The sequence below is a fragment of the Mus caroli genome, unplaced genomic scaffold, assembly GCF_978045245.1.
Source record: "Mus caroli unplaced genomic scaffold, Mus_caroli_1 scaffold_9, whole genome shotgun sequence".
NCBI lineage: Eukaryota > Metazoa > Chordata > Mammalia > Rodentia > Muridae > Mus > Mus caroli.
The window spans coordinates 76367673-76437810 of record NW_028227264.1 but is presented as its reverse complement, the minus strand read 5'-3'; the positions used below and the strand labels follow the sequence as shown (position 1 = coordinate 76437810).

Genomic DNA, 70138 nt, shown 5'->3' with positions numbered 1-70138 from the left:
TTTTGATCCTCCTGAGTGCTAGAATTACCAGCATATGCCACTGCACGCAGTTCATGAAATGCTAAGGATCCAACCAGGGCCGTCATGCAAGATAAGCAAACACCAGGCCAATGGAGCTATATCCCCAGCCCTCTGTCTCCCTTCCTTATAAAACCACTGGGATCCGATCCTGGACCCTACCCTGATGTTGCCTCTCCATGTTGTATGCATAGCCTTTGCTCCAAGGGGAACATCAGCCTCCTGGATGTATCTTCTCTTCCTTGTTCACGGTCAGCTTGCCTTCATTGTCAGCACACTAGTCTCCATGGTGATTGCACTTTAAGCTTTCCAAGTTCTCATCCAGCTTTCTTTTCTCTGGCTAGTCACACGCTTTCTCTCTTTACCCTGACCTCTGCCTTCTTTACAATTCAAGGCGGCCACTGCTGCTGGCCCTCTCTTGACTCTGCGGTAAGGACTGTTGGGTTCTGGAACTTTCTGATGGGGCTGGAAAGAAGGGGGCAGGCTACATCCCAGGACAAGGGGATTTGTTCCTCCTGCTCATGAAAAGTGCCTACTGTTACAGCCCGAATGTCTGTGTCCCCAAAGTTCATGTTGAGATTCTTGCCTCTATAAGGGTAGTGTTAGGAGGTGGGGGGGGCCTTGTGAGAGATAGGGTCATCAGGGAGAAGTCCTTCAGGTCTTTAGTGACAATGACCTGAGATTTAGGGCCCTTGTTTATCTCATCTTTGCTAGGACAGGACACAGTGACACCCTGTGCACCTTTGCCAGAACTCCTGGTATTTGCACCCAATCTGAATTGACTAAGACCCTTTGTGGTGGGGCCAGGATTATGCCTCTTTCACAATTTTTGAAGTCTGGGGATCTAGAAATGGAGACCCTGATGAGGGATGAGGTAACCAGGGTGCTAAGCCAATGTGTGATGCTGGGGTTTCCAAAACATCAGGTCCAACCACCTAATGTCCACAAAGGGAAGCAAACAAGAGTAACCAAGAAAATGCAGAAGATTTTTTTTTTTTTTTTTTTTTTACCATCATGATAGTGCAGAAGTGCAGACCACACACTTGGCATTAGTTTTAACTTCAGACACCACTAAGCCACCTTTTTAACAGAGAATTGGGTGGGGCAGTGGTCAGAGATACCTTCGTCCTATGTGGTTGGCTTGATCTCTTAGTTAGGGTTTCATGTGAAGAGACACAGTGACCAAAGCAACTCTTATAAAGGACAACATTTAACTGGGGCTGGCTTACAGGTTCAGAGGTTTAGTCCATCATCATGATGGCAGGAGGCAGGGATGCTGGAGAAGGAGCACAGAGTTCTACATCTTAATCCAAAGGCAGCCAAGAGAAGTCTCCCCTGCAGGCAGCTAGGAGGAGGGTCTTTTCCTCCCTGGGTGGAGCTTGAGCAATAGTAGCTCTCAGAGCCCACCTACACAGTGACACACACCAAAGGCCGCTCCTGTTTCAACAAGCCCACATCTAATAGTGCCACTTCCTATGGGCCAATTATGTTCAAACCACCACAATCACCATCCCAGTCCTGTCTCTACAAGGAGATTCTGAGAGCACCTCACTGCCTGAGGCCTCACATGTTCTCTGTCCCCGTGAGGCACCTACTCAGCTACGGGACACCTCAGGAGACTCTCCGGTGCCTTTGGGACATCTGAAATGGAACACTAACCATGACAGTCAGGGCCTTAGATCCTTCAGCCTTAAATGAGATGAAATGGTGTCAGGGGTGTACAGACCACAAATCCTTGTGTGAGTAGTAGGTTTGTCAATACCTTGCAGCACCTGTTACAGAGGCTGTACCAAGATCCACCTATAGAGTTCGGCTCCCTTAGATCCCTTGTCATCACAAGACACTGGAACACAGTAGGAGGCTTCAGAACTCTAGGACGCTCGGGAAGAGGGAGCTAATGCCTGAGACCTCTCCACACCGATGCTTTCTCTACCCAAAGCGGACTGCATAGGGACACCGCTGTCACTGTGAGGGCAGAGAAACCCACTCTCTTCTCCTAGAGCCATCTCCCTAATGCCTTCATAGAATTACTTCTTCCTACAGTCCTCACTCAGCCCCAGCCTGATCTCGGTCTGCTACAGTAGTTTGGGTAGCTGGCCTCAGTTGCTTCAATGTAGCCTTTTCCACTATCAAGCTGCTTGTCTCCTGCAGAGAACAGAGACTTAGAGCCCTGCTCTCAGGCCCTCTAGCCCTTGCATAACAAGACATGCAAATGAGACCTCAATGATGCAAGCTGTCCCTCTGGGCATCTGGGACTGCTTGTGGTGACTTAGGAGGTACTGGGACTTTTCCTGCTTTTGCTGGCACTAGACTTTCTTTTGGAACTCTGGGCTATGTTGTGACTTCCTGAACCAGAGATTATAAACACCTGCCTCTTAGTCTTCCCGCCTAGCATGTAGTAGATGTTCAACAAATGCCTGTAGATGGATGGCCGAAGCAGTTAGAACCTCTGCCAAGAGAGTTTTGGGCTTGGTAGAGACCAAGCTGTGCAGGGTGGGGGAGGGGTTTCTGTTTTCTTTATTGGGAGCCATGGACACATGGTCTTAACAGTCATGAAAATCAAGGCTGCAAACTTGGAATGTCTTTCTCTGGGGAACAAATCCTTGGCTCTAGCACAAGGGCTTCTGGGTTTAGGGAAGGTCACTTGCTCTCACAAGCTCACAGTCCTAGGGCATCCTCTAAGCTACTGGCTCATTATACACTGCAGTTCCTGATGGCTCAGCAAAGCCACCCAGCACCTTAGGTCACACCCATGCTGACCAGATTCTGCTGAGCCCTTGACCACAACCAAGAAGTAGGGCTTAAGATAGAAGCCTCAGAAAAGGGACCCAGGTACTATCTGCTGTCCACTGAGCCCAGGAGAGGTTGGTTCAAGGCCTTTCTTATTCCTCACTTAGGCCAGCTACAGTCAGGAGTTACAGCCCCAGGAACTGTCACTCATCTGCATTGACCACAGAGTAGCCATGGAGAGAGGTCTGTGGTTTCCCAGCCCCACAGGACAGATGGTGCCTGTATTAGTTGCTTTTCTGGTTGCTGTAACAAAATACCTGACAAATACTTGATATAAAGCAAGAAGGTTTTATTCTGGTTTACAGGAAAGGCACAGTGATAAGAGCTCAAAGGCCACTGCCCACATTACAGCTGCAGTCAAGAAGGAGAGAGAGAGAGAGAGAGAGAGAGAGAGAGAGAGAGAGAGAGAGAGAGATGCATGCATGCTGGCTCTTGGCTTGCTTGGGTTTGTTGTTTGTTTGTTTTTTTTAGAAAGGGTTTCTCTGTGTAACCCTGGCTGTCCTGGAACTCACTCTGTAGACCAGGCTGGTCTCGAACTCAGAAATCAGCCTGCCTCTGCCTCCCAAGTGCTGGGATTAAAGGTGTGTGCCGCCACCACCACCTGGCGGCTTGCTTGTTTTTATTGAAGTCCAGGACCCCCAATTATAGAATGATGCTGCCCACAGTTAGGGTGAGTATGGATCTCCTGACATCAATAACCCTAATCTAGAAAATCCTCCACAGACATTCCCAGAGACTCTTCTCTTCTGTCAAATGAAACTCAGCATAAAGCATCACAGAGCTCTAAACCCAGTGGACCAGTCCAGCCCAGCTGGCCACATCTGCCTGATAGCTGCTTCAGTACTAACCATCCCCCATCCTCCACCCCCACCCCCACCCCCATGCTGACTCTTCTCCCAGGCTTCCCTGCACCACACTTTGCTTCCTGTCCAGCCTCTTCCACTTTGAGCCATATAAGCTTGGGGCTAATTCATTTCCCCTTCATCTTCATTCATTAGCCTTCCATCAGATGTGAGAAGTTAGCTGGCTCTGGGCTCCAGGCACCCTCACCCACAGGTCCACAAAAAAGGGCTGTCCTAGCCAGAGTGAGGCCAGTGGGTTTGCCTTCAGGGCATGGTGGGCTTCCGGGAGAGTGGCCCATCTATCTGTGCATTTTGGACAGCAGTGGAAATGGTGGGCGAGAGGAAATGGGACAGAGTCCCAGCAAGCATGGGGCATTGTGGTTAGGAGTGTCCCCAGAGATTCAGAAGCCTTCCCAGCAAGGAAGTGGGACAGCATCTCCACCTAGCTCTAAGCCAGTGGCCCTCACCCTTCCTCATGCTGCAACCCTTTATACAGTTCCTCATGTTGTGGTAACCCCCAACCAAAAAGTATTTCACTGCTACTTCATAACTGTGATTTTTGCTACTGTTATGAATCGAAATGCAAATATCTGACATGCAGAATATCTGATATTCGACCCCTATGGAGAGTCACAACCCATGGGTCGAGAATCAATGCTCTAAGCAATGACCATATTCCTTAACTCCATGTAAACTTTTTCATACCTCTGACCAGTTTTCTCCCTTCAAATGAACCAAATGACATTTTTACCACAGAAGCATCCTTAGTTTGTCTATCTGATAGTCTGATAGATCTACTCTTTTCAAAGGTTATCTTTTAGTGTGAATAGCATAGGGATGGTTAAGTGAGAACTCCTGAGTCTACATGTAATGGTTAGCATTGATTAGCAACTTGACAGGATCAAGAAGCAGCTGGAGTGTGTGTGTTAGGGAGTTTCTAGATTGGATTGTAGCTAGATTTTGCTACTTTGTAAATTCTTCTTTCTGCCCTTCTCCATCCCTTTTCTTCCACCCTTTCAGCCCTTTAACACTAGATAAGAGAGAAAAGAGGATAGAGAAGAAAGGAAAGAGATCTTTGAATAAATCAGGGATTGTAAGGGAGTAGCATTGTACTGGCTGGTTTTATGTGTCAAATTGACACAAGCTGGAGTTATCACAGCAAAAGGAGCCTCCCTTGAGAAAATGCCTCCATGAGATCCAGCTGTAAGGCATTTTCTCAATTAGTGGCCAAGGGGGAAAGGCCTCTTGTGGGTGGGACCATCTCTGGGCTGGTAGTCTTGGGTTCTACAAGAAAGCAAGCTGAGCAAGCCAGGGGAAGCAAGCCAGTAAGTAACATCCCTCCATGGCCTCTGTATCAGCTCCTGCTTCCTGACCTGCTTGAGTTCCTGTCCTGAATTCCTTTGTAAAGAACAGCAATGTGGAAGTGTAAGCTGAATAAACCCTTTCCTCCCCAACTTGCTTCTTGGTCATGATGTTTGTGCAGGAATACAAAGCCTGACTGAGACATTATTGTTAGTGTACTTCCTGCTAATTAAGGGTGTTGAGTTCTTTGGGGCAAGTTTGATCTTTGCCATCAGGATATCTAATTTCTTCTTTTCTTTTCTTCTTCTTCTCTTTCCTCCCCCTCCCCCTCCCCCTCCTCCTTCCTCCTCCTCCTCCTCCTCCTCCTCCTCCTCCTCCTCCTCCTTCTTCTTCTTCTTCTTCTTCTTCTTCTTCTTCTTCTTCTTCTTCTTCTTCTTCTTCTCTTCTTTGTTTCTTCATTGCACACAACTACTTAACAAACCGTGACTAACAGCAACCAAAACCCTGTCACATCTCAGGGCTTTAGCATTATATATGTATACACACACACACACACACACACACGCCTACATATACTCTCTGAAAAGTTCTCAGAATTCCAAATGTTGCACAATCAAAGAAACTCTGCAGCTGGCAAAATCATGCCCCTGCTAGAGCATGAAACAGACCATAGTCAACTGCTGTGGACAGTCTGAAGCAGCTCCATATCCCACATCTGGGATTAAAATGGGAACATAGTTTTATAATATTTTTGTAGTTTTTTTTTTAAGAAACCAAATCCTCCAAAATTGTTACTACATTGGATGAGCTGAGACACAAAGATATAAACTAAATATGGGAAGCACAATTCTATGGGCTGGGGTCCTGGACCTTGAATTCCAGTTCTGTGGAGGCAGATAGAGACAGATCTCCAAGTTCAAGGCCAGCCTGGTCTACAGTGTGAGTTCCAAGACAGTCAGGGCTACACAGAGAAACCCTGTCTTGAAAATTAGAGAGAGAGAGAGAGAGAGAGAGAGAGAGAGAGAGAGAGACTGTCATCCCTTCTCTGCCATGAACTTGAACTGTAATCTAAAATGCCCCTTTCTTTAAAAAAATTAAAATCTTCCTTAAGTTTTTGTCCGTTATTTTGTTTTGTCCATATAAAAGTAACTAAGACATCGCCTAGGCCCTGCCCTGCCCTGCCCACACATGATATAAGAGAGTGAAACCACTGTGCTCACGGAGGTGTGGCTCCCATGGGACACATCAAATCGAAAGAGATACGGTCCTGTGAGCAAGTTGGTTCCGGTCTGGGGAAACCCCCGGATGTGCGGCCTCGGAGGAGACATGCACGAGGAATCTTAGGAAACATCGGAGACAGGCATGACCAGGTGTCTGCTTGGACAGACGGGATCACTGTTAATGTAGGTCTGTGTCCCTATAGCTAACCTATCGGGTTGACCCTACACTCACTACCTGGGCCTCCCGATTGGCTGTTGGCCCTGGGCAGTGACCAGCAGAGGCTCTGACCACTGTGACCTCTCCTTAAGCCTCTGCAGTGTGCTCATAGCAGCCGTCCTCGGATGGTCAGAATTTAGCCCATCTTTTCAGGGAGCTCTCTCTGTTGCAGGGCCTCTCACTACATCTCCTTTCCTCCACGGACACTGAGAACCTCAGGCCGAAATGGACTGGCTACCCAATTGCCCTGCTGTTTGAGCTGTGAGCCAGCATCCCTTGGCAGGTTGTTGCCGCTGCTGCTGCTGCTGCTGCTGCCGCCGCCGCTGCCGCCACCGCCACCGCCGCATTTGCCTGGCCGCCCATGCACAGATGTGCCGCCGTTGTTTTCTATTTCCTCTTGAGTACTTGGTGGCACCTGTGCCACATGGACTCCATTACCTCAAGGTGGAAGGAAGTTTTTGGGGTGAAGAGCTTGAGGCAGATTCAGCGATTGTCCTCAAGGAACCTGCTGTCCGGGGTGACCCATCTTCCTGACCTCGTAAAGCTCAGGTTTGCTCCAGGAGCAAAAGACCAAACTTGAGATCATAAAATACCAGGGCCAGCTGCCCCGGTTCTACATTGACTATGGTTTTGCCTCTGCGGTCATGAAGAATTCCAGGCTTGGATGACTCACTAGATCTGAGCCTCCAGCCAAGTGGGATCTGTCACCTCATTCTATCAAGTAAAGTTGGAGCCACAGGGAAGTTCTCCCAGGGCAAGGAACTGGGTAGGTCTCTATCATAAGGGGTCTCAGATCATCAGGTGAAGGGAAGAGACACCTAGGTTAGGAAGAGGCCTCCCCCCACCCTCAACGGCAGGGGAAGGAGCAGTAGGTGCTGATCACCTGCACAACCCTGACAGGTGAGCCTACAGAGGAGTGGGCATTGTTCAAAGGCAAGACATGAGGACCTCATCCAGGGAGGTGGTGATGGCACACAGAAAGTGCGGATCCTCAAGGCAGGGATGTCTGGGACAAGGATGGTCACATGAAGAAAGCCCATTTGTAGACATGCTCTTCTGCAGAATACCTACTTCCACACCTTCAGAGATGCCCACCTCACAGGTGTCCACCTGTAGGGTACCTACTTACAGGCATCTATATGCACAGATGCCCACCTATAAGGTAATCACTTATACAGTTGTCCACCTTCATAATGCCCACTTACACAGTTGCTCATCTGCAGGATGCCCACCTGCACAGGAACCCACCTGCACAGACACCCACCTGCACAGGCACCCACCTGCAGGGTGCCCACCTGCACAGGCACCCACCTGCAGTATACCCACCTGCACAGACACCCACCTGCTCAGACACACAGTCTCAGACCTGAGGCAATAGCAGGTAGTTTCCAAGCCCACCTGCACAGACGCCCACCTGCAGGATGCCCATCTGCACAGACACCCATATGCTCAGACACACAGACTTAAGACCATAGCAGGTAATCTCCAAGTCTTATCTGATCAAGAATCAACAGATTTGAGAAAATTCCCAGACCTCTGCTGAGCCAGATGCTCTGGGTGCCACCTGTTTTCCAGGAAAACGGTGGTTGGCTGGGAACCTACCTCCACCCACCATAGTGAAGTTCAGTACAGCTCTCCTGTGGGTAGACCATAGACCACGAGTAATCTGAGACTTTGGACTTTCCATTAGCTGGGTATGGTGACTTCAGAAATGAACCCAGGACCTGCTCCCCACCCCCCACCCCCACCCCCTGCCCCAGCACTTCCAGTCCCTTGCCAATGTCCTTCCAGAACATAGCATCCGTTCCAGAATGCTTAGGAATCTGGAGCCCGTGTCGGTGGCAAAGACACAAGGAACCATCAGTCACTAAACAGAGCAGGTGGGTGCAGCACACTCACCACTGTCAAGAATTCACACTGAGGAACAAAATAAACCTAATCCAGGAACATGAACCGGAAAAGAGCAAGAAGTCCTTAGTGAACAGACATACCTACCAAGGTAGGGGTAGTAGGCATTTTACAGTCACCGCATGCCAAGCCTGGGGTGTGGCTGATGGAATAGATCCATCTGCACGGTTGAGATTCAGCCTAGGTGGCTCTGCCCAACCCCAGCACCTCCCCCCAGCCCCATGCAAGAACTCTTGCTCCAGCCTCTGAGTCATGCCTATGCAGCCCTCCTGAAGTCTGTCTGTTGCTCAGGCTCCTCCCAGATCTCTAGCCAGGCATCCCTCCAAGGCAGAGGGTATGATTGTCAGGTTCCTGGCAGTTCTCACCCCCAGGACCCACAGGAATGAAGTTTCAACCAACGTCATCTCTCAGATAGCCTCTCAGAAAACAGAAGTGCTCCACTTCGGTCTGTCATCTATCCTGTTATCCAGAGCTGGTGTAACTCTCATGTCCTCTGGCTAGCTGATACTTTGGGGTTGTTTTGTTTTGTTTTGTTGTTATTGTTGGTGGTGGTGGTTTTTTTATTTTTCGTTTTTGGGTTTTTTGTTGTTGTTGTTTGGTTTTTTGGTTTTTTTTGGAGACAGGGTTTCTCTGTGTAGCCCTGGCTGTCCTGGAACTCACTCTGTAGACCAGGCTGACCTCGAACTCAGAAATCTGCCTGCCTCTGCCTCCCGAGTGCTGGGATTAAAGGCATGCATCACCACTGCCTGGCTAGCTTGTACTTTCTGACTGACCTAACATTTGTATTTGTCCTACATCTCCAATACCCAGAACATGAATGAATAAATGATGAATGAATGAGACAGAAGAGTACAAATGGGCAAACGGATTGTTGTGATGAGTGATGAATGAATGAGATCTGAATGAATATATGAATGAATGACTGCAGGATGAACTAAAGAGCACAGAATGAATGAGTCCTAGAGGAATTAATGAATGACTATAGCAAGAGAAATATCCTGGATCTTGGGCTCACAGGAACAAACTCAGGGCCCTCGGTGGAGTGTCAATAGGAACTGTCATAAGCAAAAAGGATTGGGTCTTTTCTCTTTTTCTTTTGTTTTACTTTATGTGTGTGTGTGTACCACATGTGTGCAGTGGCCATGGGGGTGAGAAAAGGGCATCAGGTGCCCTGAAACTGGAGTTACAGACAGTTGTGAGCTGATGTGTGAGTGCTGAGAATTGAACCTGGGTCCTTGGGAAGAGCAACCAGAGCTCATAACTGCTGAGCCATCTCTCCAGCCTGTTTTGTTGTTGTTGTTGTTGTTTTAACAGAACTGATAAAAAATTCTCTTTATCAAGTGAGCTTCAAAAGAACACAGGCATGCTGTTCAGGGCCAATGGGGCTTTTGGACTGGACCATTTTTTTAAAAAGCTCATTCATGGACTTAACCTACAACCCCAAGGACAGGGCTCTCACGTAAGAAGACTCCCTGGCCAGTTGGACAGGGGATCTGACAGGTGAAGCTGTGTGGTCAATGGGACATGCCAAGACCTAGATGCATAGTTGAGGAGGTTGCCCAGCCCTGATGGATGGCAGAGAGCAGAGAGCAGGGTGAGCTGGGAAATCTGCTCTCCAAACCAAACTAAAGAGAACACAGCCGGGTTTACTGTGCCTGCCAACTGTTGCAGTAGAACTCAGCACATTCCTGGAGGGCACCTGGGTGCTACCAGTCAGGTTCTACCTCCTGTAGTCAGTATTGCCACGGTGTGCAGGGGAGGGGAGGGGCCGAGGAGTCGGGGCAGGCAGGTGAAGGACCATCCCGAACATCACATGATCTGGATGACTCTCCACACTTCTCCTCACTCCTCGGAGGGCCACTGTGCTGGGGAGCAGTGTGCAGTGCCTAGGTCCTTGGCAGTGCTTGCATTGGATCAAGGTCAGGATTCCCCAAATCCAGCCCTGCTGACCTCTGCCTGGGCAACCGTTTGTGATTATGTGGTCAGAGCAACTCATGCACCTCTCTGGCATATCAAGCTGGGAACTACTCATGAAAAGACAGCCTGTGCTGCCACACTGTCCTTAGGGTCCTGGAGAGCCCAGCAGAAGAGTGAGATCCTGGGAGGACACCTGGCCTGGCCTGCACTTACCTGCTAGGAGCTTCATTTTAATGCCTGGTCCCTCCCAAGACCCCCTGTAACTGCCAGGGGATGGAGCGGCTATAATCTCCTAGCCTTCTAATGCTAGGCTACCGGTAAGCCCACTCATGCTGGCTCACCTAAAGCATGGCGTGTTCCCCAATTCCAGAGCTGGATGCTCTTGGCAGCTGGTCTTTGGCCCCAAGCACCTGTGTTCTGCAAGGCTCTTCCTGAGAGTTTTTCCCTATGTCTCTCATTTTCAAGCCAAGCATCTTGTCATTGTTCTGTCACCTGAGGGGCTGAGTTCAGTGGATACAGGAATGGCAGATGCCAAGAACCAGTTCGCCCATCTCTGTGTGCCAAACGATTTCAAGACGCATCTCAAGCCCTGTTGGATGGACTTGGTCCCAGCTGGCAATGGGTACCACTGTTCCCAGCACCCTCAGGGGGATTTCTACTCTGTAGATCTTCCCCAGAGCCCCAGAGCCCAAAGTGGAGGCAGTCTCATCCCAGCCCAGGTAAAAGAAGAGGACCGCTCAAGTCTCTCATCCAGAAGTAGTCCTGTGTCTCTAAACATGGCTTTTTTCTCATGGCTTCCCACAGAGAATGAACATTCAGGCCCGGCCAGGCCAGTGCTTTGACACATCTGATCATTACCTGATGGCGCTTACAGGGATTCCCCCAGCTAGGCAAATGGGTGCCAGCCACCTGTTCACAAAGGGTCTGTCTTCTGGGATACCCAGCCCCTTGCTCGGTTCAGACCTCTTAAGACGTTTTCAGGAAATGAAACTCCATGTTCCAGCCGCACGGGCAGGCTTGGAGACCTCAGCAGAAAGGGCTTGTCCTGTACGGATCCTGGGTCTACAAAAGTGCCCACTTCCTCTTTCAGGCCAGAGAGGCAGACAGGAACTCAACATCTACTGTGCTCACTCTTGAGTGACAGGCACACACACACACACATCCCCACCCTAGTAAACCCCAGTGACGTCCTTAGTGAGGTGCCTCGTGGATCCTAGTTCTGATCCCTTGTCCTGATTTTTTTTTTTTTTTTTAAGGAGAAAACAATTCCAGCCATCTCCTTCCACAGCACAAAGGGACTGACCTCTGACCTGTACCCAAGGCATCACCTAGACCATGTCCTGTACACAGCAGTTCCTCGGTGTGCCCTTACTGTCTCATATTCCTCTTGTCTTTGCTGGAGACCTGGCTTACTCTATCTCAACAGATGCTACTTGGACCATCCATCCCAGCCTCCAGGAGTCCGGGCTAACTGCTTCCTCCTGGTCACTGGGGAACACTGATAAACGTAGAGATTGTGACATAACCTTTTCCGGAACAGATCACAATGACTCAAAAGGAAGCTTGTTTTGGTTTTTTGTTTGTTTGTTTGTTTGCTTTTTCTCCCCAAATTAGTATAGGAGTGGAGAAGCCAACCAGTTACTAAACAAAAGCTGAGCATCCAGAGCAGGACAGCCTCGCCCTCCCTCCCCCAGGTCTAAACGGACCCCCACCCCCACCCCCACCCCGGAAGTATGAGGTGCTCAGCTCCTACAGCAGAACAGTGCCTTGGCCATTCAACGGCTTGGAAAGTCCCTCTAGGTCTCTGATGCTGGTTTTCAGACCACAGTTCAACAACAGTGTGACAATCATCTTTCAGAGTAGTGCAACTGACCTGGAGCTAGACCACCCCTGAGGGGTCTAACCTCATGATGGTGGCTACAGCTCCTGGTATGGAGTGAGGAGTTGGCTCACAGTTCACCGGTGCCAGTTTGGCCCTAGAAGTTCCTATCAGGGGCTGGAGAGGTGGCTCAGCGGAAGAACTGGCTGTTCTTCCGAAGGTCCTGAGTTCAAATCCCAGCAACCACATGGTGGCTCACAACCACCCATAATAAGATCTGACACCCTCTTCTGGTGCGTCTGAAGACAGCTACAGTGTACTTATTTATAATAACAAATAAATCTTTGAGCTGATCGAGCAGGGACTGAGTGAGCTGGGTTGACCAGAATGAGCAGGGCGAGTGGAGCAAGTAGGACCAATCAGAGCGAGCAGGGGTCCTAAAATTCAATTCCCAACAACCACATGAAGCCTCACAACCATCTGTACAACTACAGTGTACTCATATACATAAAATAAATAAATAAATCTTAAAAAAAAAGAAGACATTAAAAACATGAAACTGCCACAGAAGCCTCCGTCAACCCAGGTCCTCATATTGTGTGAGGTGTCACAAAGATAGGGGTGCTCTTGTCCCTGGCTGCACTCATTGCCCTAAAAAAGCCTTAGCATAGCCTGATAGCTGGTTGGTAACTAGTAATCCCGGCACTCGGGAGGCAGAGGCAGGCGGATATCTGAGTTCGAGGCCAGCCTGCTCTATGAAGTGAGTTCCAGGACAGCCAGGGCTACACAGAGAAACCCTGTCTCAAAAAAGCAAAAAACAAAACAGAACGTCTCCGTACCACTTCCCAGAGGCCCCAGAGCCCTCCCTCCAACACCTAATGGCTACATTTCCTAGCCTTTCAAGACTCAAGGCCTCAAAAGTCAACAAACGTATCTTGCCATTTAGAAGTTGAAGGACAGTCAGTGGTATAGGTGGACAAGGAAAGCTAGAGCCGACCATCTCCAAGACCGCAGCTTCTTCTTCCCAGAATACTTTGTAAGGAGAAATAGCCGGAAGGCGTAGGAATACGTATCTAAACAGAACCAATAGGAAGAAAGGGAGGACCAGGCAGGGGCAGGGGCAGGGGCAGGGGCAGGGGCAGGGGCAGGGGCAGGGGCAGGGGCAGGGGCAGGGGCAGGGGCAGGGGCAGGGGCAGGGGCAGGGGCAGGGGCAGGGGCAGGGGCAGGGGCAGGGGCAGGGGCAGGGGCAGGGGCAGGGGCAGGGGCAGGGGCAGGGGCAGGGGCAGGGGCAGGGGCATTTCTGAGTTCGAGGCCAGCCTTGTCTACAGAGTGAGTGCCAGGACAGCCAGGGCAGGGGCAGGTGCAGGGGCAGGGGCAGGAGCATTTCTGAGTTCGAGGCCAGCCTGGTCTACAGAGTGAGTGCCAGGACAGCCAGGGCTACAGAGAAACCCTGTCGCAGGGGAGGGTGGGGGGGAGACAAAAAAAAAAAAAAAAAAAAAACCTCCCAGGCCAAGTGTTTCCAGGCCCCGCCCATCCCAAGGGGGTAAAGTTCTTTCTCATGTTTCAGGTCTTTCCTGGAGGGTCAGGTCAACTCCTTTTCCCTCCCAGAGATCAAGCCAGAACTACCTAGATGGCCACCAGTATTCCCGTTGTATATCTCGGAGACTCTCAACTGAGATTTGAGAAGACTTCTACTCAAGTTTGTATACCTGAGAAAGACTTGGAAGTGACTGAGACCTTCCGAGGGCTCCTTCTCAGAGGGGTACCCCGTCCAACCCCTGCTGTGAACAGCCAACTAGTCCGGAGGGTAGGAGCTTAGAGTCTGGGGCCGAGGGTGCTTTGATCTCTTGGGGCTGGATGGAGATTTCTCTCTCGTGGGTACCAGAGCAGAGGCTTATGCAGCCACTTCTAAGCCAAAGACGCGGCAGACCGGCCCCCAGCTGTGAGCAGGCCCTGGTGTGGGCTAAGACCTAGATGGACTGTTTTCTGGCTGGGTGAAGCGTAAGGGTCAGTTACAAGTCCCCCATGTTTCCGAAGCCCCTCACAATGTCTGCAAAGTGTTGGCAATAACCGTAGCATCTTCAGGGAAGCCTCAGGAAGCAACAGAGTTGTACTTTAGGTAAAGCTGAAACCACTCACCCCAAAGTCAGGAGAACAAGAAGGGATTGCACACTGGGGCTCCAAACTCAAACTGCCCTGTTTGGAGCACCTGTGGGTGGGTCTCTAGACCAATTCTAGTGCGGCCCCTTGGCCTGTCCCTGGCTCAGCCATTATGGCCAGGAGACTTGCAGAGGTCAGAGGACATTGTTACCCTAATGGCCAAGAGAGTCCTTGTGGATGTCCACCACTTGTGCCATGGACCCTTCTATGCTGATGATCCCTGTATTGGAAAAGTGAGGCGGCGGACAAGAACGGAATCTGGATCCCAACAGGCTAAGACCGGTCATTGGGACAGCAAGGGGCCACAACCTTTCCACTGGATGAATGTTGAGTGCCATTTAGCAGTCTGCAAGACAGCTGGGTCCCAGCAGACCCAGGGCCAAGTCACAGGCGGGAAGCTTGTATAACCAGTTGTCTTCCCAGAAGGGGGAGGGCCGATCCTGCCCTTCAACTGTGATGATAAAGGGCTGATAAGTCTAAATACTAATTGTTTCTCTGGGATTTCTGCAAGTGACAAACACTAGAAGAGTTTCTGAATTGGTAAGTGTATAGAGTCCCAGGGTTAGGCAGAACCCAAGTTCTAGAGTTCTTAGAAGCAATTTAATAGATTATTCCTCCATCACCAGTGAAATGAATCTACTCGGGCTAGATTATATAAAGGTGGTTTTATTGGGAATCACTCTCAGGTGAGTGAGTTCACTAGGACCAAGGCCAGGAAAGTCGCCATGGGGAAAGAGGTGGGGGGGGGGAGGGAGAGAAAAAGAGAGAAGGAAGCATTCCAGCATTGAGAGAAAAGAAGAGAGAGGGAGGGAGGAAAGGAGGAGACAAAATGTCTGGATCATATAGGGAGGAGCCTCTGGGGGAAGGGCAGCCCAGCTCCTGAGCTGGAGAGTTCAGGGTTGGGGGCAGGGTATGCCAGGTAGGGACTGAAGGATGCTGGGAGAACCTGGAAGCAAGGTCCATTTTGATGTGTTAAATATGCACCTCAGTCCCTTGTCCTGGGTCTGAAACCAAACACTATTCATGGTGAACTTGGGCTCTGGGATCTCCCCAGTGGCACCTCAGATGTCTATGCAATGGGCTGGAATATGCCTTCTTTTCTGCATCTGGCTCTGTCTCCAGCTCTGTGAGTGTGGTTGGGTTCCTGCTCATTGAAAATGTCTTAACCTGGGGCTTGGGGATTCTATGCTGCTGGAGCAGAGCAGATGCATTACATAGCTTGTGCTCAGTAGACTCGGTAAGCAGGACTTCTGGCACCTGGCTGAGCCTGTGTGGTCTGAACAAATGAGACAGTGGCTTTTATGGTAAACCACGTGTTTTGAGGCATGGAGGCATCAAATATCTTGGATACAAATAGTCCCGGTAGGGGACCAGAGCCCAAGTATCTGTAGGGAGAGACAAGGGGATAACAGTACCCAAAGAAAGAATAAAGAAACAGAGATGGCAGGGCACAGAGCCACGGGCAAGTGCAAAAATCCTGCTGCTTAGTCCTGCCTCTCCCCACAGCAAATGGCAGTCGCTGAGCCCAGATGGATTAGGGATCGTGGGTAGAGAAAGGGCAATCCTGACCCAGGACCTCTCTCTCTTTTCTCTCTTTCACTGTCGATGGGACAGACTGGTTCCAAGGTTCCTTCAAAGTCACCATGCAGATAGTTTCTTAAACACCACACAGAAGTAGATTTTTAGTCATTTAAATAGAAACTCCTGGTTTTTCTTTTTGTCAGGAAGCATGTCCAGGATTCTCTAGGAGGCTTTATTAGAGGAGGTAGTGGGAGAATTCGGATCCACCTACATTCACAGAGCCTTCTTGTTAGAGGAGCCTAAAGAAACACAGAGGGGCCAGACAGTGTGGGGTGTGCACCTTTAATCCCAGCATTCAGGAGGTAGAGGCAGGTGGATCTCTGTGAGTTTGAGGCCAGCCTGGTCTACAGAGTGAGCTCCAGGACAGCCAGGGCTACACAGAGAAACCCTGTCTCAAAAAACAAAACAAAAACCTCACAAACTTGATTATAGTATTTCAAGCAGTTGGTCACCCCAAGTGTCACTAGGGAAGGTCTCAGAAGAAACATTCTGTCAGCTTGAGCCTCCCTGATAGTGGGCACTCAGTCAGTGCCACTCACCCATGAACTTAAAGACTTTAAAGAAAAACTTGTCAATCCCTGATCACAGTACGTCATCCAATAGATCAATGGCTCTCAACCTCCTTAATGCTGCGACCTTTAATACAATCCCTCATGCTGTGGTGACCTCAACCATAAAATTATCTTCATTGCTACTTCATAACTAATGCTGCTAGTATGAATTATAATGTAAATATCTGATATGCAGGACACTGGATATTCAATCCCCATGAAAGGGTTGTTCAGCCCCCAAAGGGGCCATGACCCTGAGTGGAGATGATAAGGCTCGTCTGAACAGATCTATACTGTTGACTAAGAAATGGGTGCTTTGGGCTCAGCCAGTGGTTGATGAACTCAGTAGCAAATCTCCTGTCCAGTGTAAAGTGCTGGGTTGCTGGGTTCTGGTTTACAAAAGAACAAATGGCTTTTGTTCATACACACATACGTATATACATAACTATGTAATTATATAATTTTTATGTATGTATTTGTATATATATGTATATGTCATGTGCTACTTAAGCATGCTGACTAGCTGGTTCTGGAGATGGGATTTGGCCATCCCACTTCAAAACCAAGCACGTTCGTTTCTAGATGGTCTCCAAAGTCTCTGTGGAGTCAGGCTGGCCACCTGATTCTGCAACAGGGAGAAAGGAGAGGAGGGGAGTGGCCAAAGAATAAAGACATTGTGGCTATTACTTATATCACAACATAAAGAAAAGGAGGTAACAGGGTAAAAATCCCAGCACCTGAGTATTCTACATCCATTCATACCCCAAAGCGTGGCTATGGAAGCACTCTGTGGTTCTGTCTGTGTTTGCTCTGAGGTCTACCTAGGAACTTACCGGGCCCCATCATTGAACAGAATGTACACAGTATTAATTTATTGTGTGTATAGTTTGGATTCAGCGTTCTTTTATTAAGTTTACATCACATAGCACTCTCTTCTAGGCAAACAACTAAAGCTGTGCCAACTTGCAAAACAAGTGTCAGAGCTAGGCTTATTGATTGTTGATGTTTCCCGTGGTGTCTGGATGGTCTTCAGGAATGAAAAAGAAAAAGCCAGAAAACTTGAGTAAGTTACAAAGGTCAGAGCCAGTTTTTTGGTTTTGTTTTTGTTTTTCAAGACAGGGTTTTTCAGTGTAGCCCTGGCTGTCCTGGAACTGGATCTGTAGACCGGGCTGACCTTGAACTCACAGCGATCTGCCTGCTTGTATCCTGAGTGCTGGGATCAAAGTGATTCTAGCTGTTCTTTAAGAAGCCATCTGTGCCAGGCAGTGGTGGCACACGCCTTTAATGCCAACACTCAGGAGACAGAGACAGGTGGATCTAAGTTCAAACCCAGCCTGGTTTACAGAGCGAGTTCCATGAGAGCCAGGGTTACACAGAGAAACCCTGTCTTGAAAAGACAAACAAACAAGGAGAAAGAGGAGGAGATGGAAGAGGGGAGAAAGGGAGGAAGACAAAAAAGAAAAATAAACTATCTGGGAGGAATCTCACAGCGTGACTCTAGCCACTCCATGCCAGTCTTGAGTTATTTGAGATATATACACATATATACACATATCACATACATATCACATACATATATATACATACACACATATATATATGTGTGTATACATATATAACTATATATAACTATATATACCTATAACTATATATATAACTATATACATGTATAACTATATTATTTATGTGTATATATATTATGTATATATATGTGTGTTTATATATTATAACTATATATACATATATATATACACCTATAACTATACCTATATAACTATATATACATATATACAACTATATATATATATATAAAACTACATACACACATGTATGTGTGATATATATATATATATATATATATATATATATATATATTACATACACACACACACACACACACACACATATATATAAAACGTGTGTGTTCAAGTCTGTGTAGTACTGGCTGTCGTAAAACTCACTCTGTAGCCCAGGCTGGGAGGGATAGTATAGAGTAATGGGGTCTGCATGCATAAGTGACTATCAGCCCCAGTTGCTAAAAGTGGAGATTTCTTATGTCCTTACCCAAGTCTGCAGCTTCCCAGCTCAACAGCTGCCTCAATTTTGGCGGTGTGTGTGTTGGGGGGGTGGGTTTGCTAGTTCTTTGGGAAATCAGTTCGAAGAGCCTGCTTCCTACCCACCGCAGCTCATGCAACAAGCCCTCCAGCCACTTAAACCCTCAGAGGTTGGGTGGAGCTCTTGGAAAGAGCTCCATGGCCTGGGCCTCAAAAGGGACATCAGGGGAGGGGGTGGGAGATTGTTTAGCTCCTGTTTGTCAAGGGGAGGTGGTGACATGCAGTGTGTGGTGGCCACATGTGACTAAAGGCCTGCTGGGAGTGGGAGGGGAGGGAGATGGTGAAATCAGAAGCCCACTGTGTTCTGGGCTTGGACTGTGCTGTTTGAAGCCAACAGTCCACCAGTTCCCAGGAGGCCTGCCTTGGTGGGAATGTCTGAAGAGTGTGTGGGAGATCTTGGGGTGAGGACGGTCTAACAAGGGATCAACACGAAAGCCTCACCTCTGCTTGCTGGGATAGGAGGCTCTCCCTAGCAGTGATCAGAGGTGAGGTGGGGGCTTGGGGAATTTCTGATTTGGAGATCCTCAGGGTGGACGAGGAGCCTTTAGCCAGAACCTCCTGGGACTCCTGGGACTCCTGGCATCCTCATCTGTGGGTGGGACAGAGGGCTGTAAAGGATGAAATCATTCCCAGATTGACTGTCACAGAGGCTGCTGCCTCATCAGATGCATGGCCTTGTCCTGTTTAAAAGGTTGGACTGAGAGGGAGATCCAGCAGCCAAGCTGGTGCTGGACCCTGGCAGGGATGGATACTCTGTAAGCGAGCAAGCGGAAACATCCTCAGACCTACTACAGAGCAGGCCACAGCAGCAAAGAACCATCTTCTTTTGAGGCTGGCCGTTCCAGAGCCACAACTGTCGTCTCAGGCCAGGGTCTCTACTGAATAGACCACGTGTCTCATTTCACAGAGAGGAAACTGAGGCACGGAACGCAATGATGAGTTCCAGCTGGGGGCCACTTGCCCTCTCCACCTACCAGGTGACCACAGAGGTCAGGACCTTCCCCCTTGGGACACTTTCTGGGTTCTATGGGATGCTGGGAGAGACCTCTGTCTTCTACGTCAGGGCGGTAACAAACCACAAGAGTGATGGCCCTTGTCCCCTGAGGAATACGGCTACCTATAGTGGTAGCAACATCTGGGCTGATGGAGCCAGACACACCACACTGACACAAGCCACCAGACATGAGGCAGAAAGCACACCTTATATTTATTCCCTTGTTAGGTTTCTAGAAGTCACTATGCCCCATCTACAACCCAGATAAAGGAGGAGTCAGAGGTTACAGGGCAAATCTAATGAATGCTGATGTGCTGGGGTGGGGGTGCAGTGAGGGGGGAGGGGGGAGTGCTCCCAGGATTCCACAGGAAGGTGGGGCCTGCTGGGATCAGCAGGTGATGGTGACTGTACAGCCAGTGGTCTGTGAAGGGTTCCCAATGCCTACATAAGCAGGGGGTGGGGGGCGGTGGGTCTGGTGCCCCATGGCGGCTAGCTGGCTTGCTGAGTTGACCTCTCTCTGAACCTAAACTACCTCTGACAAGAAAGTTAAAGTAGGAGGAATACCCCTACTGGGCTGCCACAGACCCACCTGAGTTCCTGGGAAGCCATGGGCCTCAGGGAGACCACTAATTCCCAAATGTCTGTCCCCATCTTCCTGCACCCGAACTGCTCCTTGTGCTTGTTTGCTGTAGCTGCCAACTCAAGACCCGTAACAACAGTTGCTATTCTGCAGGTAAGTAATGCTTTGTTCTCGGGAAGAACTTAAGTGGTTCTCTCTCTACACTCATTGAATAAGTCAGTGTGAAGAATAAAAAGTCCATGTGGGCATTAAAAAAAAAAAAAAAAGGACAGGTCTTCCTAGTCCTGAGCCCAGGGTTCTCACTCCTCATTCCTGAGATCTCACACATCCATCAGCACTGAGCCCCAGCCACATAGCAGACAGGCCTTGATGGTCCAGAATTTCCAGTCCTCTGCGTGGGAAGGAGCTTGCCCTCAACTAGGGTCAGATACTGTGTTCCATGCCCCCTACTGCATCAGCCCGGAGCTCGTACATACATCCCTAGGTTTCCAAGCAGCCAACTTTGCAGAACCATCTCGAAACAAAAGAGCTAGCTCTATTCTGGCCGGCAACATGGAGACCCAGGAGGCCGGAGTTGAGATCTTCACGGGCTGCTGAGACTGGGTGAAGCTGTCCTCCCGTTTTCTGTTCAGTCTGAAAGAGCTCAAGGCTTTCAGGAAGCTTCTGTAGCCACAGGAAGTCAGGCTTAAGAGCCTTCAAGGATGAGGGAGAAGCACCCGTATGTAAACATGGGAAGTATTTTGCTTTGAGGCATGTCCCATTGATGTTATGAAGCTGAGTGCCTCTGAGCCCAACCATTGTCAGCCAGCAACAGGTTTGCTGTAGACAAAATCCCACATATCCTCGAGGAGGCCCAAGTAGCCTGAGACCTAAATAAAGTCAGGCTTCCTCCTCCACTGAAGGTCCTGCAGGGAAAGTCTCCAGTAGACTCTGTAGGGCTTTCAGAGTGATTGGCTCAAATGCTCTTTTATAAAGCTCCTAGGACTGAGTAGTCACGTGCCAAGGAAGGATCTTCTCACAAGCTGCTGCTCTCTGTGCCAAAAGCTCACCGGAGGCTCCATATTCCGATGATGTTGCTGCTGCCCGCTGGAGAGATCTCCCTCGGGGTTTCTGGGATGAAGTCTCTGTGCCTCGTAAAGCCAGGGATTCCTGGCCTCCATCACAGCCCATAAGCAGACAGCTCGTTGTCCTCTGTCACCAAGCCTGTGGGGGTCCACTCTGAAGCTGTGTCTGACATCCACCTGATGGCAACTCACAGAAACCCTGTCCATATCCTGGGCAGAGTCCTTCCTGTCAGGCGTGGTCTTGGAGGGAAGAGAGAGGAAGGTGAAGGCAAGCCCTGCCGCCTCATGCCTGCCAGGCAAGCTCATGCCACTGAACCATGCTCAGTGTTTTAATTTTGTAGACAATGAAATGATTCTTCCCAGGACTCAGACTGGTGAGGGAAAGGGGCTAAAAACTAGAAGCAGCTCGCTATTGCAGTCACATGACTGGGTTAGGACTAGGTGGCCCAGAACACATGCTCCAAAGTGGCCTGACACTAGCTTGTTCACAGGAGTGGGGCAGTGGGTGTCAGCAAACAAGCCCCCACTGCACCAAGGGGACCAGACATACTACCATCTCTAACGTGAAAAAGCCAGGTTTGGGAAGGCACAGTCACTTTGAGGTAGTAAAAATACTTAAAGCCAGGGATATTTCCCCGTGGTCAACTGATACCTCTGTGGATAATCAAGATATGAATCCACACCTCTGGAGATTACCAAATCCACCTGCAACTGTTTTTGAAACTATAGAGTATACACCTCCACCAAGGGACTCTGGGCTGCCAGAGTCACAGTCTATGGGGTCCTGCAGAGCAGAGGCAGGAGGGGCACAGAGACCTATGACAGGCTGTCTGCTATCCAGAAGTTTCCACCACAGGACAGGGTTTCTGCATCTTGGGAATCCTCAGGTATGGAAAACTACCAGCCGAAGGTATGAAAGGTCATGACAGCTCAGCCAACTGGCTTCTCCCTGCAGGCAGACTCACCTGTAAGTTCAAGCTGTACAGTATTGGGTCCTGTGGGACAAAGCAGAGAGGTTCAGGCTTTGTGGGAGGGTGGGCTCCCAGTAGCATCATCCCTTCTGTCCACCATCTTCCCCAACCTCCCACAGGGGCTCCCCAGAAAGCTTTGCTTTTAAGAGAAGGTGGAGTTGAAGGCGAAAGTGTGCAGGGAGCATTTAAGATACTTGGTGTTAGGGATGGAGAGTGGGCTCAGCAGTTGTCCTGGCTGGTTTTGTGTGTCAACCTGACACCAGCTGGAGTTATCAGAGAAAGGAGCCTCTCTTGAGGAAACGCCTCCATGAATTCCAGCTGTAAGGCATTGTCTCAATTAGTGATCAAGGGTGGGAGGGCCCCTTGTGGCTGGTGCCATCCCTGGGCTGGTGGTCCTGGGTTCTAAAAGAAAGCAAGCTGAGCAAGCCAGGGGAAGCGAGACAGTAGTAGCACCCCTCCATGGCTTCTGTGTCAGCTCCTGCCTCCAAGTTTCTGCCCTGTGTGAGTTCCTGTCCTGACTTCCTTTGCTGATGAACAGCAATGTGGAAATGTAAGATGAATAAACGCTTTCCTCCCCGACTTGCTTCTTGGTCATGATGTTTTGTGCAGGAATACAAACCCTGACACAGCTGTTAAGAACATTTGCTGCACCGGGCGGTGGTGGCGCACGCCTTTAATCCCAGCACTTGAGAGGCAGAGGCAGGCAGATTGCTGAGTTCAAGGCCAGCCTGATTCCAGGACACTCAGGGCTACACAGAGAAACCCTGTCTCAAAAAAAAAAAAAAAAAAAAGTAGAACATTTGCTGCTCTTGCAAGAGGACCTGGGTTCAGTTCTCAGCACCACATGGTGGCTCACAACCATCTATAACTTTAGGTTTGGGGGATCCAATGCTCTTTACAGCCCTCTAAGGGCTTCTACACATACATACATACATACATGTGAAAATATTTTTTCAAAAATGAAGATTCTGTGCTCAGGAGCCCTGGCACAGCCTGGCTGAGGAGTGTTGTTCAGACACCACTGGTATTGGCCACAAACTGGAAACACAGGGGTGGCTTGTGGGAAAGGAAAGAAGGGTCTGTCGGAGGCTGAGCCAGGCTGGGGGGTGGCACGGGGCTCTATTTAGCTTCCTCCACTTCCCGAGTCCTTCCAGGATTTCTAGACCTTCTAGCCATAGAGCCTGCCCTGTGGCCCATGTGGAGGATGTGGTGGCTTTGCTACTTTCTGGGCCTGTCCTTGGAGTGCACAAGACTCCAGGTATATACTTGCCCATGACTTAGAAGAGAGTCCATAGAAATGAACTATATCCAATCTCTGGGAACTGTCCTTTTGGGGTTTAAATGTGAGCCTGTGCCTTTAAAGGCTCGGTGCTCCCCAGCTCATCCACCCCACCTCTGGATCTAGGATCCATCATCCTCTGGAGCCTCAACTGTGAACTTCTTGCCACTAGCTTGGCTCTATTGAAAACGGAGGGTCTAACCTCCTGGGAGGATTCAGGCTGTGTTGCTAAGTATGCTTATACTTTTAAAATTAGATGTTTTTTTTTCATGACAGGGTTTCTCTGTGTAGTCCTGGCTGACCTGGAACTCACTCTACTGACCAGTCTGGCCTCAAACTCACAGGAATCCACTTGCCTCTGCCTCCCAAGTGCTGGGATTAAAGGCAATGTGCCATCACTGGCCTGCTTTAAAATTGAGTCTTAAATGAAATCTTTTCAAAAGTTTAGGAAGCTGTAGAAACCAATGCATTCACAGGTAAACGGTCAACAAGTCTCACACAAACCTGTATAGCTTCGGTGGGGACGCTTGCATCTGCATATGATGAAGGAAACGAATACGAATGCCGCTACCGCCAGTACAGCAAAGACTGGGACAAGGACTTTTAACTCATTATTGTGGGTTTCCTGTGGGTTCTTTGTGTTATTTCCAGTGAAACTTTCTGCAGGAAAGAGAAACTGGGCTGGGGGCGTGGCTCGGTGCACACAGTGCTTGCTTAGCATACATTAAGCCTTGGGTTCACAGGCACCACATAAACTGAGCAGGGCCAAACACTCCAGAGGTGGAGGCAGAGAGAGAGGATCAGGAGTTCAGGTCACTTTGGCTAGACAGTGAGTTTGAGGCCAGCCTAGGCTACATGAGACCCTGTCTAAAGAAAGGAAATGGGACCTAGGGTGAGGGGGTGGGGTGGTTTTTAATCCCGGCGCTGGGAAGGCAGAGGCCAGCCTGGTCTACAGAGAAATCCTGTCTCTACCCAACCCCCCCCCCCATCTACCCACCAAAAAAGGGAAAGGGAAAATGCTCAAGACTTAAGGATCTTGACGGGAAAGTCCTTTCCATGGAAAGAAAGGGGCAGCAGATTTCAAAAGGCTTCCGATTGTCACTGTGTGAGTTGTAAAAATATCAGGCTGGTATATGGGTGCTCTTTGGGCAAAGGTCCCCTGTCCTACTATGAGACTTGGAGCCACTCTCCCCAGGCTTACAAGGGAGGGGTATATAAGAAATACAGGCTCTTCTGGGGGTGATGCTCTTTGATGTTTGTACAACACACTGGTGCCCACTGAGAATGCCAGTATCATTACCGATGCCAAAGAAGACAGCTATTTACCACCCCACTGCACCCCAACATTCTCCCTCTGCGGGTCACCTATTTGGGACACTTCTTATTAATACAATCATTCTTCTAATATCTGGTGACTGGCTTGGTCCCTTACCTAGACTGGGATAGCTAAGGCCTCTGGGGAGGGTCATGTCTTTGTGGTCCATAGCTAGCATCCAGGGCCAGCTGAATTCCCTGGGGTGGGGTGGGAAGAGAATGTGGGGAAGTGTCCCTGCATGCCCCCCTCCCTCCCCCATCCTGACCAAGGTCTGTGGCTGCTGAGGAGCCCCAGGGCCCGGTGTTTCTCAGTCATCACTGGCTAAAGAGCTCAAGAATCAGCTGCTGCAGGTGACAGGCACACTCGTCATTTGCCTGGACAATGAGCGTAAGTTCTTGTGACAGGCCAGAGCAGCAATCACTGTCCCTGCCTTCAGACACTGAGAGCCTCCCTCATTGCCTCTCTCTGATAGGGACCATCTGTAAGGAGTCTGTTTATGACCCTGGACCTCACCTAACCTACAACCTGGATGCTCCCAAAGTCCCTACGCCCCAGCCTGGGCCTTACCTGCCTGGCTGATGCTGGTGATGTTCTGGTGGAGAGCCACATTCTCTACGCAGCAGAGAACATCCCCACGAGTTGTCCAAGGGAGCCTTAATGTGCTGATTACATCATACAGGCCCAACTTGTTCAAGTAGACAGTGTTGTTCTGCAGAGCCGTGTCTATTAGGCTATTGTCCGTTGTGTTGATCCAATACAGGTTGGGCTCTGGGTAGCCATTCTTGGACATGCAGGTGTAGGTACGTTCCTGGCCCGGGTTGGAGCTATCAGAGGTGCTGATGATAGGTGTACTGAAGTTTGCTGCAGGGAAAGGAGGCAGCGGTGAGGGAGGCTTGACCAGTGGGGATGTCTAACCAAAACAAAGCCAGAGAGGCTCATGCTGCCTGTGGGGTGGAATGTCCCACAGATATAGACGGCTAAATCTTCAGACTGAACTGAAACCCATCTGTTCCAGATGCTTCTCTCTGAGGAAGTCTAGAAGATTAACTGAGTTAACTTCCATCATGTACTGGGAGAATGGATAAGGAGAGAAAATGGGGGGTAGGAGGTGTTAGAGGAGATGGTTCAGAGCACTGGCTGGTCTTCCAGAGGTCTTGGGTTTGGTTCCTACCACCCACATGGATGCTCACAATCATCTGTAACTCCAGTCCCATGAGATTAGACTCGCTGTGGCCACCAGGCATGCACATAGAATACAGACAGGCATGCAGACGAAACACCCATACACATAAATGTTTTAAATGAAGAGAAAAAAAGAGCTAAGAGCCAGGCTGCCCTTTTTCCCTGCATCCTGGTCTGCTGTGCACTGAGCAGACTCTGTCGTGTGCTCCTGCCACCAAATGGTCTGTCCTGACCTCCCTCCAGGATGGTCTGAAACAACTGTAGCACATCTCTGTCCCTTTGTTGTCTGTATCAGGTATCTTGGCCATGAAGCTGCAAAAGTAATTACTGCAGCTAACAGGAGTGGGGGTGGAGAGAAGGACGCTGAGCCTGGTGGGAGGTGACGGCCCCCACACCAAACTCCTGCTCCCTCATGTGGGGCTAGTTTTCCTCACTGGACACACATCTGCCTCCCCACTAAGTAGCCCCAAATCCTTGGTTGGACTAAAAATCTTCCCCTAAAGTCCAGCTTCATTTAGATTTCCAGCATCCTTTACTCCTTTCAGGTACACACATTTGAAAACGTGCTGGCTGGGAGGTCCGCATGTGCCTATGTGTAAGAGTACAGCCTCTAATGTTGTTCCTCAAGAGCTGTCCACCTTGTTTGGGAGCGAAGGGCAGAATCTTTCACTGGCCCAAAGCTCAGGAGGCTAGGCTGCCTAACCAGTGAGCCCTAAGGGTCCACCTATCTGCCTCCCTAGTGTTAGAACTAGAAATGCATGCTACTATACCTGACTTTAGGTGGGTGGTGGAATTGAACTAAGGAGCTCACGTGTATATGGTAAGCACTCTACCTAACGAGCCATCACCCAACCTCCACACTCCCCTATTAACTCAGTTCTCAGTATCTACTTTGAGTTGAATTAGCAAATTGAAGACAAAGATGGCAGTTCTCTGAAACCAGGGCGTTATGGACTTGAGTTATGGACTCTGTTAAGATCAGAGCTCAGGCCTGGAGAGAGGGCTCAGTGGTTAAGAGCACTGACTGCTCTTCCAGAGGTCCTAAGTTCAAATCCCAGCAACCACATGGTGGCTTACAACCATCTGAAATGAGATCTGATGCCCTCTTCTGGTGTGTCTGAGGGCAGCTACAGTGTACTTATATATAATGAATAAATCGAAGAAGAAGATCAGAGCTCCCCAGATGCATAGAAGCCCACCACTGAATCTGGGATTTCCTCAGGACGAGCATCACGCTGGGCTAAGCTAATCTCTGCTTTGAGAGTCTTACCTGCCACACTCAGCCTGACCACCTCTTCCAGGATCTTGACTAACCCTGTGGCTGTATTCATAAATACCCGGCATGTGAACTCCTGGGTATCCTGAGGGGTGACATTCTTCAGGTACAGAGAGAAGTTGCCCTGCTTCATGGAGTCCAGGGACAGATGGCTCCTGTTCTTGTAGGAGCTGTCCACCTCAATTCCTAGAGACTTGTAAGGCAGGTAGTAAGTCACCGAAACATCTGGGTTTTCGATTTGCCAATAGACATACAGACCACTCAAGTTGAAATGGCGTCTGTGGGGGTCAATGCATCTGAGCGTCACATTGCTGCCCACCATTGCGTGGACTTCCTCAACTTCAGTCTCTGCAGAGGTTTCAAAGTGACACAATGTATTTACTTAAGATTCAAACACCAATCCTGCCCCAGCCCACCAAGGCAAGAAAGGAATTCATTACTAAGGTTCATTAGGAGGGCGCGTGAGTGTCTTGTAGCAACCTCAGGTGTGAGGTGTGAGCCTCCACCTAGTGCCAAGGTTGGTTCCCTCCCTGGCTTTGGCAGGCTCTCACCCTTAGCTCTCCTTAAAGGTGGCTTTTATGATTCACCATACAGAGAGACCAAGAGGGGCATTCCATTGACCCCCAAGCAAGAAATGTAAAGAGAAGTATAAAGTTTGGAAAAGCACTTCCCTTTCTGATACATATCAACCTAGGTATGGGGATCCAGCTTTCTCCAATGGGCCTCTGGGGAGGCTGTTAGGGGCAGTGGCCAGGGCTTCCCTAATGTTCTGCATCTATGCACCACACAGCATGAATCCCAACTTACCAGCACAGAGGCTGCTAAACAGCAGCAAGAACAGACCAAGACCAGAAAAGAACCCGCTAGAAACATGGAGCTTCTTCCAAACAGGCTGCCTGGTTCCCGAGGACACAAAACAGGAACACCTAGGAGATATGTAAATTCCGTTGGAGGACGGCTGGCTGGTTTTCCACTGAGACTTCAGAGAACCCAACCAGGACCATACTCCCCCCTCCCCCAAACACAAATCCCCAGAGTCTAACAGCTCCCAAACTCTGTGTGAGGAGAAAGGGCTCTGAGAGTCCCTGCTCTGAAGTCTGTGCCCCCTCCCTGTGACCTAACCTTCTGTAGAGAAATGGTTACAAGCTGCATCTGAAGGAGATAGAGACACCTGATGGCCCCAAAGGAGACAGGTGAGAGCCAGGACTGTCTGAAACCAAACTTGGTGGAATGACATGTTCCAGGCCCTTGGTGATACACAAAAGACAGTGTCCTATGTATCTCAGCCTAGCTGCCTCCTTTTAGAGGTCTGGTTGGTGGTGGGAGTGAGGGGGAGGGGGAGAAGGGTGGTGGGAAGAAGGGCACTTCACCCTACTCTAAAGCAGCCTTGGATACTTTAGCCAGAGTTCGCCTCGTCTCCCAAGGCCGTCTGTTCTATGGAGACTCTCTATAGGGGCTAAGACCCTGCAGCAGGTCACAGACACTTCACAGTTGCCCACACACCTTTTACAAAACCTCACTCTCAGCCAGGCAGTGGTGGCGCACACCTTTAATCCCAGCACGGGAGGCAGAGGCAAGCAGATTTCTGAGTTCGAGGCCAGCCTGGTCTACAGAGTAAGTTCCAGGACAGCCAGGGCTACACAGAGAAACCCTGTCTCAAAAAAAAAACCCAACCAACTAACCAAACAAACAAACAAAAACTCTCCCTCTCTTTCAACAGCAGCCCTGAAATTCTCAGAAGATTGTCTCAAAAGAAACCCTTGGGGAGCCACAGGGACGGATGGATGGACAGACACACACACACGGGGGAGGGCAAACCACAAACTCAAACCAGCCACTGGCCAGCAGGCACTCGGTAGCCTGCAAGGTCTCCCCTTTTCTATCCCTGGAGACTCTGTGGTTAGGACACTTGTTGACTGAGGACCTCAGCAAGTAGCCAGTGGAGATGGAGTGTCTATGGTACAAGTGCCTGAGGGAAATATTTGCAAACGCCGGAGCGCAAAATTGTCACACACACACACACACACACACACCTCCTACACACCTCCCACTTCCCCTGCCCAGTCTGGATCTGTGAGGAAAGTCAAGTGTACAAGGAGGTGTCCTGTCCCCATGCAATGGGGATCAGCTGGCCTTTGAGGTAACACACATCCTCCTTCTGGGAAATCAACAGGGAGAAGGGCGGCGGCGGCTAAGCCAGTGCCCATGACTGCTATGAGTTTTCACCTTCAGTACCGGCTCTTGCCCTTCCTCCGCCTACAGCCGCCCACGCGCCGGGGTCTGGTCCGCGGATGCAACGGGTTAGCCCTGCGCCGCCCCCTGCCGTCCAAACGGCAGGTCCAGGTGTGGCCGCTAGCCGTCGGGAACTGGGGACATCTGCGCCGGTACAAAGCCGCTGCGCTAGCGTCGGGCAATCTCAGTCCTAGTTCGGGTGGGTCCCCAGCTCCCCCACCCCACTCACGGGACACAACCTCGAATGGACTCACTTTAGCTGCATGGTGCGAGCGCAGACTGCGGGGTGCTGGATCTCGGACGCGGAGAGTTGCAGCGGCTGGGGTTCCGGAGCTGTTGGGGGCCACGAAGAACTGGGGAGCTTCCAGGCTTGAGGCGCTGAATCTGGGGTTCTTGAGGCTTTGGCGGCAGGAGACCCGCTGTAACTGCGCTCGCTAGCGCTGCGCGCCTGGCTAATTGGGCACAGCCGGGATCCCGCCCTCGGCCCATCCCTCCGGCCACCTCCGAGAGGAGGGAGGAGGCGGGGAGCTCCGCCTCCGCTCTCCCGCTCCCGAAAGTAACCCAATCGGCTGCTGAGCAGGGTCGGGGACTTGGGCATGAGTTACAGGTGCCAGGGTGTGGGGTGGTTTGTGGATCCCGGCGAGCGCAAAAGGAGGGCAGGCTCCGGTGCGGCCGAAAGGCTGGGCACTGAGGCTTAGGGTGAGGGTGGAAAGACCGGATATTCAGCCGCTGGCCCCCCAACGCTGCCCAGAACATTTCCGGCCTGGTCCCTACGTCCCTCTTTTAGAACCCGGTGTCGGGCCCTGTCTTGTAGAAGATGAACCAAGGTTCAAAGCCTGGACCTGGGGCTAACCAAAGACCGTAGATGATCAGAAAACCTAACGACTAGGAATTAAAAAGTGAAAGCTAGGCGAGTGGGAGGAGAGAGGGGCCAGCAGGAGGGAGAAAGGGAGGAGAAGACGGGGCTCCACTCTGGTCCAGATCTCCCATCACCCATCTTCGAAGGCTTGGTGAGGGATAAAGTTGTGAAACACAGAATGAAGTGTCCATTTTCTCCTCCAAAGCCAGCCAGACTTGGCAATCCCGTTCCCAGCCTCGTGCTCTCTGGCACTCACTCTGGGAGAGCCTTAACGGTTCGTAAGCGCCTGTGTCTAAGCTCAGGACTCTCTTCTCACCCCATTCCCTGCTCTCCCCCACCCTCACGCCCCCTCCCCGCCCCACCTGCCAGTGAATTGAGAATGCGGGAGGCCAGGGAGAGGCAGGCAGGTGGATCTCTTGAGTCCGAGGCTAGCCTGGTCTACAGAGTGAGTTCTAGGACAGTCAGAGCTACACAGAGAAACCCTGTCTCAAAAAAGAAAAGGAAGAGAAGGTGAAGGGGGAGGAGGAGGAGGAGGAGGAGGTAGAGAAGAGAAGAGAAGAGAAGAGAAGAGAAGAGAAGAGAAGAGAAGAAGAAAGAGAAGAGAAGAGAAGAGAAGAAAAGAAAAGAAAAGAAAAGAAAAGAAAAGAAAAGAAAAGAAAAGAAAAGAAAAGAAAAGAAAAGAAAAAGAAAAGAAAAGAAAAGAAGCCAGCCTGGTCTACAAAGTGAGTTCCAGGACAGCCAGGGCTACACAGAGAAACCCAGCCTTGAAAGAAAAAAAAAAAAAAGAAAGGAAGGGAGGGAGGGAGGGAGGGAGAGAGAGAGAGACAGAGACAGACAGAGACAGAGAGAGAAACTAAAAATCTCTGGCTCTTGGCTATCAACATCAGGGAGCAGGCCAGGACAAGCACAAAAGAACAGAAGAGACAAGCAGAGGTGGGGACCGTGCGGCCAACGTAAGCAGCCTGGGGGTGGGGGTGGGGGTTGGCCCTCCTGCAGGGAGGCTACCTTCTTCGTGTGCTAGGAAAAAACATAAGTTATCAGAACTTGACCCCTGGGCTCTGGCAGACATAATCCAGGAGTCAACCGGAGTCTTGGTAAGTACATCATACATCGGGGGTGGTGGCCTCACTTGCTCTTCTCCCCCACTAGGTTGGCAGCACCTGAGGACTCAGCAGAAGCCCGTGTTGGGGAGTCACCTTGGCATCAATTGGCAGATGGAGCCGATAGGGTACCACCACATCCTGTTCCAACTCTCCTGGCCACAGGCTCTCCAGCTCCGGTCCACTCCACTCCAGCTGTACAACCCCCAGCACTAATCTTGAGGCTTCTCTGATTGGATAGGCCTGACTTGGCATCAACATCTGGGCCTATCACTGATGCCCAGGGGCCTGAACAGCGCCCCCATTGGCTGACACTTATGCCACTCCTTGCCTTGTGTCCACCTGGCTGATCCTCACTCAGCAGGTCTTCCAGGCAGGCAGTAGAGAGCAAAGGTTGAAGGGGCTTTTATGGCTGACCTGGACTGTGCTATGGCTGGCAAAGCGGCAGGGACTGGAGCTCTGCAAAAGTTAGTGCCCTGCACTCCCCCGCAACATCTGGAATCCCAGAAAGCCAAATGCTGCTAAACAAAGGGACCTTAGCACAGTAAGGAAGTGATTTACATCTTGGCTAGAAATGGACACTAGGTAGAGTTGGGCAGGTGCAGGGAAGGAGCCCCTGGGAGCCTGCAGGAGACCCCTGGCAAATACATGGCTGGGTTCAAATTCCAACTTTGCTTCTTGGAAACTGCACCACCAAGTAAGTTACCCAACACTGATGGAAGAGTGGTTCTCAACCTGTAAGTCGCAACCCCTTTGGGATTGAATAATTTGTTTACAGGGGTCACCCAAGACCATCAAAAAACATAGATGTTTATATAACAAGACATAACAGTAACATAATTACAGCTATGAAGTAGTAACAAAAATAACTTTATGGTTGAAAGTCACCACAACTTGAGGAACTGTATTAAAAGATTGCAGTGGTTCAGAGGTTGAGAACCATTGCTGTAAGATACTAAGTATTCCTCATGAGTTATTGCACACCCTGAACTGCACAGATCACAGATACAGATGTGTGCTTTGGTTTGATTTTGAGACGGGATCTGTTGTGTTTTATAAAAAGAAAGAAAGAGGGGGCTGGAGAGATGGCTCAGAGGTTAAGAGCACTGACTGCTCTTCGGAAGGTCCTGAGTTCAAATCCCAACAACCACATGGTGGTTCACAACCATCTGTACTTATTTATAATAATAAATCTTTGGGCCGGAGCCCTCGGGGACTGAGAGAGCGAGCAGAGGTCCTAAATTCTCCAGCAACCACATGAAGGCTCACAACCATCTGTATAGCTACAGTGTACTCATATACATAAAATAAATAAATAAACAAATCTTAAGAAAAGAAAGAAAGAAAAGGAAGAACCAGGATATGTTTGGTAGAGGCCCGGTATGCTGAGGTGGAAGGGCGTGCCTCTGCGCGTCCATGCTGAGACACCCCTTCCCTGAGGTACCAGCCATGCAATGGATATAGTTTGAAATAGATTTTATTCGGGGCATGGGGAGGAGAGTTGAGGGAGTAAAGAAAGTGTGTGTGTGTGTGTGTGTGTGTGTGTGTGTGTGTGTGTGTGTGAGAGAGAGAGAGAGAGAGAGAGAGAGGAGAAGGAGGGGGAGGGGGGAAAGCAGAAGAGAGAAGAGAAGAGAAGAGAAGAGAAGAGAAGAGAAGAGAAGAGAAGAGAAGAGAAGAGAAGAGAAGAGAAGAGAAGAGAAGAGAGAAAAGAAAGAGTGGACAGCCAGGAACAGGTGGAGAGATGGGGGAGGGGAATGGGGAGAGAAGGGACAAAGAAGAGGGGGCAAGCAGCCCCTTTTATAGTGAACCAGGCATACCTTCCTGTTGCCAGGTAACTGTTGGGTGGAGCCTAGAAGGAATGCTAACAGGATCACTCCTGGCTGGCCTCTGGTTATCAATCCTCCCACCTCTGCCTCCCCAGTGCTGGGTTCACAGGCATACACCACCGTGCCCTGCTTGCGCAGTATTTTAAGGCAAACCAAGAGCCAGGAGACTGACGGAGGACAGCATTGGCTTTGCTTTCCACAGCATCTGTTCCTGGAAAGCAGGATGTGGGATGGCCAATGGTCAGATGTGAGAACCAGTAGGAATTATGTTCCTGCAGACTTGCAAGCGTGATGAAACAAAATGTGGAGTGTGTAGCCAGAAACTTCTTCTTTTTTTTTTAAAAGATTTATTTATTATTATATGTAAGTACACAGTAGCTGTCTTCAGATGCACCAGAAGAGGGCGTCAGATCTCATTACAGATGGTTGTGAGTCACCATGTGGTTGCTGGGATTTGAACTCAGGACCTTTGGAAGAGCAGTCGGTGCTCTTAACTACTGAGCCATCTCTCCAGCCCCAGCTGGAAACTTCTAATGGATGCTTCTAGCAGGGCAGCTTGGCCTTCACATACCTTGATGTTTTTTGTTTATTTGTTTTAAGAAATGGGAAAAAATAGCTGGGTAGTAGTGACATACACATTTAATCCCAGCACTTGGGAGGCAGAGGCAGGCAGATCTGAGTTTGAGGCCAGCCTGGTCTACAGAGTGAGTTCCAGGATAGCCAGGGATATTACACAGAGAAATCATGTTTGGGCGGGCAAGAGAAGTCCCAGCATTTGAGAGCTCGAGGCCAGCCAGCCTGGTCTAAAGAGTGAGCTTTAGGATAGACAGGGAAATTGGAGGGAGAGAGGGAGGGAGGGAGGGAGGGAGGGAGGGAGGGAGGGAGGGAGGGAGAGAGAGAGAGAGAGAGAGAGAGAGAGAGAGAGAGAGAGAGAGAGAGAGAGAGAGAGAGTATTAATGGATGGGAATGCATAATGTCATGCCATAGCCTGGGATGAGAGCAGCTGCCAACCCATGCACAGATCTTGCCACCTATCTGGCCAGTGGTGGTCATGAGCTCATGCTTGCTGCTTCTGCTGCCTCATCAAGTCAACAGAGTGGGTAGACCCTGGCCTAAGCAGGGTTCCCATATCGTGCTCACACATGCCACCACACATGTTTAGCTCAGATGACTCACAGGAGTGGGTTCTAAGAATCAAACTCGCATCATTAGGCTTGAGAACATATGTATACTGAACCGTCCACCATACTGGCCCCAGATTGCTTGAGACTGAGATATTCTATCTTCTGACCTCTCATACTTCAGGGTCTAACCTTAGCCCAGCTTCCTTTCACAGAGCCCAGAGCCAACAGGACCCCATTGGATCCCGAGCCCCAGCTGTGATACCCAGGCAGCTTGAGTCTCTTTAATGGCTGGGGTCTAGATCTGAGGTGTGTGTGTGTGTGTGTTGTATGTGTGTGTCCGCGCATGTATTGGGGAGTGGGGAGGTTATGGTTAATCAGGATTCACTATATACTTCAAAACTGACCAGTCCACACTTCCCAATGGATTTAGCTTCATTGGAACATCAACTGATAAGGGCTGTTGGGAACCCACTTCTGCAAGCTCCCATTGTGTTAGGACAACCCAGCAGGCACACATTCTGCTCCCTAGGTATACACTTCTGGCAATGGTTTGGAGTGTTTTGTGTAGCAACAGGGAGGGTTCAATCGTCAAAGCGAATAGCAGGTGATGAAGGCTATATGCCCATAGCAGGGCAGCAGGAATTTAAGGTCTAATGGCAATGTCACCACTGTGACATACAGAAGAAAGGTTTCAGTCTCACACACCACACCTGAAAGAACACTACCAGTAACAATCCTATGATATATTTGAAAAACTTCACAACAGGTACACACAGTTTCAGAGGAGCATGGCAGGTTATCCCACCGGGAACTTGTACAGAGCTGTAGGCACCTCCCACCCCCCACAGTGAGCTGCACAGAGGCATCCTGGGAATCAAACAGGAGAGAAACCCAAGGCCTGAAAGCAAACCAGAGAAAACTGCAGAGGGAAGAGACCTTAGGAAGAAATCTGCCCTGGTTCTAGGAAAGACTTTCATCTTATGGTGATTCATTTCTAAAGAGGAAGTGAGTTTTAAGAAAAATACTTGAAGTACTCTCTCAGGGGGAGAAGGCAGTTCTTCACCAGGAGGTCAACTTTCTGGGCGTCCAGCTTGCTTCTGGTCCTGACTTGGGCTTGCAGATACTCTTCTTCCTTTGGGGTCAAGGGCACATGCTTGCTACCAAGGAAAGAGTCACCTGTTAGAAATGCAGCATTGGATTGGGTGCTTGGGAGCGGGGGTGATGGTTTGGGGGGGGCACAGAGCCTTGAGGCCCTCACAAGGTGAAGGGGTTGCCTGTGGTCTCTGGGGACCCTCAGGAGGACCTAATGGTATCTCCACATCTTGAAGCAGAAGAATAAATGGCCCTACCTGACTCTGGATGGATTAGGAACAGGCAGGGTTTCCAAAGACTAAACCTCTAATATCGCTCCCTACACCCTTTCTCTTTCAAGATGCTGTCTCACTGTGTGGCTCTGGCTGGCCTCGAACCACTGAGCAGACTTTTAACCACTGCTTCTGCTGGGGTTAAAAGCAAATGCATGTGTGCTAGCACACCCCAGGTGAGATTTTCAATCTTTGATCCAGTCCAGCATGTTCCCTTTCTGGTGTGAAGAGGAGAGAGCCTAGAAGCTGTCAGGAAGGGATGTGAGCCATCCCAGGCAGTAATCCACACAGAGAAAGAATAAAGATCAGTGAGCTAGCCAGGCAGGACTACCAGTGGAAGGAGGGGGCATCAACCCACCCACAAAACATTCAACCCCAAATTTGTCCTGCTTACAAGATGCACAGGGATAAAGAATGAGCAGAGACTGAGGGAATGGCCAACCAATGACTACCACAACTTGAGACCCATGCCACGGGAGAGAGCCAACTCTGGACTATTGATGATCCTCTTCTGTGTTTACAGACAGGGACCCGGCATAACCGTCTCCCGAGAGGCTTCATCCAGCAGCTGATGGAAACAGATGCAGAGACCCACGGCCAAACATAAGGTGGAGCTCAGGGAGTCTTGTGGATGAGAGGGGTAGAACTGAGCAATCCGGAGGGGTCAAAGACACCACAAGAAGACCAACAAAGGGGCTGGTGAGATGGCTCAGTGGGTAAGAGCACCCGACTGCTCTTCCGAAGGTCCAGAGTTCAAATCCCAGCAACCACATGGTGGCTCACAACCATCTGTAATGAGATCTGGCGCCCTCTTCTGGAGTGTATGAAGACTGCAACAGTGCACTTACATATAATAAATAAATAAATCTTTAAAAAAAAAAAAAAAAAAAGAAGAAGACCAACAAAGTCAACTAACCTGGGCCCATGGGGTCTCACAGAGACTAAATCCTAGCATGCAGGGGCTGGACCTTGTCCCTCCCCATCTGTAACAGATGTGCAACTTGGTCTTTATATAGGTCCCCTAACAATTGGAGCACAGGCTATCTCTGACTCTGTTGCCTGACATTGGACCCTCTTCCCCTACCTGGACTGCCTGGTTAGGCCTCAGTGGAAGAGGATGTAATTAGCCTGTTGGGACCAGATGTCTCAGGTGGCATGGTACCCAAGCAAGGCTTGCCCTTCTTTGAGAGAAAGGAAGGAGGTAATGGGGGGGGGAGGCGGGGAGAATTTGCAAGTGCGGGACTGGAAGGGGGGCTTCAATTGGAATGTAATGTGAATTTTAAAAAACATGGAAAAACAAATCAGTGAGACCCTGCAAGTGTGTGCACACGGTTCCCAGGAGGCCTGACACAAGCCCAGCTCACACTAAGTGCTTCAGCTCTTGGAATTTGTAAGCTTCATCCTGGAGTCCCCCAGCTTTGAAGATGAAATACCTAGCATCCTCTTTCTGTATGCCCTGCCCCTGGCGGAGTTAAGGACCATCTCTTTGAGGGCAGACAAAATGGCATATCAGAATACACTGTCATCCACTTTTCCTACATCCCACCTTGCCTTCACGTGCATGAGTGTCCATGACCTTGGCAAGATGACTCCTACATCAGTGGGCAAGTGTCCTTCACCTCACTGTGAAATTACCCTGAAAGCAAACAGCCTTCAGTTTCCTTCAGGAGCCAAGTGACCATAAGTATTAGATGCAGGTGCACATGGCCTTCAACTTCCTTTGGAGGAAGCAGGCAGCAGGGCTAGAGAGATGGCTCAGCAGTTAAGAGCACTGGCCATTCTTCCAGAGGTCCAAATCCCACCAACCACATGGTGGCTCACAATCACCGTAATGGGATCTGATGCCCTCTTCTGGTGTGTCTGAAGATAGCTACAGTGTACTTACATATAATAATAAATCTTTGGGCCTGAGTGAGTGGGACCAACCAGAGGGAGCAGAAGTCCTAAATTCCATTCCCAACAACTACATGAAGGCTCACAACCATCTGTACAGCTACAGGGTACTCATATATATGAAATAAATAAATCTTAAAAAAAAAAAAAGCCGGGTGTGGTGGTGCATGCCTTTAATCCCAGCACTCAGGAGGCAGAGGCAGGCGGATTTCTGAGTTCGAGGCTAGCCTGGTCTACAAAGTGAGTTCCAGGGCAGCCAGAGCTATACAGAGGAAACCCTGTCTCGAAAAACCAAAAAACAAACAAACAAAAGCAGGAATCTCAATTCAGAAAAGAGATGGGATGCTGGGGAGAGGGAGGGGGGAGTGAGGGGGTGATGATGCATGCATTTAATCCCAGTACTTGGGAAGACAGAAACAGGGGTATCTCTGAGTTCAACAGAATAAGTTCCAGGACAGCCAGGAATATACAGAGAAACTCTGCTTCGGAAAAACAAAAACAAAACAAAACAAAACTACAACCGCAACAACAACAAAATGAACAAAACAAAAGAAGAAGCTGTCCCTACAAGTTCCAAACCTGGCAGGTTCCCGTGGTGGGCAGCTCAGAAAATGAGGGGAACAGCCACATATCCTAGGATTGGCTGCACCGTGATGATTAACTCTAAAGCATGTTTGTTACGGATGGCCTGTATGAGACACGCCTGACAGGCCCAGGTTGGCAGGAGTGGAGCCTGGCTCCTTTTGCAGATGGCTAAGCTCACACACTATCCCTCTCCTATTCTGCTCCTATCCCACAGTATCTACCGGGAGGCGCTGCAGACAGGAGACAATACCTCAGAATCGTCCAAAAAGAATGCTTGAGAAAGCCAGAACCCTTCCACTCCACCTCAGCATTCAGGTGAGGGAACCTGGGGGTACCTGACTGGGAAGAGTGGCTAGGAGCCAGGAGAATGCTGGGTTGGAAGAGGTGGGTGGGAAGTTTCCAGAAACTCAATGTAGGACAGGAAAGGACACGACTTAGCATTTTTCAGAAGATATAGTTCAAACTGGCTCAGTCCACCTGTGCACATCTGTAAGCAAGTGGGCGTCTGTGTGCGGGTGTGTGAATGTGTTGCAGAGTTGAGTCACCATGTATGAATGGTTATGAGCCTGCATGTGCATAGGGCGGGGGCTTCAAAAGGCGGGGGGGGGGGGTAACTGGCTTACACAATTTGAGAAAGAGCCCTTAGGCCCATGGCTAGGAGTCTGGACTTTCTCCTGAGGACGAGGGAACTCTTGACCAGTTTAGGGGCATGATCAGGAGGAAGTGAGTGATCATAACGAGTGTCCTTCAGTCCACAGGGACACCCTGAGAACCACTGTGTTCAGCGTGGTGGTAGACAAGGGGTTTCTCAGATAGTCAGGTAGAACATGGTTCTATTAGAAAGCAGTTTCCTCTGCCTCCAAATCTTCCACATCCCCCTGCCCTGAGGAATACCTCTTCAGCCCTGGAATGTTGCTCCACACCCGCATAACATTCTGGTAGTCTCTACCACGGACATCCTGGAGGGTCACAGCCTCTGTCTGTAGGAGAAGAGGGGGCCGTGAGTCAGCATGACACAAACGCAATCACCTCCCATGGGGCTCACATCATCCACAGGCCTAGGTTTTTTTCCTTAAATAACTACAAATAAGTAAAATCTGGAGACCACTTTAATCAACTCTATAAAATTACCTTTTCAAATTCATTGAAATGAATTATATTTTAGGGTAACATAACTTTCCAAAACTCTGAAAAGTCAGAAAATTGCTAGCCAATGGTGGTGCACACCTTTAATCTAAGCTCTTGGGAGGCAGAGGCAGGCAGATCTCTAAGTCTGAGACCAGCCTGGTCTACAGAATAAGTTCCAGAACAGCCAGGGCTACACAAAGAAACCCTGTCTTGAAAAAACAACAAGAACAAAAAGACAACGTTGAGCCGGGCGTGGTGGCGCAAGCCTTTAATCCCAGCACTCGGGAGGCAGAGGCAGGCGGATTTCTGAGTTCGAGGCCAGCCTGGTCTACAAAGTGAGTTCCAGGACAGCCAGGGCTACACAGAGAAACCCTGTCTCAAAAAAACCAAAAAAAAAAAAAAAAAAAAAAAAAAGACAACGTCTTCATAGGCTTCAAAAGATTTTTTTCTTTTTTTCTTTTTCTCTTTTAAAGATTTAGTTATTATATGTAAGTACACTGTAGCTGTCTTCAGATGTACCAGAAGAGGGCATCTGATCCCATTACAGATGGTTGTGAGCCACTATATAGTTGCTGGGATTTGAACTCATTACCTCTGGAAGAGCAGTCAGTGCTCTAACTGCTGAGCCAACTCTCCAGCCTGAGATTTCTCTTTCTTTTTTCTCTCTCTTTTCTTTCTCTTTCTCTCTCTCTCTCTCTCTCTCTCTCTCTCTCTCTCTCTCTCTCTCTCTCTCTCTCTCTCTCTCTCTCCTGCTTCTGCTAGGATTAAAATCAAAAGCATGTGCCACTATGCACATGCAGCTCAAATTGTTTTTTTAAGCTGCTCCAAACAATAGTTTTATAGAATTCTTTCACCATAAAAAATATTTTCATGAACCAGATTCAACAGAGAAACAAAAACTTGACAAAGATCCCAAAAAAAAGAAGAGAGAAAATAACAGATCAAACTCCTTTCACACCTATCAATTCTAAAGTCCTAGCTTTAAAGATTTATTTATTTATTTATTATATGTAAGTACACTGTAGCTGTCTTCAGACACACCAGAAGAGGGGGTCAGATCTCATTACAGATGGTTGTGAGCCACCATGTGGTTGCTGGGATTTGAACTCAGGACCTTTGGAAGAACAGTGAGTGCTCTTACCCACTGAGCCATTTCGCCAGCCCAGGTCCTAGCTTTAAAAATGTTAAAAGAATAGCACACTGCGGGCTGGAGAGATGGCTCAGTGGTTATGAGCACCATCTGCTCTTCCAAAGAACTTGGGTTCAATTCCCAGCACCCACCTGGCAACTCACAACTGTCTGTAACTCCAGTTCCAAGGGATCTGACACTCCCACACCAATGCACACATAAAATAAAATTTTTTTTAAAAAAGCAAGCCAGGCGTGGTGGCACACGCCTTTAATCCCAGCACTCAGGAGGCAGAGGCAGGCGGATTTCTGAGTTGGAGGCCAGCCTGATCTACAAAGTGAGTTCCAGGACAGCCAGGGCTATACAGAGAAACCCTGTCTCAAAAACCAAAAAAAAAAAAAGGCAAGCATACCATGGCCAAGTAGGTTTCCCTGGGAATGCAAGGATAATTTATTCCTAGCAGTTCTAACCAAATTTTATTATATATATATATATATATATATATATATATATATATATATATATAAAATCACACATACATATATGTATATGTATATATAATCACACATACATATATACATATATGTATATGTATATATATAAAATCACACATACATATATACATATATGTATATATATATAATCACACATACATATATACATATATGTATATATATAATCACACATACATATATACATATATGTATATATAATACATACATGTAATATATAATATATAGAAATAGAAATATAAAAACATATAATTATATTTTATATTATTTTTATTTTTATATATTTATGCATATTTATATTTATATATTATATACTTATATTTTATATTATTTTATATTTATATTTTATTATTTTATATTTTTATATTATATGATAAGTATATAATATAAAAATAAATATATACTAAAAAAAAATATATATATATATAATATATATATATTTGCTATGAGGTGCCCAGGGAAATTCTCTGATGCCTATGGGTCCCCACCTCCTCGACTCCCACAGTAGGTTAAGTACCCCAGCCTTGGTTGTATATCCTTCTCAGAGCTGAGGGGCATGACAGACTTCCTCCAAAGCCTAGCTGTCTCTTACCTCCTATATCCAAGACTGGCATACCTCACGCTCTGTAGCTATGCCCCCAATGCGGGGCCAAGTCAGTGCTGGAGAAAACTGACCACTGTTCCCAAGGTCAGCGTTCAAGTGACTGTTTGGTGTGAATGCTCTCACACGTGTGAGTGTGTGGGGTGGTGTGAGCAGATGTGCTGTGTGTGCAGGGCTGAGAGAATGAGTGGACATCAATCTAGGTGGGTGTGACCTGTGCACTCTTTACTGAGTGGTGTCGGAAAGGGGGCTGTCCTTCAAGGCTGTATGTCCCTGCAGGGACCAGTGTCTTTCCTGAAACTCTGCAATCTGTGTGTCAGGTGCCTGATGCCCTCTTTGTAAGCCCTGCACACATTAGGGCAGCAGAGGCCTCAGGAGTGAGAGTCCCAGACCTGGGATAAAGGCTAAGCCCCTCCCTACTCACCTGAAGGAAGCGGGCAGTTGTCTCTTGGTCATCCTCAGTCATCAGTAGATTGTCCATAAATATCCAGAAGAAGGGCCGCTGACTCTCCTGGCGAGGCAGTGCATACTGCAGGATCCGGTGGAATTGGAACATGTACCAGCCTGCCAGTGAACCAGGGAGAAGACCAGTTCATATGGGCAGGGCTGTGGGGAGGGCCAGGTCAGCCTCTGTGAAAGCTGGGTACCTCTGCTCTCCCTCTGTGGAGATGGGGGAAAGCCACTATCCACCTTAGTCTAGAACTCACCCAACAGCACCCTGAGCACGTGCAAGTTCACCTGGCAGTTAAGAGCCCAGGGAAGGGGCTGGAGAGATGGCTCAGAGGTTAAGAGCACTGGCTGCTCTTCCAAAGGTCCTGAGTTCAATTCCTAGCAACCACATGGTGGCTCACAACCATCTGTAATGGGATCTGATGCCCTCTTCTGGTGTGCATGAAGACAGCACAGCAACAGTATAGTCATATAAATGAAACTTACCAGGACAGCGATCACAAGAGCTGCCTAGGGGCTGCGTCGAGCCGTACACCAGGTCAAAGGGGCCCCATTTCTCCACCTAGGGAACACACACAGGTGGCTGAAAGCCAAATGCTCCCCTACTGGTGACCAGCATCAAGGCCTCTAAACCCAATCATCTCCCCAGTGACATACCTTGTGGGTGACCCAGACAGACCTCCTAGTTGAGCCTTTGAGCCCACATGGGCAGCAAGACTCTCAGGACAAGCCCATACAATGGTAGCTCGAGAGCACTCCCTATCTGAGATTCTTTCTCAGATAACTTGCTCTTTAAAAAGGGCCAGCCCTGGAGGGAGCACATAAACTCATTTAGTCTAAGAGATTCATTCCCATATCCTTCTGGGAAATCACTGGCTGTGCCAAGAGCTGAGCAGCTGGGAGCAGACAGTAGGGTGGAGGGTGGACACTGTGTGGTGGCCATAAACAATCCCCACTTAGATCAGATGGGGTCACTTCCTGGACATGTAAGAGAATGAAAGAACCAACCTCAAGTGCAGACAAGCCAAGAGTCTTCTGTTTGTACAAGCAGCCCAAGACCCAGAACTTCATAATGGCTCCTCTAGTCTTGGACCTTCCCTCTCCCCACTTCTCCCTGCCCCTCCCCCTCTTGGTTCAAGACAGGGTTTTTCTGTGTAGCCCTGGCACTTTCTTTGTAGATCAGGCTGCCTAGAACTCACAGATGTTCCTGCCTCTGCCTTCTGAGATTAAAGGCATGTGCCACCACTGCCTGACCAGCCCTGGACATTGTCTTTAAGAAAAAGTTCCTAATAGCTGGGTGTGGTGGCACACGCCTTTAATCCCAGCACTTGGGAGGCAGAGGCAGGCAAATTTCTGAGTTTGAGGCCAGCCTGGTCTACAGAGTGAGTTCCAGGACAGCCAGGGCTACACAGAGAAACCCTGTCTCGAAACAAACAAACAAACAAACAAACAAGAAAAAAAGAAAAAGTTCCTAAGATGCCCACAAGTGTTCCCCAATCTAGGCCCCCAACTCTCTTGGACCCTCCCACTTCTCTCAGAGTAATGGACTGCCACCCAGATGGCTCCTGTGCTCCTTCTCTGTGCCCCAACTTCTTTACCTGATATCTGATGTTCACCTAGGGTCCTACAGAGCAATGACTGGCTGGGGTCTAGCCAAAAGTAGACAGGATTCTGGGTTAAAGACCAACAACCCAATTGTCTGTATAAACAGACCCTAATGCACTGGCCCCCTGCCTGCATGCCCACAGGCAGAGAGGAAGAGGTCCCACCACAGGGTCAAGACAGCACCAGATTGGTGTTTGGAAGGAGTTTTCAGACAACTGTCTGCCACTCAGCTCAAGACTTGCAACTATGAGAGGGTGGGGTGGGGTTGAACACCCTCCGCCCAGTCATGTCCCTATCATAGGCAGCAGAAACCAGCCACATGGATTTCAAGATGTTTGGCTGCTTGCCCTGATCAGGGCTGAGGACTGAGGGCTACACAAAGGCCATAGAAGCATTCCGTCCCTACCTCCCACTGTGAGGCATGGTGTGTGTGTGTGTGTGTGTGTGTGTCTGTGTGTGTGTGTCTCTGTGTGTCTCTGTGTGTCTCTGTGTGTCTGTGTGTCTATGTTATTACACCCAGGCTGGCTCCAGCCAGGACCCATGCTGGTCGGGAGACCTCCAGCAACATGCTGCTCCCTGCAAGCTCCACCCTGCCCCTCCAGGCCCCCCTCCTACTTTGCCCCTTCTGCTAGGCCCTGTAGTCTCTCCCAATAACACACCCACCCCCTCCTGGGCAGTTCATCCACCCACCCCTGCATCAACTCACGTCTCTCCTCACGACATTTGTGACATCTTCCACGTACTTCAGCGTTCCTCCCCCAGAACCAGAACCGCTTTCCAAAAAGCCCAAACTCTTTAGTACTGGGGGGAAGGGAAGGGAGGAGAGACAAGATGGATACAGTAGATGTGGGCTCTGTCCCCAGAGTGGGGATCTATTATGACAGTGCAATTTCCCAGCTATGGACTAGCAGCTTGATCGTTTCAGCAGCAGAACCCAAGGGCAAGCTTCCTGAGCGTTACTTGATGAATATGAAGTAATTTGTTGCATTTCTGAGTCATGCTCTCGCTCACTTGCTTAGACAACCAGCCAGGCTGGGGACCCACAGTGCACGTGGGTTACCCTCAGACTCGAGAACGAGAGCTTGATCAAGTCCAGCCCTTGCTAGGTGTTCTTAAAGCGTAGTGATACAATTATAGCTATTACATAGGGCACTTGTAACACATTGTGGGGTCATCATTGAACCCACGGCTGGTATCCTAATTGTGATATGATTTAGCCAGAGACCAGAGCACCTTCGGGGCTTCTGTGTTTGCTGGGAACAGGGGGGATCAGAGCAGTCTGAGGGACAGGATCCCAGGAGAGGTGACCAGGTTGGGAAGTTCAGGAAGGTGGGGGGTTGGTGCTGGGGGAACATGTAAGTATAAGAGAGGCAGGGCTACTTCCTCATCAGCAGGCTTCCCATCGACCCTTGCAGGCTTGCCCCTCCCTATCCCTGCCTCCTCCTCTGGGGCAGAAGGATCCCTACCTGGGTCCCTGTTCTCCAACCCTTTCGCCCTTTCTCTTGCTTGGGCACACAGTTGGGAGATTTTTTTTTTTTTTCTGGCAGTCATATGCTCTCCTGGGATACTCGGTTCTCTCAGCTCAAGGAGTCTGAGGAGGAGGTTTTCTATCACTGATCCCTGCTTCTCATTTCAGATGCCCAGTGATATCCTTAGGGCCAGGCAGAGAACACCAAAACACTCTGGGGTCCTCCCATCCCCTGTTCTGGAGAGCCATTTTTGATGTGACTCTACTCACCTTTATCAATATTCCCAAAAAGGCTCAGTACCCGCACTGGCTGTCTCTTCCATGTGGACACTGTCTTGTATATCTCCATAGGGCCTGCCTGAGAGAAAGCAGAGGAAAAAGGAAGAGAGAGAAAACAAGAGGATGTATGCTGGTTGCCCAGTGAGCGCTCTTATAGTTAAGTGACCCCGAGACAGCTTTTCCCTGGATGCTCGGGACTCGCTTGCAAAGGCCGGGCTGGCCCCGTTGTAACCAGTGCAGTTCCTGGAGGCCAAGCCCACCCACTCTAGGTCTCTTGCCTGGACCCCCACAGATCTACAAAGAGAGGCAGGCAGGATTTCTCTGAAGTTAGAAGATAAAGGATTCCCCTCATGCCTGGCAGTGGTGGCGCACACCTTTGATCCCAGCACTTGGGAGGCAGAGGCAGGCAGATTTCTAAGTTTGAGGCCAACCTGGTCTACAAAGTGAGTTCCAGGACAATCAGGGATACACAGAGAAGCCCTGTCTCAAAAAATAAAAAAATAAATAAAAATAAAAATAAAAGGATTCCCCTCAGAGGACAACTCTGTACGTCTCCAAGGACTCCAGGAAAGCAAAACCATTCCACAGCCCAGGAATCTGAAATCCAGGTAACACCAGGGCTGGTAGCCTCTGAGGCTTCAGGAAACTGTCCCAGGCCTCACCTAGCAACTGGGCTCAGCACATAGTGGTTCCTATTGGCATCGTGGTACCAAAGCCTCCATCACTAACTACATGGTTTTTTCCTGTGCATCTCAATCCCCCCCCCAAACTCCATCTCTTACAAGGATACCCTCCATTTTATGCAGTGTCCACAGCAATTTAAGTGCTCTCTTTCATCTCAAGCAGAGGATCAGAAATTCAAGGCCATCCTTGGCTACATAGTGATTTTGTGGCCAGCCTGGGCTACCTAAGATCCTATCACTAAACATCAGTGACACTTGCTCTCTAATAGGAGAATACCAAGGGACTTTAAGGCAAAGCCTCAGCCCCATCCAGTGATGTGCACACAGGATGCTAGCCTACAGCTGGTGGCAGATCCAGCCCCTCCCCCACACCAGTTGTCCTTACTCCCTCTTGATCATGGAAGGCCTTCAGCTGGTGCCGCCACCTCTTGCGCCTCTGCAGGAGTCCACTCCGTGAGAAGGGCAGGCACAGGAAGCAAACCCAGCAGGCCATGGCATTGATCCGCTCTGAGGTCCCTGGGCCCACCAGGATATCCACACACTCGAAACAGTAGCATCTAGAGTCAAACAGGAAAAATCACCATGACCCAAGTCATACTGCCACGAGGGGACCGCAAACCAGGACAGCACCTTGTTCTGGAGGGAACTATCTGTCTCTCTCTGGCTTTGCTCTTAGTGCTGGCTGAGTGGGGCTGGCTGCAGGCTGGAAAAGAGACTCAGCAACAGAATGTGGGAGGTGGGTGTGCTAGCAATGGCGGACTTCAAAACCCTTTAGTCTTTCCACAACTTGGAAGCCTGCACACACATTTTTAAGGTCTCTGAGGATAAAAAAGATGTGCAAGAGCAGCTGACTGGGAAGGAGTAGCTGGCCGGGAAGGAGCAGCTGGCTGTAAAGGAGGCAGGTAGAAGTCAGGGCTGTAAAGAGGAAGAAATCCAAATGGACAGAGCAGGGAACCACCATGGATGGAGCTCAGGACAGTGGCTTAACAACGAAGGGTGAGCCGGGTGTGGTGGTGCACGCCTTTAATCCCAGCACTCGGGAGGCAGAGGCAGGCGGATTTCTGAGTTCGAGGCCAGCCTGGTCTACAAAGTGAGTTCCAGGATAGCCAGGGCTATACAGAGAAACCCTGTCTTAAAAAACCATTAAAAAACAAAACAAAACAAAACAAAACAAAACAAAACAACGAAGGGTGAATGAGCTGCCTATTCCCTGGACCCAACATATTGCTTAAGAACAGAGGGAATGTCTGAATGGTGGCTGCTGTGCTTGTGAAGAAAGGCATCCCAGATGTGCATCCTTCAGCACCTGCCTCCATGTTGGGGGTGTGTGTGGTTCTTTTGGGAGCTTTTGGGAGGAGCAATAGGAAGTTAGGCCCTGCCTCACCTGGTACAGTCGGGGCTCTCACAGATGAACAGGGTACCCCCGGAACAGCAGATGGTGCAGTAACTCTGGTGTCCATCATCATCGTACAGGAAGAGGGACTCCAGGAACTTATCCTGAGTGGGGAGCAAAGGCTGAGTGTGTGATGTCCCTTCTACAGTGCCACGTCACGACAGTCCCACTACCTCCCTGCTCACCTTACATGGGGCACATATCCCCCCCTCAAACAAGGGGTGCTGAGTGTACACCTGGAGAGTTCCGCAGCAGAGGCAGATGTCTAGAGAGAACAGAGGGGAAAGCTGGGAGGAGGCTTAGCCAAAGCAACCCGAAGATCCTGAGGGAGATGTGGGATGACCCGGCAGGGATGTGTCAGGGTCATAGACCAGAAGATTTAGTGGGGAAACAAGATGCCCCAAATGAAATGTAGACCAAATCCCAGATGGCTTTTTGCAGACTTGGCATGGTGAGGCTAAAATCCCCATTGAAAGCCAAGGACCCCCAAATCAGCCGATCCAGAGAAATAGATCATTGGCCAGGGAGCTCCGGAGTGCCCGCTAATGGATGCCTTTCTCTCTTTCTCACAAAGATACGTGTATCTCAAAATGGCTTCAACTTCACTTAGGATACTCTGATTCTTTCACTTCTACCTCCAGAATGCAGAGATTACAGGCTGTGTCACCACACCCAGTTTATAGGATACTGGGAATGAACCCAGGGCTTCCGGCAAGGTAAGTGAACACTTAGCCTAGTCACAAATTAGATGGTAGTATGGCTGATGTAGATACAGTTTTGAGGGGAGGAATAAGGGGTTGGAGACAGGTTTTTTTTTTGTGTGTGTGTGTAGCCCTGGCTGTCCTGGAACTACCTTTATAGAGCAGGCTAGTCTCAAACTCAGAGATCCTCCTGCCTCTGCCTCCTGAATTCTAGGAATCACGTGCGAGCCACCATGTTCAGCCCAAATATATATATATAAATAAAAAAATTCAACTATGAGCCTTAAGTGAGTCTGGTGCTGGGGTAGGGGAGGTGGGGGTGGGGAGAGGACATCCCATGGGTACCAGGATTGTTCCCCACTTTCTGGGATGGCTGAGTGAGGCTGAAGGCAGTCTTTCTGGCAGGGCCAGCAACTGTTTTTCTGGGTCACAGGTAAGTGTGCAAACTCACCTTCAATGCTCCGTCGGTTCACTTTGACTTCGTACCTGATCATCTCTGCAAGAGAAAAAATAAGTAAGTAACCCCTCGTCTCTCTCCAGGCTCCTCACTGGAACACGCACAGAAAACTCGGCTTCTGATGTGACTGGGACTCTTCCAAGTGTCTGCTCTGCTGGGGTGGGGGTGGGGTGTCATCCTGAATGATGCAGGAACATTCCTGTGCATTGCCTAACTCTAAGGGCCAGATCTAAGAGATACGTCCATTACTTGGGTAGGGTCTTACCTCTGCCTGTCGGGGGTGAGGAGGGGGACAGAGGCTCTTTGCAGTCTTCCAGTACCATATCCACATTGTCCTCCTTCAGGGCTGGGGCTGGAGATAGAGAGGCTGTTATTACAGGGAGACCTCAAAAGGGACACAAGATACATGCAGGAAAATAGCTACCGGTGGCCAATACAGGGGTCAAGGGAGCCACTAGAACTGCCCAGCCAAGCTATGGTGATATCTCCTCATCCACTGGAGATTAGGGGCTGCAACATTAGCTTTGAGGTACCTGGTAGGAGCGGGTGCCCTATGGGGTACCCTTCATCCATTCAGTCCCAGACAACGTGTTTTTGGGTGGCCCTGCCTCCCCTCTGCTCCTGGCTGAATGTCTAAGACACATATTCCTGCTTTCTAGTGACAGTCCAGAACCCCATAGGATCCTTTGGAACAAGTGGAGGCAAAAGTAGAAAGGAGAGAAAAAGAAAAAGGCCTGAGGATCTCACAGGATTTCAGCCATTGCTCTTCCAGAGGACTGTCAGCGTCAGGGCTAGAGCTGTCGGAAGTCTCCAGGTCCAAGGTTTCAAGGGTCTTAGAGAAAGAAGAAGGTGTCTCCCGGGAACCCATTGATGTAATCGGCTAGAAGGGTCTGTGTCCAAGGGATGGCGGGTATGACAGCAGGGTCGTCAGAGCCCTAAAACGCGACGAGAGAGGTTGAGAGGAGGGTGTGTCCGTTCTCTGAGGGCCTCGTGGAGAATTTGGGGAGGAAGAGAGAGGGCTGGTTAAAAGGGACCTTACCGTAGGTAGGGATGAGGACGTAATGCTGGATGGAGCCTATGAGGGCCTGGGATGATGGGGTTGAGGGTGTGGGGGCAGGCACTCAGGGGCGGGTCTTAAGGAGCCCAGCACGTGAGGGGAGGAGTGGGGGTGGGGTAGGTGGGGGCGGGGCTGAGGGGGCTTAGGAAGCCTTGTGAGTGGGAGAGGGCTTCAGGAAAGGGTGGGGGAGGGAGAGAGTTCTGAGGAGGGGTTATGGAGTTCTGTAGGGCTCGGGGCTGAAATGGGGTAGGGGTGGGAGAAGGGAGGCTCTGGGCCTCACACATTGAGGTTAGAGAGCTGGAAGGTAGGGTTCCTGATTGTGTGAAAGGGGGATGGGTTGGGCAAGGGAGCAAATGACAGAGGGTGGATGGAGGAGGGGTAGGAAGAGAGTCTTGGGTGGAAACAAAATCGAGATCAGAGTAGAATGTATAGGTCCACAAAGTTGACGTGGTACCTGTAGGTAACCGGAGGGAAGACCTGCCAACCTCTTGAAAAGTACTTAATCAATAATCCTTCCTATTCATGGCCAATAATCCCTCCAGGAGACCACAGTGGCTGGCCTCATCCAACAGCGGTTTTAATGGAGGGCCAAGATGTGGAGAGACGCAGGTAGCACAGTTCTTCTGACTCCAGGCTTTGATTGGCAGGTTCTGAACCACAAGGTTCAGTATGGAAGTCACTGTACAGTGAAAACACCGGACTGCTCACCTCAGCCCAGTGTTCCAGGCCAGCGCCAGGGCCTCCAAGTCCTGTGGCGTGAAGAACTAAAGAGAGACTGGGCAGATTGCAGGAAGACAGCCAGGTCCCTTGTCGGAATCTCAGTGTCAAATAGGGGCCTTGAGACATCGCGTTTGCCCAACCTGCTAGAGAACCCCCACACGTCACTGCACACCCATGGCCCCGTGTATGAAACTGGAGAAACGTCTGTTTTGATATTTGGCACAAGCTACATGCTTCTGCCATTTCCACCTCTCCTGCAGCTGGGGGCTGCCCCGGTTTTTCCTGGGTTTCTACTTTTTCCTCTTTTTTTTTCTTCCCCTTTGGTTAAGGTTCCACTTATTCCAGGCTGATCTGGAATTCAATCAGTAATCAAGACGGATTTGAGTTTCCCCTCTCCCTGCCCCACCTTGATAGTGCTGAGATTACAGGTTAGAAACCTCCCGACCCATGGGTGTGGCCCAAGGAACTGCGGGCCTCCGCCGACTGAGTTGTCACACAGACCTCGGTTTATTTGTAACTTTTGGGTTGCTCCCCATCCCCCCACCCTTCACCTAACCCCACACCCCTGAGACATGGTTTCTTTATGTAGCCAAGGCTGCCCTGGGAACTCATTATGGAGTCCTGACTGGCGGCTCAGAAATCTGCCTGCCTCTGCCTTCGGAGGGCTGGGATTAAGAGTGTGCTTCGCAACTTCCTGAGTCATTTGGGTATTTTAAAAAATGCCCTGCAGGAGGTTGGCAGTCTTCTTCCATTCTTTTTCTTACTGATTTGAAGGTTCTTTTTGTTAAAGATACTAACATTCTCATGTAAATGTTGGAAATATTTTAATGCTCCCCCCCCCCCCCTTTTTGAGACTGGTCTCATTGTATGTATCAGGCTGGGCCGCCTGGAATTCGCACCTTTGCTTCCTAAGGGCTGGAATTGAAGGTATGTGCTACCACACCCGGCCCTGTTTGTTTTTTAAGATTGGGCCTCGCTCTGTAGCCTAGGCTGACCTTAAATTCATGGCAATCCTGCCTCTGCCTACTGGATTGTGGGATTACAGGTATAAGACATCACACTCAATATCACTAATGCCTTTTAATAGTTTGGCTTTTTTGGTTGTTGATATTTTATGTGGAAACATTTTGTATTAAGACAGACCTATTGTTTTTTTAAAATATATTTTTAATTAAATTATATTTATTTGAGTATATATGTGTATACATGCACTTGCCTGGCATGTTATACATAGTAGTCAAGTTCTGAAGAAGAAAAAAAAAAAAACCAAAAAAACAAAATGCTGGATGGGGAAAGGTGCTTCCCCTCCCCCACCCCCACCCCCCCAAACCCTAAAGACCTGAGTTAAGTCCATGAAACCCACACAGTGGAAGGAGAGAGCCAACCAACTCCCACATTCTGTTCTCCTCTGACCTCCAAGCACATGCACGCGCACACTCTCTCTCTCTCTCTCTCTCTCTCTCTCTCTCTCTTTTTAAAATCCTGTGTTGAGGCTGGAGAGATGGCTCAGCAGTTAAGAGCACTTTTACTGCTCTCGCCGAGGTCCAGAGCTCAATGTTAATTTAGCCGTAACTATTTGATACGTCTAGGTTGAGAAACAGCTGGATTTTTAAGATGCTAAATCCAGGCCGTGGCATGCCCTTCCTTTTCTTCTGAGAAAATGTGAGTTCTAGCCATACGCTGTGGTCCAGCTACTTAGGAAGCAGAAACAGGCCCACCACGGTTGGGGCACAGGAGTCAGGGCCAGACTGAATTACACTGTGGGATTCCATTTGAAACAACAGGACTTTGGCTACAGCTCAGCTAGAGATGTCTGTCAGGCAGCAGGCCCTGGGTTCAACCCCAGCACTGCATAAACCACATGCTCACTCTATCACTCCGGAAGTCAAGGCAGGAGGATCAGAAGTTTAAGGCCATCCTTGGCTACATAGTGATTTCCAGGCCAGCCTGGGCTATATGAGACACCCCAACCCCCCAGTTTCCCCTCCCTGAAATCAATCAATTAACACAGCAACAAAAAATGAATAAGGGATTCCCTGGTTGTGAGATTTTTCTGGCTGTTTGATATTTTTGTTGGCATTGAGAATATTTTCTATTACGTTACCAGTTCTAACCTAAAGTTAACACGTGGGCATTGTTGGCTTTCAAAACACACACTTGGCTTACAGATCTGCTAGGCCTGTGGCAGCCCTCCAGCAGGTCTCTACCCCAAGCCACATCACCCAGCACCCGACTCCAACCCGCCTCTGCTGAGGACAGTTGGTTGGGTGCTTTTCATTTTCCCTATCCAGAATTGTCAGAGCTCCTTCCAGCCCTGACCCAGGCCACCTTGCCCTTTGTTCTCTGCACCTCTGTAGGGTAGAGTAGCTGCCTTGGGCTAGCCTCCATTTTGTGGTCAAACTCTTTGGGAGTAAGGACAATTGAGGATCATGAATGTAGCCCACATGCTGGGGCCTCTGAAGCCCTGAGGCGTACATAGACCTACTCTGGGCTCCTGTGCGGATATGGGTCATGCAGGCCACCTCCTCTAAGTATAGCAGCTACAGACCACCTGCAGGTGTGGACTGTCGCGGAAACCCCCACGTGTGATGGAAAGTCCAAAATTCTACAGGCGTCTTTCTGTTGATCTCCAGTCAGAGGCTGGGGGACGCCTGCTTGCAACAGTCAGTGCTCAGCCAACAGTGGGTTCTCTGGGTTGGGTTCAGACTTTTTTGAAAAGTGTAGACTTTAGTCTTACACTGCAATTCTAAGTTCTTCTTTATCCACTGCCTTTGGCAGAGAAATCCCCATCTGAGGAGAAGCCCCTAACTGGGGAGAAACCCCCGGGCTTCGGGCGTGACATTAGGTGAATAATAATCCTAGTAAACAAGGGGTTGGCTGAGCCACCACAGGATCAGCACCTGATCACTCAAAGGTACCAGAAGTGCCTCTGGCATCTTGGGTACCTAATGTGTGTGTTCTGGAGCTGGTGGACGCAGAGACTCCATCAGTGTTCTTAAGACCCTGGCAAGGTGTGTGAACAGGGAGCAAGGGACTGGGGCCTGTGTCCAATCCACCATGCCAGTGAGGAATCTCTGTGCTCCAGCCTGCAGGAGTCATGTTTGTTAGGTGCTGGGTTTTACAGGGGGCAGGGGTTGATGGTTCCATAGGAACTGCATACCTGCCCGAGACAGTGGGAGAGGCCAGTGAGCAGCAACCTCCTTTGGGGATGAGGAAGAGCTGGTGTTTCTCAGGGAGCCCATTTTGGCATCACCTAATGCTTCCTTCTCAGCATCTGTGGGAGGAAGGGTGCAGATGTCAGCAGCCCCCAGAGCCACCTCCAAAGGCACTATGGTTATGGCTTAGAGCCCAGACATGAACGATGGGAGGCCCCTGCTCTCCACTCACAACCTTTAGAACATTCTCCCCCGCCTATCTTGCTATATGCATGCACCCCGGCTCTGAAGTGACTGACCCTTCACAATGAGGCTCTTCTTTCTTCCCCCCAACACCTGGTCCTCATGCTGAACCCCCTTACCTACTTTCAATACTGATCCTCGCCCCGCCCCCCCAACACACACCACTAAGTGGAAAACAACAACCTCAGCACATGGAGAACTCTCAGGGGGACCCTGAGGTAGGAGAACCCAGCAGAGACAGTGCCAGGACTAGCAACACACACACACACACCATTGGCTTCTACTCAACTGTCAACACTCATATTAGGGACCCCAGCACAGACCTGATCACACTTTACTCTAAAAGTTTGTCACCTCCCAGGCCACTTGCAGCTGTACAATCTCACTTTGCTGGGGGGCACAAGTTCCACTCATGCCCACCTCTGCATCCTTTTCCATCTGCCTCCACGACACCTCCCTGATTTGTTTGGAAGCCCTGTCTTTCAGGCAGTACCCTCTGGTCTCTATCATGAATCCTGAAACTGCTCCTTGGACTATTGAGGAGAACAAGACAGGAACTTGTGTGGTCCAGGGGCATCTGTTTAGGGCAGCAGTTCTCAACCTGTGGGTTACGACCCCTTTGGGGGTTGAACAACCCTTTCGCAGGGGTCACCTATCAGATATTCTGTGTATCAGATGTTTATATTATGATTCATAACTAGCAAAATTACAGTTATAAAGTAGCAGTGAAATAATTTTAAGGTGGGGGGTGGGTCACCACAACATGAAGGTATTAAAGGGCCATAGCCCTGGTCTATGGGCTCTCTGCCTTCTTTCCTCTTCCTGTTATACTCTATCTAACACACTCCCAGTTCAGTGTGCTGGCCACCTCTGAGCACAGAGGTAGACCATGTGTTCTTTCCACCCACTATCACACAGGATGAACCATCTCCACTGTCCTGCTAAAATGTTCCACTCCACTCCCCCAGCCCTCAGCCAAGGACAGATGGGGGTTCCCAGCGGGGTCCACTGTCCAGCCAACTACAGAGGTTTCCTATTGTGGCTACCCAGAGGTGCCAGCACGTCTGGACAGCCAGGGTGTGGCTAGAAGCACTATTTTGGCTCCTCCCTCCCCTTCTCCCTCCTCCTCCCCTCCCCCAGTTATTTTATTTTATTATTTTCTTTTATGTGTTTGAGTGGCTTGCTTGCATGATGTATATTTGGTCACCACATTCATGCAGTGCCAGTAAGAGCCAAAGAGGGCATCAGATGCTCTGGAACCGGAGTTAGAAAGGGTTGTGAGCCATCATGTGGGTATTGAGAAACAAGCCCAGGTCCTCTGCAAGAGCAACAAGTGCTCTTACCACTGAGCCATCTCTCTGGCCCCTCTCTTTTTAAGTTCAGTGTGTGTGTGTGTGTGTGTGTACATTCTCGCTTGCATATGTATATGTGTATGGAGCTAAAGGTGAACATAGGATGTTTTCTTCAATTGTTCGTCACCTAACTTTTTTTTTTTTTAATTCGGTTTCTCTGCATAGGGTTTTGTTTTTTTGTTTTGTTTTGCTTTTTGGTTTTTTGGTTTTTCAAGATAGGGTTTCTCTGTGTAGCCCTGGCTGTCCTGGAACTCACTCTGTAGACCAGGCTGGCCTCCAACTCAGAAATCTGCCTGCCTCTGCCTCCCGAGTGCTGGGATTAAAGGTGTGTGCCACCACGCCGGGCTGGAACTCACTTTTTAGATCAAGCTGGCCTCAAACTCACAGAGATCCGCCTGTCTCTGCCTCCCTAGTGCTGGCACTAAAGGCATGAGCCACCACACTCAGCTTTCCAAAACTGTAATATTTTGAGGCAGGCTCTATCCCTGAACCTTGCTTGAGCTTATCCATTCAGCTAGTTGCCTGGTCAGTGAGCTCTACAGCCGCTCCTGTCTTTGCTTCCCCACGCAGGCAATTTGTCCACAGAGCCATCTTTCCCGCCAGTTCCGGTTTTTAACCCATAAACAGATCCTCTGTAGGGAGACTGGAGAGACAACTTTCCCTGCTTCCTCAATCCCGAGGCCAGGCAGCTGCGCTGGATCTCACAAAGAAGGACTATCAGAGCCTCCTGAACCCAAAGGTAGGGCAGTCTCTAGCCCAGCTTTCGAAAGCTGAGCCCTGATTGGCTCTAGGCTAAACAACAGCCTCTGTTCTTTCCTGGTTGAAAGTATAACAGAGTCGCTGAGCAAGACAAACCGTCGCCTTTCCGCCGCTGGGGAGTAAATATAAACGTTTACAGGTGCCTCTCCGGATAGCACCACGACACCCAAGGAAGGGAGAAGGGAACGCAAGCGCGCGTGGGCCAGCAGGGGTCGCCGAAGCGCAGCCCCTGTCGGGAGGATGGCAGGTGGGGATGGGATGCTACGCCGCCTGCTGAGGCTGCACCGCACCGAGATCGCGGTGGCCATAGACAGTGCCTTTCCGCTGCTGCATGCTTTAGCTGACCACGACGTGGTCCCTGAGGACAAGTTCCAGGTGGGCTCCAGCCCCGCCCCCGGCGCCTCTCATTCTCCCCACTCCTCCACCCGCAGACTAGGTGTTCCCTCCCAACCTCAGCCAAAACCCATACTATACCCATACCCTCCCCCTACCAGCCAAGGAGTGGTCCCAAGCCCTCCTTAGGAGACCTCTCCAGATCAAGTCCCAGGTGAGTTCTCTAACCTCACACCCTATGCCCCCTAACTGCTCCAGGGCCCAGGGATTGACAGGAATAGGCAAGTCTCCCTTATCCCAAAGAGGCAGCAGGAGTTGGAGAATGATATGCCCAGGTAGCCCAATGCTGTCACTGCAGGAGACACTCCGTCTGAAGGAGAAGGAAGGCTGCCCCCAGGCCTTCCACGCCCTGCTGTCCTGGCTCCTGACCCGGGACAGTGGGGCCATCCTGGATTTCTGGAGGATTCTCTTTAAGGACTACAATCTGGAGCGGTACAGCCGCCTGCATAGCATCCTGGACGGCTTCCCAAAAGGTGGGCCTGTGCTGATTGATGCTGGAGCTGATGCTCAGCCAATGGGTAGCATCGGGGATATGGATACAAGTCGGCCCATGTTTTCAGGGAGCCACTAGAACTTGGGCAGGTCCTAAGAAGCAAAGGGCACTTCAGAGTGCCCCATTCTAGAGCTCACCCTGAAGCTAAGGCTTTAAGACAGGACCATTGTTCCTGCCCCTGAGCTGCAGATGTGGACCTAAGCCAGACCCGGAAAGGGAGAAAGCCCCTTGCTGGTCCCAAGGCCGTGGTACTGCCACCCAGACCCCCCACCAAGAGAAGAGCACTGGAGGAGCCTCGAGCCACCCCACCAGCAACTCTGGCCTCAAAGAGCGTCTCCAGCCCAGGTACACTCAAGAGGAGCTAGCCAGGGTTGCTGGGCCCTCCCCAACCGGCTCTTAGAAGCTTCTGTCTTACTGACACCACCCCAGGGCCAGCCTGCCAGGGTCACAGAGTCACCTCTGAGCCCTCAGACCTGAGCATTGGAGGAGGCCCACAGCCTCTCAGCGACTTACTGTCCCGAAGGCTGAGTTCCTGGGTGGTGAGGCAGGCAGGTGGTTTTGATTTCCTTTCCGTTGAAGAAGGAAACAGCCTATCACAGCTTAAGAACCATCAGGGAGTCAGGGAACCCTTGATCTGACCCTTACCAGCTGCTCTCTCTCCCAACCTCACTTTCTACTCTGGATCCATCAACACCACCCCAGCCCAGAAAAGTGGGCCCAGGCTGCCTCTACCTCCCCTTCGCAGGCTCCCACCTGAAGACTAAGCCCCCTAAGAAGCCAGATGGCAACTTGGAGTCACAGCGCCTCCCTCTGGGAAACGGTGAGTGAGGCCAAGAGTGGAGGTTGGAGGAGGTCTGATCCCATTGACCTCAGCTGGATGGCAAAGCCAGAGAAAAATAGGGACTCCTTGAATCCAACTGTCTCGTCATTCTCCCACCCACAATGCCCTGGGTGTCTCCTCCCAGACCTCTGCCCATTTTAATGCTCCCAATCTTCTAGCCAGCCCAGAAAAATAGCCACAAGGAAACTATCCCTGTTCCTCATCTGGGCCCAACCTTGACCACACCCACCCACCATCCACCATCCACCTGTGCTTCCTGGTCCTCATCCCCTGATGGCCTAGGAACTCTGTGCCCCAGAATAATGCAGGTCCCACGCCACCATGAGATTCTTGTCAATTTTCCATTGGGTTCAACACGACCAACACTGCTGTCCCCACGGCCGTGTGCTCATGTACATACGTCTTCTTGTGTCGAACCCTCTCCAGGAATTCAGACCATGGCAGCTTCTGTTCAGAGAGCTGTGACCGTGGCCTCTGGGGATGTTCCAGGAACCCGAGGGGCCGTGGAAGGGATCCTTATCCAGCAGGTGTTTGAGTCAGGTAAATGCATGGAAGCAGGCTGCCAGGGAGACCCAGATTTCAAAATGGAAGGGAGTGCTTCTAGAGCATCCATGGCCGTGACTGAGGGCAAGGCAGCCAGTGTGCTACATGCAGGTCTGCTGGCTTTGGAGCCCAGTGCTGATGCGGAAAGCTCCCTACATGGGTGGATCTTTTGTCAGGCCAGTGGTTCATAGTCACATTCAGCCATGGAATGCTACCTCTTCCACATCAGGGGGTGCTGCTAGTCACAAGGGACATCCTAAGTTTTCCTGTGTGCTCCAGTTCTCTCAAGAGACCATAGTGCCCACTAAGACAGCCCACCACATCCTACTGCCCTGTCTCAGGTATCTATGTCCTGTCCAGTCCCCTTATTCTTTGTCCAGGTTCCTCCCACAACTGCCTACCTACGAGGCTGGCTAGTGGGGTCACCTTATACAGCCACCTAGATCATCTGAACAAGTCAGAGCTGGGGCCAGACACACTCACCATTGCAGAATCTGCCCCACAGCACCTCCTCTGTCCTGGACACTGGACTTGGGTGCCATGCACAGCCAGAATGGCCTGGGAGCTCATGCCAGCCCTGGTCAGAGCAGCCCCAAGAATCTTGTCTGACTCTTCTGGGGTTATTAGAACAAAAAGCCCCAGGCTTGTAACAACAGGTTCCAAAGTCAAGGTGTGGGAAGGGACACGTCCCTCCGTGGGCTTTGGAGGGTCCCTCTGTTGCCTCTAGCATGAAGTGCTGTTGGAATGCTTACTTCTGAGAATAGCCCCTCTCCAGTCTGACTACTCCTCTCTGATTTCACCTTTCTTTGTAAGAACATTGGATTTAAGGGCTAGTATGACTTTTTTTTTTTTTTAGATTTATTTATTTATTTATTATATGTAAGTACACTGTGGCTGTCTTCAGACACACCAGAAGAGGGCATCAGATCTTGTTACGGGTGGTTGTGAGCCACCATATGGTTGCTGGGATTTGAACTCATGACCTTCAGAAGAGCAGGCGGTGCTTTTACCCGTTGAGCCATCTCACCAGCCCTAGTATGACATTTTAAAAAAAGATTTGTTTATTTTATTTATATGAGTACACTGTAGCTGTCTTCAGACACACCAGAAGAGGTCATCAGATTCCCACTACAGATGGTTGTGAGCCACCATGTGGTTGCTGGGATTTGAACTCAGGACCTCTGGAATAGCAGTCAGTGCTCTTAACCACTGAGCCATTTCTCCAGCCCATATGACATCTTTTTTTGTTGTTGTTGGCTTTTCCGTTTGGTTGGTTGCTTCTTTTGTTCATTTTTGTTTGTTTGTTTTTGAGACAGTTTCTCTGTGTAGCTTTGGCTGTCCTGGAACTCACTCACTCTGTAGAAGAACAGGCTGGATTCGAACTGCCTGCCTCTGCCTCCCAAGTGCTGGGATTAAAGATGTGTACCACCATGCCCTGCTATGACATCATCTTAACTAAGTCTATCTCCAAAGACCCTGTTTCCAGTAAGGTCCCGTTCTGAGCTTGTGAGGAAGGGCGCTGTTTAAGGGTACAGTCACCAGCAAAGAATCCCTAACTGTACCCAGCCCCAGCTCTACCAGACCCCCCCCCCCCCCCCGTGTGAGCTCAGTCAGTCTATCTCTCTCCCAGGAGGATCCAAGAAGTGCATTCAGGTTGGGGGAGAGTTTTATACACCCAACAAGTTCGAAGACCCCAGTGGCAATTTGAAGAACAAGGCCCGGAGTGGTAGCAGCCCAAAGCCAGTGGTCCGAGCCAAGGGAGCCCAGGTCACTATACCTGTAAGCCTTATCCAACATGTCCATTTAGGGGGAGCTGGGTCTTCCTTCGATAGTCTCCCCTCCCCTCCCAAAGAAAGCCTGGAGTTCTTCCTGAGGGTTGGGAGTTACTTCCCAGTGGTACTTGGTGGCCACATAGATCTTCCGTGACCCTGGCTACTTCGTTATGACCCTGTGTCTCTCATAGGGTAGAGATGAGCAGAAAGTGGGCCAGCAGTGTGGAGTCCCTCCCCTTCCATCCCTCCCCAGTGAGCCCCAGATTCACCAGGTAAGTCCCAAGAAGGGGGTGGGGGTGGGGGTGGGGGAGCCAGGATATGGAGGGCAGCTCCCTTCTTCTTCCCTCCATTCTCTTTCCTCCACTTCCTCCCACTCTGCTCTTTCTTGGAAGTTTTCAAGAATGCATATTGGGAGATTTCCAATTAGTAACAACAGGTGAGCTGCTTTAAAAAAAATCACACTGGTTGGTGTGATTCAGCTGGTTGGTGTATGCCTTTAATCCCAGCCCTTGGGAGACAGGGGCAGGCAGATCTCTGTGAATTCGAGGCTAGCCTGGTCTACAGAGTTCTGGGACATCCAGGGCTACACCAAAAAACCCTGTCTTGACAACAAACAAAACAAAACAAAACAAAACAAAGCAAAACAAAACAAAGCAAAACAAAAGCACACATTCTGTCCAGATGACAAAAGGCACCTTAGCTTCTGGTCGGGTAGGGATGCAGATAAAGCCTGAGTATGCGGATTCTCTGAGGGTATCAAGTTATCCTCTCCTCCCCAGCACCACTGATGGGGTTGTGCCTGCAATCATTGATTATTGAGTCCAACACCTCAGAGCTAGGTACTCTGCTGGCCCTGGACACCAAGGGTTGAAGGTCCAGTTCTGCCCTGCTCCATTAAAGTGCCCTGGTTATTGGGGGCCTATGGAAGTATTCCCATGTGGTCACTGTGTGGGCCAGCACAACCTGGCTCCTGGGAGCTTCTTGAGGAGGTGGTATTCAGACTCAGAACTCCTTCCATCCTGATAAAGTAGGGAATGGGGAGTGACAGGAGGTACCTAGGGCTAACGGGAAACCCCGTGGGCCCACCCACCTGCTGTCCTACTAGGTGAGTGGTAGTCAATCCAGGGAACTCTGGGCCTCCCCACTCTTGTGGGTTGTCAGCCTGGGCTACACCGGGACCAGCTATCAGGAGGCAGATCAACTTTACTTAGGGTGATTCAAGGCTTTAAAAAAAGAGAGAGATTTATTTATTATTTATTATAAGTACACTGTAGCTGTCTTCAGTCACACGGATAGTTGTGAGCCACCATATGGTTGCTGGGATTTGAACTCAGGACCTTCAAGAGCAGTCAGTGCTCTTACCCGCTGAGCCATCTCATCAGTCCAATTCAAGGCTTATAACATTTTGGGGGGAAGGTCTGAGGGTAGGAATATCTAGGATGGGCAACGGTCCTCAGCTGGGGGCTTGGGGTACCTGAAATGTCTCCTTAGCAAGAGAAAGCATTTCGAAAATCTCAGGTGCTGAATGAATGGGAGCTTTGTCAGGAGAAAGGAAGTCGGGGACCTGTAATCTAACTGAGGCTACGTGACATTCTTCATGCATCTCTGAGGGCATTCCTAAGCCGGGGGGGGGGGGGGGGGGGGCGGGGGCTTAGAATTCCCCAGACAAGGTCAAAGAAGGAGAAATCCTGTTAATGAAGGGAGTCCCCCATATTGCGCTGAGCTCAGAAGCTATCCAGTCATGGTGGGATTTAGATCTTAACTAGCAGAGTTTTCCCACTGGGAACTGCCTGGCACCCAGCACTCCTTCCAGAGAGGGACACCCCCTAGGTCTGTGTGGAACCTAGTACTGCGGAGACCTTGCAGAGCTCAGGCAGGGGCCAATGAGAGATCCCAGGGGGAACCTGGGAGTCAGTCCTTAGTGGTAAGCATTGTCCCAAGCGGGTCTCTCAGGTGGACGCTGTGTTCCATTCTGGGTCCCTCTTGCCTGGTCAGAAGAACGAGGATGAGTGTGCCGTGTGCCACGACGGAGGTGAGCTCATCTGCTGTGACGGCTGTCCCCGGGCCTTCCACCTGGCTTGCCTGTCCCCACCTCTGCAGGAGATCCCCAGGTAAGCAGACCTCTCCATCTCTGATCCATCACCGTCTTTATCCGCTGACATTGATGAAGCCTAGAAGCCTTCAGAGAAGACAGTAAGGGCCCTTCAGTAAGATCTATGGAACGAATAAGGCACTAGCTATGGAAATGGTAGGATTCTCTGGCCATACTGAAACCTATCTGCGTTCCCTGCCTCATGGCCCACTCAGGGTCAACAGGCCAAAAGGCAGCCATAACATGATGTCCCCAGGCAAAGGTGGCCATATTTGGGCACAGGCCTTTTCCCAAACACACTGTACCTCCACCCCCTCAAATCTCACTCTCACAATGATGTACTGTTACCCCTATCACTGACTGCACAACCCTCTGTTCTGAGGAGAGGTAAGCAGCAGTCTGTGCGGGCTAGCCTGGGCTCTGACCCAGGTCTCTTTGATCCTCTTCCACCAGGGTCCTTTCCCTCATCTCCCTTTTCCTACTGGTCCATCCCTACAGGACTGTGGGTGTGCCAAGGATGGAAACAGTGTAGCTGAGAGTCATACTTATCTCCCCTGCCCCAATGGCCCATCCCTACAGGACGGTTTGTGTACCTAGGATGGAAACATTGTAGCTGAGAGAGCCCACAGTAATGTCAGGCCTATGACAAGCAAGCACAGGTGCTGAAGGGTACTGGGCATAGAGTATTCTTAAGAATTAGCAGAGACCCGCCCGGCATGGTGGCGCACGCCTTTAATCCCAGAACTCTGGAGGCAGAGGCAGGCAGATTTCTGAGTTCGAGGCCAATCTGGTCTACAGAGTGAGTTCCAGGACAGCCAAGGCTACATAGAGAAACACTGTCTCCAAAAACCAAAAATAAATAAATAAATAAATAAATAAATAAAAATAAAAAGAATTAGCAGAGAAGCATTCTAGGGACCCTGACTCTCTGTCCAGAGCCATGCTCCCGAGGTAAATAGCCCACATCCTATTGAACTGCCCTTATGGTACCTGACTCTTGTATTCCCGGGTTTGGCTTCCCACCTGTGAATAAGCATGGTGACACGGAGGGTCCTCAAGCCATCCTTGCCATACATTTGGGGAAGGGGGGGTGTCTATGGTCTCTACTTTGTCTGGCAAGCCTGTGACTAGTGACCTCCTACACAGTGGCCTCTGGAGATGCTCCTGCTGCCTCCAGGGCAGAGTCCAACAGAACCTGTCCCAGCCTGAGGTGTCCAGGCCCCCGGAGCCACCTGCAGAGACCCCGGTATGCCCATATTGGGTTACTCCCTTTCTTCTCTCTGACTCTCTACAGTCCTATCTCCTGGCTTCGCCTGTGGGTCCTGCATGCCCGCCATGCTCTGTTCCAGCCTGAGTAGTCTTTCTGGTGAATTCCCTGTGGGGTTGAGGGGCCAAGGGATTAAAGACAGCTTCCCAAGCTGGCTCTGTCCCTCCAGACTCACCACTGCTAATATTCTCCAAAAGCCTTGGTAGCTCTCCTGTTAGAAACCCAGTTTGCTCTGGCTGGCCCTGAGGCCACTGTCACCAGGTCTAAGATGGAAAGAATAGAAGCTTTTGCTGAGAACCATGGAACCAGCCACACACTCAGCCTTTTCTCCTCCTTCTCCTCCTCCTCCTCTTCTCCTTCTTCTTCTTCTCCTAGTTTTAATTTTTAAAGATTTATTTATTTATTATATGTAAGTATACTGTCACTGTCTTCAGAAACTCCAGAAGAGGGCGTCAGACCTCCTTACAGATTGTTGTGAGCCACCATGTGGTTTCTGGGATTTGAACTCAGAACCTTTGGAAGAGCAGTCAGTGCTCTTAACCACTGAGCCAGCTCTCCATCCCTCTTTTATTTTCTAATTTATTTTTGTTTTATGTGTATTGATGTTTTGCCTGCATGCATGTCTGTGTGAAGGTGTCAAGATCCCTTAGAACTGGAGTTGCAGACAGTTGTGAGGTGTCATGTAGGTGCTGGGACTTGAACTTGGGTCCTTTGGAAGAGCAGCTAGTGCTCTTAGCTACTGAGCCATCTCTTAAACTTGTACGAAGCCTTCCCAACCTCAGACCCACCACAGCAGTCCAGTCCTGACTCCTAGGTGTTGCTGGGCAGTACCCTGTGGCCCCTGAATGCTAACCCTTGAATTCCAGATCCTTGTGGGACTGAGGTCAGCTTCAGAGAAAACCAGGGGCCCATCCAGGGAGCTCAAAGCCAGCTCCGATGCTGCTGTCACATATGTGAACCTGCTGGCCCCCCACTCTGCAGCTCCTCTGCTGGAGCCTTCAGCACTGTGCCCTCTACTGAGTGCTGGGACTGAGGGGCAGCCAGTGAGTGAGGGAGACCCCTAGTGCCTGGGTGCTATCTTCAGGGGAGGGGAGCTCTGGACCTACGGGACAGTTGTATGTCCAAAACAGAACCTCTGATGAACTCCCAGGGGCTAGGAATTAGACGGGCATTCCTGGGGTCAGGGGAGGGCTCTGCCAAGAGACACTTGTTCGTATAACAGTAGGCACAGGGACTGTAGGTGAGAGCACCAAGGGAAGCCCTGCCACCCAACTCTGATGTTCCCAAAAATCCAGCTGGGCCTTTGAGATGGCTCAGGGGGTAAAAGGGTTTGCAGCCAAGATGGAAGACCTGAGTTGGATTCCCAAAACTCACATGGTGGAAAGAGTGACTTGATCTGCAAGTGGTCCTCTGATCTCCATGTGCATGACCACAAATAAATAGTGAATTAGCTAGAAAGAAGGGAAGGAGGGAAGTAAGACAGGTAAGCAGGCAGGCAGGCAGGCAGACAGACAGACAGACAGGCTTAGCTTGGTTATCCAGATAATACACCCTCCCCCATCATGAGGCAGGACAACAAACATCTCGAATCCCACAGAACCTGTCCACTTCCGTTGGTTACCTTTCTTTTTTCTTTTTCGGAGCCCCTCCCCGCCTTTTAAATTTAATTTAATTTTCTTTTTTTACTTATTCTCTTTACATCCCGCTCAGCTCACTGCCCCTTCCCGGTCATCCTCTCGCACAGTCTTTCCCCACCCTCCCCCTCCTCCAAAGCTCTTCTGGAGTCCCACAGTTGGTGGGATCAGAGCTGGACTCCCAGGATGGACTGGTCCGTGGAAAGTAGCTTAGAAAGGCCGCTTAGAAAGGTCAGTTTGGTCTACCGAATAAGTTCCAGACAGCCAGAGACCTGTAGTACCTCAACAAAACAAAACAAAACAAAACAAAACAAAACAAAACAAAACAAAACCAACAAAAAACAAAAACAACAAACAAAAAAACAAATCCCCCAAACCCAACCAAACAAAAAGTAATGGGACACATGGTTCTTTCTGACATTTCTTAAGGTCACCCCTGCTCCCCTCGGGACATCCAGGACTCAGAATTTACAGTCCCACTCACGCGACTTGAAACCCTGAGGTTTCCCAGTTAACCCGGGCTGGTGGGGTATAGGGTGAGCAGGACACGGGCTGGGTTGCCGCCCATGTTGCCCCTGCAGGGTCCAGCACCAAGCGCTCGATGCAGTGTGTGTGGCGACGGCACCGAGGCGCTGCGGTGTGCACACTGTGCTGCTGCCTTCCACTGGCGCTGCCACTTCCCGACGGCCGCCGCCCGGCCGGGGTGAGTGAGGGGGCACTGGGTGGCAGAGTAGCCAGCGACCCCACCCACCCCGAAGGTTCTCCGAGCCAGTGAGCTTTTTCCCACTTCTCTCGGACAGGATCAATCTCCGCTGCAAATCCTGCTCTGCAGACTCGACTCCCACGCCAGGCACACCGGGCGAAGCTGTACCCACCTCTGTGCCCCGTCCGGCACCTGGGCTTGCCAAGGTCAGTGTCTGGTCAGTCCAGGTGAGACCCTGTGGGAGTGGAGGAGAATTTAAACCCATATCCAATAACCATGTGTCCCATTACTTTTTGTTTGGTTGGGTTTGGGGGATTTGTTTTTTTGTTTGTTGTTTTTGTTGTTTTTGTTTTGTTTTGTTTTGTTTTGTTTTGTTTTGTTTTGTTTTGTTTTGTTTTGTTTTGTTGAGGTACTACAGGTCTCTGGCTGTCTGGAACTTATTCGGTAGACCAAACTGACCTTAAACTCAGAGATCCACCTACCTCTGCCTCCCAACTGCTGGAATTAAAGGCACATGACTCTTATTCCTGGACTTTTTTGTTTGTTTGTTTGTTTTTAAAAATTAATCCTTTTTTATCTTTTAAGATTTCTTTTTTATGTATATGAGTACGTCATAGCTGTCTTCAGACACACCAGAAGAGGGCATTGGATCCCCATTATAGATGGTTGTGAGGGAGCCACCAAGTACTTCCTGGGAATTGGACTCTGGAAGATCTCTCCAGTCCTTGTTTATTTGTTTGTTTGTTTGGTTGGTTTTTCAAGACAGGGTTTCTCTGTGTTCCCCTGGCTGTCCTGGAACTCACTCTGTAGACCAGGCTAACCTCAAACTCAGAAATCAGCCTGCCTTTGCCTCCCAAGTGCTGGGATTAAAGGCGTGTGCCACCACTTCCCAGCCCTTGTTTGTTTGTTTTTTGTTTGTTTGCTTGCTTGCTTGAAGACTATTGCTGGGATCAAAGGTGTATGTCACTAATTCTGGCTCCCCAATTACTTTTATAAAGTGTTTTTTTAATAAACAGACAACTTATTTTGATAAGTTGAATCTATTTAAAAGGGAAAGGCTGGAAGTAGTAGGGCAGGACATTAACCCCAGCCCCCCAGCAGTAAAGGTAGGTTGGTCTCTGTAAGTTAGAATCCAGTCTGGTCTGTATAGTGACTTCCAGTTCAGTTAGGGCTATGCAGTGGAACCCTTTCTAGACATAACCAAGTATTTTAAAGGGAAACCTTCCAAATAGCTATGAACTCACTGTTGGTACTGGGTTCCTGGGAGTCTGTGGACCTCAGAGCTCTGATCAGGGAGCTCTGGACCTAAGAGCAGTTGGCTTAATTTGAAATGAGACCACTGGGAGGCACCCAGGGGCCAGATCATCTGCAGAACAGATATCAGAATGGCTGGGACCTCCAGGGTGGCCAACTATTGGCCTGGAGAGAGAGAGAGAGAGAGAGAGAGAGAGAGAGAGAGAGAGAGAGAGAGAGAGAGAGAGAGAGAGAGAGAGAGAGAGAGAGCCAGTTGGGGAGCAGAGCCGAACAAAGCTGCTGGCTTTTGATGACCCCCGAGAGCCACCTACCCAAGTCCTCTACCCAGGTGGATCTCTATGTCACCTCCATTTTTACTAACCAGGCAGGAACCGAGCTTTGTCTGGAGGTCCAAGGAGGAAAGGGCAGTATCCACCTCTATCCACTTGCCATTGCATAATACTGCTAAGACAGACATGGACCCCAGGCTTGGGCCCCTAGCTGTCCCTCAGGTTCATGGGTAAAATGGAGTGATCTTGTGAAGATGTGTTATGCAAGGTGGCAGAATGTATGTGCTAGACTCCAGCTTTCCCTGATAAATTGCCCCCCTAGTTGCAGGTTGACCTTATGTGATGAGAACATCTGGGAGGCTGCATCAGAATCTATTGCTCCTAGGATTCTGCTGGAGGACCCAGGAAAGCATGGGGCAAGCTTTGCTGAGCCTTTAAAACAGTGGTCCTCAACCTTTGGTGTCAAATCATCTTTTCACAGGACAGCTCAAGACTGTTGGAAATATCTGATAGTTGGGATTCGTAACAGTAGCAAAATTGCAGTTACAAAGTAGCAACAAAAATAATGTTATGATGTGGGGGTGTGTCATCACACCATGAGGAACTGTATTAAAGGGTTGAAGCATTGGGAAGATTGAGAACCACTGTCCTAGAGTCTAGCCACAAACAGGGAAGACGGGCAAGTGAAAGTCACTTCTAGAATGAAGAGGATTGAGCAATGGGGCCTCCACTGGCTTCACTGTGAACTCCTGACGGAGCCTGCCACTCACTGACTGGAGCTCTGTCACTATGGCCAGGGCAGGTCCAACTAAGTACAGCTCATGTGACTAGTGAAAGCAGAGAGAGACACCTGCTGGGTGCTGGCCACCGGGTCTCTTTAGGGGCTTCAGGGAATATATAGGACAAGTTGTTGCCCTCAGCCTACCTGTGTCCCCAGCCTGAGGTACTAGGTGTGAGTCTGCTCTGTGGTGGAGTACAGTCGGCTGCCCCGAGTCCTGCATCTGGTCCCCAGCCTGCTGCTAGGTTGGGTTGACTATTGATTCTCTGCTTTGTTTCCAGGTAGGGGATGACTCTGCTAGTCACGACCCTGTTCTACATAGGGACGACCTGGAGTCCCTCCTCAATGAGGTAATATGTCACCTAGTCTGGGCTGTGCTCACAGATTCTTTGCTGCCCCTAGTAGGCAGCACCAGCAGACCAGTGTTACCCCGCCCCCATAGCTGCTCTTCCTAGAAGAGCTTGTTTCCATGTAGGGTGCTGGTCTCCTCCAGAAACCTCACATCTGGGATCCTCACATCAAGACCTCAGAGCCAGGGGGTTTAAGCCCTTGACTTTTCAGGGAAAGCTGGTAGGGTCTTCCAGTGCCCTCTCTTACCCCTCCCAACTCAGGTTTCTGTTTCTTGAGGTGGATAGGTGGCCCAGGTCTTTGATTCCCAGCGCTTGGGAGGTACATGTAGGAGGACTGTGAGGTGGATACTAATGTGGACTACATTATAAAACCCTATCTCAAAAACCTGAGGGGCTACAGAAATGCAAGAGCATTGTTCTTTCAGAGGACCCAAGTTTGGGTTCCAGCAGCTATGTCAGGTGGCTTTTAACTGTTTATCATTCCACTCCAGGGGATCTGAAACCTCTGGCCTCCTCGGGCATCTGTACACACATGTGTGCACGCACACACACATACTTATACACAGAGACACACATATACACATAGGTGCACACACACATGTCCATACACACTTTTTTGTTTGTTTGTTTGTTTTGTTTTGTTTTTCGAGACAGGGTTTCCTCTGTCTAGCCCTGGCTGTCCTAGAACTAACTCACTTTGTAGACCAGGCTGGCCTCAAACTCAGAAATCCACCTGCCTCTGCTTCCCAAGTACTGGGATTAAAGGTGTGTACCACCACTGCCCAGCATACATACATACCTAAAAGTAGTAAATTCACAGCAATTTACAGATTGGTGGCTCACAATCATCTGTAATAGGATCTGATGCCCTCTTCTCTTCTGGTATGTCTGAAGACAGCTACAGCATATGTGTGTGTGTGTGTGTGTGTGTGTGTGTGTGTGTGTGTGTGAATATTATGTGTATATGCATATATATAAATTTAAAAAATAGTAAGAATGAATTTCTTCTAGAAAATGAAATAGGGCCCCATCTATTGCAAAAGCACAAACTCCTTTGGTCATTCCCATACCCCAGGGAGCCCACATGCCCTCTTCAGTGTCCACTGACATTTAGGGAGACTCAACTGGCTGAGGGATAGAGACCTGCCCTGGGCAGAGGGCCATGCACAGGCAGATCTGCAGAAGCACAAGAGAGAGAGATACAGGATCCAGCATGGGTGGGCACTGGAAAAACTGAGGACTGTCTCCAGGACTTCCCAGTCCTGTTGGCAGAGAAGAAGGACCCAGCAGAAGCCACACCCAGGGCCCACAGGCTGCTCTAGAGGAGGATGGATCAAGAGACCTCCCTTCACTGCATGTCCCGTGGGCCTCAGCTCTCAGTCCCCCTCCTTGAACTAGAAGGCCAGGTTAGGTGATACTTCACGTCAAGATGGCTCTGTGGAGGTGCGACTGCTCTAACCTCCCGTGTCACTCTCTCTCAGCACTCATTTGACGGCATCCTGCAGTGGGCCATCCAGAGCATGTCACGCCCGCTGGCCGAGACACCACCCTTCTCTTCCTGATGACAGATGGCCCAGGACGGGGTGGGCAGCACAGCACCGGCTCCCACCTCACCCAACCCCATCCGATGAAACACTCTATTCTGAGAGGCCTGGGCTGATGAGGACCAAGAGCTGGCAGGTTCTGGTCTGCAGGACTCAGCTTGCAGATGGTCCTGATCTTTGTAGAGATCCAAGGCCACCCCGTATCCTGGAATTAAAGTCACTTCTGTGTACTTTGAGGTACACCTGGCAGATGTTTGTTTTGGGGGATATCTATACTCCTGATGCTTAAAAATAGGCCAGGGTGGAGGAAGTTCACTATTTTGGGAAAGGAATACACGTTGAATAAGAACCCTGAGGAGTGAACAGCATCCGGTGCCCTTGAAGCAAAACCTGGGGCCTTGTCATGGCCCCTAAGGCCCTGAGTGGCTTC

At 49.9% G+C, this 70138-nt stretch overlaps 3 protein-coding genes across 11 annotated transcripts; 1 reads left to right on the top strand and 2 right to left on the bottom strand.

Moving 5' to 3' along the window:
* Positions 1–19659: 19659 nt before the first annotated feature.
* Positions 19660–29786, bottom strand: Icoslg (inducible T cell costimulator ligand). 2 transcript variants are annotated; one of them, XM_021175202.3, is made up of 7 exons: positions 29587–29786; positions 27908–28026; positions 27095–27448; positions 25210–25503; positions 23832–23987; positions 22043–22072; positions 19660–21317 (listed from the first exon to the last, which is right to left on the bottom strand). In XM_021175202.3, the coding sequence occupies exons 1-7, from the start codon at positions 29595–29597 to the stop codon at positions 21307–21309; spliced, it is 975 nt and encodes a 324-aa protein (XP_021030861.1). In that variant the 5' UTR covers positions 29598–29786; the 3' UTR covers positions 19660–21306. The 2 variants fall into 2 exon arrangements, with proteins under 2 accessions (XP_021030861.1, XP_029338154.1); XM_029482294.2 differs by lacking the exon at positions 19660–21317 and having other exon boundaries at positions 21344–22072.
* A 5449-nt stretch (positions 29787–35235) lies between these two features.
* On the bottom strand, positions 35236–49357 carry Dnmt3l (DNA methyltransferase 3 like). Its single transcript, XM_021175177.3, is given in 12 exon segments — positions 35236–35398; positions 38978–39063; positions 41878–42017; positions 42390–42465; positions 44215–44309; positions 45247–45334; positions 46324–46495; positions 47323–47435; positions 47517–47596; positions 48484–48528; positions 48755–48841; positions 49237–49357. Coding segments are annotated over 12 exon segments (1266 nt in total).
* A 6658-nt stretch (positions 49358–56015) lies between these two features.
* Positions 56016–69726, top strand: Aire (autoimmune regulator). Of its 8 annotated transcripts, none has more exons than XM_021174004.2 (14): positions 56016–56150; positions 56467–56641; positions 56851–57006; positions 57407–57481; positions 57929–58042; positions 59676–59812; positions 60009–60089; positions 61816–61928; positions 63056–63155; positions 64043–64219; positions 65392–65513; positions 65611–65719; positions 68096–68164; positions 69646–69726. In XM_021174004.2, exons 1-14 carry the CDS (start codon positions 56016–56018, stop codon positions 69724–69726), a joined length of 1644 nt encoding a protein of 547 aa, XP_021029663.1. The 8 variants fall into 8 exon arrangements, with proteins under 8 accessions (XP_021029663.1, XP_021029662.1, XP_021029661.1 ...); XM_021174003.2 differs by having other exon boundaries at positions 61813–61928; XM_021174002.2 differs by having other exon boundaries at positions 59676–59824.
* The last annotated feature ends 412 nt before the right edge of the window (positions 69727–70138 follow it).

Coding starts and splice junctions, on each gene's coding strand:
- Aire (XM_021174001.2), top strand. CDS start 56,016: ATGGCAGGTGGGGATGGGATGCTACGCCGCCTGCTGAGGCTGCACCGC. Junction 60,090..61,812: donor GTGAGCCCCAGATTCACCAG/GTAAGTCCCAAG, acceptor TTGCCTGGTCAG/AAGAACGAGGATGAGTGTGC. Junction 65,514..65,610: donor ACGGCCGCCGCCCGGCCGGG/GTGAGTGAGGGG, acceptor TCTCTCGGACAG/GATCAATCTCCGCTGCAAAT.
- Icoslg (XM_029482294.2), bottom strand. Junction 25,504..27,094: donor GGTCAGGCTGAGTGTGGCAG/GTAAGACTCTCA, acceptor CTTTCCCTGCAG/CAAACTTCAGTACACCTATC. Junction 23,988..25,209: donor CACCAGCATCAGCCAGGCAG/GTAAGGCCCAGG, acceptor TCTTTCCTGCAG/AAAGTTTCACTGGAAATAAC.